The 72,089-nt window shown below is 38.6% G+C and overlaps 1 long non-coding RNA gene across 1 annotated transcript; it reads right to left on the bottom strand.

The window, feature by feature from the left end:
• Positions 1-32,918: 32,918 nt before the first annotated feature.
• LOC116895704 lies at positions 32,919-55,138 on the bottom strand. Its single transcript, XR_004387305.1, has 2 exons — positions 54,909-55,138; positions 32,919-33,123 (listed from the first exon to the last, which is right to left on the bottom strand). It is a non-coding gene; the product is annotated as an uncharacterized LOC116895704 (long non-coding RNA).
• Positions 55,139-72,089: the final 16,951 nt, after the last annotated feature.

The following is a 72,089-nucleotide window of genomic DNA, read 5'->3' as shown; positions in this document are numbered from 1 at the left end:
CCCACTTGGTAAGCTACACGTCTAGTCAAAATATTTCAATCTCTCAGTTTCTATATCTATCTTTTACTAAAATTTTGACGTTAGGCTGTATTTATAAATCATACCTAGATATATGACAATATTTTAGAATAATGTCCAATTAAGATCTTTGTCTCTGGAATTATTCTCCCTGGATCTGAATTCTAACACAGTCATGCCCTTGCTTTGGGAATATATTGTTTTTTAAAGTTTTTAAATTCTCATGTTAAAGATTTTCTAAACATGGTAACTCCTTCAAAGAGTTATTTGCAGATAAAATGAGATATTTATAATGAACTCAGCATAATACCCATATAGCAGAATCAGTGAGTATTTTTCTAAGTAACAGTGGCAAAAAGATTGCATTTTTCCTAAACAGACTTAAATTGTGTTTTTGTGTTTTAAATAGTAAAGCTAAGACTTTCATTTGTTTCAAGTCTCACTCATGCCTGCTACTAACTTACAATTACGCAATTTTCTGGTTCTTTTGGTTGCCCTGTTGTCTTGAGATTTGTCAGCTTTATAACTGCTTTTGCCAATACGCTCTCTCTCTCTCTCTCTCTCTCTCTCTCTCTCTCTCTCTCTCTCTCTCTCTTCTCATGCATGGCTGTAGCAAGTGTCTTTATTTCCAATAGTTTCTGCTTCTTCTGGCATTCCTGAACAATATAGATGAGCAAAGGGGAAATTGAAGAGTGTCTACTCTGTTTCTCCAACAGCCCTCATGGGGGAACAGGGAGACACTGCTGCCAGACAGCACATTTGTACAGAGACACCAGAAATCTTGGATGTCTACTATCTCAGGTTGTAAATACTGCCAAAAATAAATAGACAGGCACAAGTCATCAGCCAAGCAAAGGCTGTTTAGAGGTCACCAGGACCTCTGAACCTCCAATTCTTTACTATAGGTTCAGATGGGAGCAATAAGGGGTTTTCTGAACAACAAAAAAATATTCCTTTTATTAACCCATGTCAAGAGTTAAGACACTCTAAGAGCTCAAAAGCAGTGAAAATGTCTTGCTTCATTTAGTGCTCAGATGAGGAAAACCCAGAATAGAGACCTAACAGTGAGACTAGAAAGAAAGAAGACGTGAGAGATGTGCCAGGAACAGAGACAAGGGATGACATCTCTCACGGAAGAATAAAGCTATGACACGGCTGGTAGAGGACGTTTTCCTTCTTCCACTGCTGAGAGGTGATAAATCTCTTATTTCATTTCCTTCACTGAGAAAGAAGGAAGAAAACTTGTTCTGTACAGACATGTAATTATTAAGGTAACAATACTAATAGAATAAACACACTTCAGCCTCAGTGGCCTGGTGAACAGGATTAGGTGCTGGGATAGGAATCTTCCTTTAAGTGACACAGGGACTGAGGCTTCTTTCTCTTAAGAACAAGCTTCATAGGGCTTCTGAGTCCCTCACTCTGGGTGAAGATAGGAATAGTCTACAGGACCAAGCAGGGAGTTTTATGTACCAACTCCAGAAATATGACACAGTATATTATATGTGTCCACATTCTTTGACTATAATGTAGTCTTGGGGCCATATTTAATTTACCACTGTGAAAAAACAGGAATCTAACTAACAACTAACCAGTTTACCACACTTTATAAATCAATATTGTCTTTGAGGACATTTCATTAATTATAAAATGGGAGATTTTGATTTAGGCATCCAGTGTGATCATCCAAAAGCATTATGAAGCATAATGACACTTTTCCATGTTTAGAATTATAGATGCCAGGCTGTGGTGATGCATACCTTTAATCCTAGCACTAGGTAGGCAGAAGCATCCAACATAGACTACAGTATGAGTTCCATTATAGCAAGGGCTATACAAAGAAACCCTATCTTTATTTTTTTAATACTTTATTTTTTATTCACTTTACATCCTGATTGCAGCCCCCCTCCCTCCTATTGTCCCAGTCCTGCATTCATAAATCCTCCCCCTATTACCTGATCCCTTTCTCAGAGAAGGGGAAAACTGTTGGTATCAGGAACCAAAACCAATGATGATGGTGACGTCACCCATAGGCAACAGGGACCCGCGCATCTGTTACCCCAGCAATCATCATACATTTCCACTTACCTGAGAGCAGGTAAGTCACAACCTAAATAAAAGGCTGACCCTTTCTGACCTTCGTCCCTTCTCTCTCTTTTCCTCCTTTGTCTCCAACACCCCTTTTTGTCCCCTTCCCCCACAATGAACCTCTCTCACGTGAAACTGTATTGGCCTGGTGTGGTCTGTCCAGATGTGAGACGCGATTCTATCACAACAAAACCCCCTCTTGGGTACCACCCCATCCTGGAACAGGTAGTCCCAGCAGAACTAAACACATCTTTTCCAATTGTGGCCCAACTGAGCAGTCTAGGCAAGGGAAGATGATCCAATGGCAGGCAAGAGTCAGACTCAGACCCACTCCAGTTGTTAGACAACCCACATGAAGGCCAATCTGTGCATCTGATACAAATATATACAGGTTCTAGGTCCAGCCCTGCATGACCTTTGGCTGATGGTTCAGTCTCTGTGAGACCCCATGGGCCCTGGTTGATCATCTTGTGGTATCCTTTACCCCTCTGACTGAGTCAGTTCTATCTCTCACTCTTCAACAAGACTCTCTGAGCTCCACTGGATGTTTGGCTATGGGTCTTAGCATATATTCCCATCCAATGCTGGATGAAGTCTCTCAGGCAATAGTCATACAACGTTTCTATCTACAAGCACAGCTGAATATCATTTAATTGTGTCAGAGGTTGTCTCTCTCACATTGGATGGGTCTCAAGTTGGGGTAGAAAACCCTGTTATTAAACAGAAAAGGAGAGGAGAATGGTAGATAATATTATATATTCATATTGAGTCTCTCAATTGAAGTAAATGACCAAATTATTTTAAAGATTTTTTTATTATTATTTTAACAAGAAATGTTGGAGATTGTGGTGGTTTGAATAGGTTTGGCCTTGAGAAACTCATGTGTTTGAATGCACGGCCCATCAGAAGTAACACTCTTAGGAGGTGTATCATTCTTGGAGTAGAAGTGGCCTTGTTGGAGGGCTCCTAATGCTCAAGCTGCACTTGGTGCAGAAGAAACACTCCTCCTAACTACCTGCAGAAAAGAAGCCCTCTTCTCCTGGCTGCTTCCAGATCAAGATCTAGAACCCTCATCAGCTCTGCCTGCATGCTGCTATGCTTCCCAACAAGGTGATAGTGGACTGAACCTCTGAAACTGCAAGCCAGCCCCAGTTAAATGTTGTTCTTTGTAAGAGTTGCCTTGGTCATGGTGTCACTTCACAGCGATAAAACCCTAAGACAGAGATACTGTGCACTTACTGTGCTTTCTCATTAGCTTTTAGCTCTAGCTCCTTTTGATTCATTGCTTTGATACATCCACCAGAATTACATTATTGCTATTGTGTAAGAATGTATAAAGAATAATTATAGGAGTTTTTCACTCAAGTATTTTTTCATTCGTTATCTGGTGTGTATATGGACATGTATGCAAGTATGTTTGTGAAAGTAGGAGATTTGGGGAGAGCTTAAAGAACATACTGGGTATTATTTCTCAGTCATGATTCACTTTGTGGTTTTCCAGAAACAGTCTCTCCCTGACCTGGAACTCATCAAGTAGGCTAGGGATCTGTCTGTCTCTGCTGAACACATACTAAGATTACAGTTTTACAGGACCAGGCCCAATGTTTTTTACATGAATACTGGGACTGGAACTCTGGAGTCTACTATTGTACAACTATCACTTTATTTACTTGAGTTAGAACTCCAGCTCGTGTTGATTCTTTCATACTATCAATGTACTTAGGTTATTTTCTCATAACCTTCCAGATGCAAGCAGATTAGATTTACCATTTGACAAACCCTGAAGAACTGTCACTAAGGCCGAAGATTATCCTATTGAAATATGACCATTTTTGGTAAAAAAAAAAAAAAAAAAAATCAAACCAATGTATTATGTTGGATATTATGTCAAAGCTCTTTGTTTCAAGTCTTTCAGGCACTTATATTTAAAAAATATTCCTTAGATGACAATTTACAGATGACTATGCAGAAACAGAGCATCACCTGGTTAGCAATAGCCAATCAAACACTTCGAAGGGCTCCTGAAGATGGTTGACCAACTTAGACAACAGTACTTCTTCCCTTTCCTTGGGTCCCTGGAATAAGTCAACAGTGCTGTTGTTTCCGAATGAATGCTGTCATCAGTTTGAGAATGACACATTCCCAAAGATTTCTCTCTCTCGTTACAGTGCCTAATCTAGCTTAGGTGATTTTTACCCTTAATGATCACTTTGTCATTTTTCTGGCTTCTAGGACATTCTTTTCGTAATGTTCAGGGAACTGCCAATCCACTATCAAAAGAATTTTGAAAAATAGGAATGATATCTTTTTTTAAAAAAACAGAATAACTTTACAATTTTACTTAATAATTTATACAACATTGTAACTGAGGAAAAGCAATATTTAAATTACTTATTAGCAACTATTGAAAATCAGATAACCTAAAATTAATTGATGTCATATTATATTTCCTTTGTACATTTCATATCATAAATAATCCTTTAGTAATGTAATATCAAATGTAATATCAGAAATTAATTAATGCTGAATAGAATTATGCAAGAACATGTAAAAGATGAATCGCTCCTTCCTTTTACTTTCTTGTTTTCTCTTGTTCCTTACAAAAACAAGTTGTAGTTTTGACTTCTGCTGCTTCTCCAAGATTCCAATTTGAAGGCTAATCAGAAGATGCCAGCATATCCCAAAGTGAGAGACTTGCTTCAGACTTCCTGTTCCTCCTTTCTTCCTGGTCTTTAAGGGATTTTCTGTCTTTTCTTTCCCTAGCTGTCAGTTACATTGAATTATTCTGAAATGTTAATGGTGTGTGTGTGTGTGTGTGTGTGTGCGTGTGTGTGTGTGTGTGTGTGTGTGTGTGTGTGTGTGTGTGTGTAAATTTGAGCTACCCTCACCCAGGGTAACAATAAGAACTTCACACTTGTCATTTAGTACAACCTGCCTTTTGAGCCCTGCTCGTCATGGGCCTCTAAACGTATGCTTCTTGGTTGGAGCAGTACTGGTTTATGGTAGCTTCTGTTTAGGAATTCATGTCACTGTTTGGCATTTATATAGTTCAGCTGTTAGAAAGTCGGAGTGAGAAGAAAGGAAATATGCAGAAGTGAAGGTTTTGGGACAGAGAGGGAAATAAGAAAGGGCTCTAGGTTGTGAAATAACAACAGCAGCCATGTGGCAGCAATAAAGCACAGACACAACTCCTCAGTTCAAGGGAGGCACAGCCAAACAGATGCAGCCCACACCCATCCTGATGATCTGGGTGGCCGAGCACTGGCACAGAGTGCAAGCCGCATGACATCCTAGTCGTTACCATCCGCTTCAACCTTTGTTAGTCTGCGACACGTGCAACAGTGCATGCCACTGAGCTCAGATCACCTGAAACACAAAGAGACTTAGAGAAGGGAGCATGTGAATGAAAAGCAAGCCACTCCAGGATCTAACCAGGGTTGACAGGCCTGTGCATGGCTCAGAGGGTAGGTCCAAATACGTTCCGAAGTACAGGTATTTGCCCAACATTGTCTACATAAAATCCTACTTGAAGCTCTTGCATTTTAATTGGAAAATAATAGCAGTGCCCACACTCTCTGGCATTCTGAAGTACTTTGAGCTTCTTATTTTTTTCAAATCACTAGAAGACCTTGCATTTAGAATTGGAGGTTCAGAAATAAGCATTTTTAGAACATGTAGAAAAAAGTGCTGAAATAAACTTTCGCCCCTTTCTAAGCAAGTCTAGGAGAGGTAAGATGGGTTACATTTTTCACCTTGTAATTTCCAAAGAGAAAATGGATGTTCCTAGGAAGCCTTTGGAACAAGCAGTTTATACGTACAGAGGGGTACATAGATAGAGGCAAAACAAGAATGGTTTGCTATGATTCAAAACTCATTCTTTTCATTCTGCTCCCTTCCTTTGGGAAGGGACTTGAGACTAGAAATTTTGTTATGGAGTCATCCTTCAAAGGACAAGAAATCTAACACATCAGAAAAATATATGTGCTATGTGTTTCAATATTAGTGTTTTAATAATTTAGTAATATCATAGCAGACTATGTCTTTGAAACTATGTTATATGTGACTAACAAATTAATAGGCACCAGACTTTAAGTTATGGCCACAACATAACATTCACAGCACATCTAATTACTTGAACATGCACATTTTTTGACATTCAAGTTTGTATATCTATTCATTGTTTAAAAAACAAAGTTCAACTAACTGTTGAAATAGTATACCAATTGAAGCTAAAATCATCCATACAGTGCTCTTATACTGATGATACCAGCAATAAGAAGGATGGGTAATTGCTCACAATGACCGGGTCCTTAAAATGTCTTCATGCATAGTGGAAATGAGTATCACATTTGTACTCCCACAGAAAGCATAGAAGGGAAGACTACCAAGAGTTCAAGGCTAGTCTGGGCTTCATGCTGAGTTCCAGACCAGCCTGAATTGCAAAATGAAACCTGGCCTCAAAAAGAGAACCAACAGTACACTCTTAGAAGACTTGACAAAAGAATAATTTAAAAAAACAATATAAACTAGTGCACGACCATACCTTACCTCTTCACTTCAAGAATTGCTGTGCTACTGTGGACACATTACTGAGATTAGTGTAGTCTTTGCATGTGAATAATGCACAAGGTGTGAGGTTACTTCTACTTTTGTGTGCATGCTAGGAGGGAGCCATAGTACACAGCAAATAAATACTAAGACCAACCAAAAGGAAATTCTGACACGATTACGGAAATGGTTAATGTTCTGATATTCGTGCTAGTTTCCCATACCGCATGTTTAGCGTTAGTGCATTTATATTAGTTGCATCTCAGAAAAATGTTTGCAAATTTCCAAATGAATGCATTATTACAATTCAGGTGGTTGTGTCTCACCACCGGAAGTCAGGGCCCATCCCTCTGTTCTATCCATCCTTAGGAGTTTCTCACAGAGCAGAAGCAGCAGGCTTTTTATTACCTCGTCAATCTCTAGCTATCAGGTAAGAACTCACCATATTTACATATCAAAATCACTCTGCCAATGTAAACATCCTACGAACTAACTAGTGTAAAGTGGAATGATCCTGTATGTGTTATATATACTAGTGTTTGTTTGGCTTCTCTAAAAACAATTACTTCTAGAACTGTATGTTTCTTCAAGATAAATGTCATCTGATTTTTAATTATAAAAATCAGGGCTTTTTTTTTCCTTCTACCATTTTCTGGGTTAAAATTGAAAACAATCATGAATGCTCCCATGTCCCACAAAGAATGAGCGTCTGTGGGTGGGTGTCCGTCTCCAGCATACACACTCACGGCAGCTGAATCTTTTGGTATCAGTGTTTCCCAGTGACTTGCTTTTTTTTTTTTTTTTCTCAGTCTCAACTTTTTTTACCCCTGTCATTCTGATGAGGTGGGGAAAACGATGTTTGAACAAAAAACAAAACTGGAGTTTCAGACAATCAAGGAAGATTGATTGAGCCCACACTATCAAGTAAGTGTCAATAACACAGGGCTACTGGGCTTCTGCACTGTTTTTCTCCAGACAGTTAGCCTCACATCAGTCAAACCCCAAGATAACAATCCATCATGGAGTCAAAGTGGCGAACAACTGTGTGGTCCTTTGATAAGAGACACTGTCACAATTTGTCTCCTTCCCTTCCCACAGATCGCCTCAAATAGGGTAAGGCTGGGCTACGACAGCTGCAAGGAGTCCAGCAGCATTCCTTAGTGTGGAAGAAATTCTTATGAAATACAAGCAACAGGGATGCAGCAGCCTTTAGAAATACTTAAGAGTGGTGACTCTTTATTCACATTTCGTATATTTCATGTTGGGTTATTTGCTCTGTTATTTCTGAGAGTCATCATTAACAAATCAATTAGGTTTGCCCAACTGGCAAGGGAGTGACGTTTTAATGGGATGACAGTAACAATATCCTGAGTGTCACGATGCTGTCCCTAGACAATAGGAGCAATATTTTAAATTTGTGTCTGGATTAAATTGCCTTTGGTCAAATCCATATAGGTATGTATTACAGATAATTTATTTGTTTACATGTTTGGTAAAGTATCTGTGCTATCCATATTCATCCTACAAAATAACACCTCAGCCTAACCAGAAGTTCCAAAGAATGTTCTTTAGGTCAGTGTAACAGACATTATGGCTAGACATGTTGCATAGACATTCTACAGCCAAACAATAAATTGAGTTATTCCCATTAAAAAAAATAATGCTAGGAGCCTAGAAAATGTCACACTAGGACACTTTATGCCTTCAAATATGCTTCTAATGGTCCTTTAAGCATTTAAAGAGCAATGTGTTTGAAAATATTTAATGGGAAAACATTGTTTTCCCAAGGCTAAACTTCTTTTCTGAGAAGACACCAATGGTGTCTTATTATATATGTTCAACAGCACTCTTTAATGTCATTTTTCTTTAAGAACTTTGGCGGCATAATACTTTTACAGAATTATAAGAACCAACTATATTAATAAAAATATCTAGTATCATTTTCATGGAGAGTGCACAACAATGTGGCACGATGAGGCCCATGGAAATGAGGCTGACAACAGGACAGGGCTAACAGAAGGGAAGGGGAAGTCACAAGAGCCAAACAAGTGCTTTGCTCTAACAAACATCTGATTTTGGATCAGTCCTCTTGGTCCTGGTTGAGTACAATTAGAATCAGGCTAAATTGAATTCAAATTCTACCTTATAAAGCTCTACATTTTATAAACATCAGGTGATAAAGAAGTGTCTACCCTGTCTCAATAGTATAGTGCCTTACCTCTCCACAGGGGAAGTATTATATATTCCATGAAAATATATAAGCACTAAAGGAGATAAATAACCATAGACAAACCTTTATAGATGATAACTACTATCATTTTTTCTTATTTTCCTTTGCTTTGTGTTTTAATTAGTAAACTAAGTTACGTTGTGTTTCTTAAACTGATACTTGCAATGAGATTTAAAAATGTTCTAATTTTTGTCTTGTGCTTCATGAAGGCCATGGTTTGTTCTCAGAAGGTTCTTGAGAGTACTATCTTCTGCCTTGACGAGAAAGCCAAATCTACTTTTCAGGTTTCTGGGCAAATTACATGTAAGCCTCACATGTAGGAATTTTAAGTGGGTTATTCCAACTGACTGGCCCAGCCCAATCTGTTATGAAATGAGTCCCACTTTTGCATTGTGTGAGAACGGAGCCACATTCAAAGACCACTGAATAAATGATATCACAAGGTCTCTAATGAGTGCCCTAAAATTATGAATATGGTAAAGCATGTGAAATGATTTGTTGGCAAATTGTCCCAAATAAAAGGTGTTTTCAACCTGAAAAATAATGCTAGAATTGTGCTTCTCAGCACCTGTTCCTCAAAACACAGAGGCGAGAGGCTCTCACTTCATCGTCTTTCATTCAAGACACATTAACGCTTTGGAATTTCCAAATTCCAAAATATCCCGGAAAAAGAAGTTGTCAAGGTTCTCGTGTAGCAATACAACTTACTTTGTTTTTACTTTTTGTTTCAGGCAAATATCTCTAGACAACAATTGCACTAATGCTATGGTGCTGGATCTTTTCCTAAAGTCGGTAGAATCTGACGCCTGACAATGCCATCAGGAAAAAAGGCACTGCTGCGACCAAAGAGAAAGTTTCTTGTATTACAATCAAATGAAAAAATTAAGTCTATGTTCTGTGTAGCAGTATTACATAGGCATGTTCTAACAAAATTTTGCCAGCAAGCTTTATTTAACAGAGTACTTTTAAACATGGATAATTATGAAACTTAGGTCAATTCAGCTATCAAATAGAAATTCTTGATATTAAAAATGACAGATACAAAAAACAATGACTTTATGAAATTCGTAGGCAAATGGTTGGAACTGTAAACTATCATCCTGAGTGAGCTAACCCAATCACAGAAAGACATACATGGTATGTACTCATTGATAAGTGGCTATTAGCCCAAATGCTTGAATTACCCTAGATGCCTAGAACACATGAAACTCAAGACGGATGATCAAAATGTGAATGCAGATCGCTTCTGAGAGACACAGCCAGAATACAGCAAATACAGAGGCGTATGCCAGCAGGAAACCACTGAACTGAGAACAGGACCCCCCGTTGAAGGAATCAGAAAAAAACTGAAGAGCTTGAAGGCCTGAGACCCCATATGAACAACAATGCCAAGCAACCAGAGCTTCCAGGGACTAAGCCACTACCTAAAGACTATACATGGACTGACCCTGGACTCTGACCGTAGGTAGCAATGAATATCCTAGTAAGAGCACCAGTGGAAGGGGAAGCCCTTGGTCCTGCTAAGACTGAACCCCAGTGAACTAGACTGTTGGGGAGAGGGCAGCAATGGGGAGGGTTGGGAGGGAACACCCATAAGGAAGGGGAGGGGAGGGGATGTTTGCCCGAAACCGGAAAGGGAATAACACTGAAATGTATATAAGAAATACTCAAGTTAATTAAAAAAAAAATGACAGATACATCATGATGTCCAGGTCAGAAGCGTTCCCACCTGTCCTGAGTGATTTCCTCCACATACACATGCACACACATAGACACGTGTCCCAGTATACAAATATTTATGGCAGTAATTTTGAGGGTTGCTTAGCATGTAAAATACGTGATAAAGCATGGCTCTTTTATAAAGAAACTAAATAGTCATGTGGGACCGTCCAGTGAGGACAGGCTTGGTATGACACAGTCTGAGAAAGATGTGCTTTAAAACCGGATTCTATTTTTAGCCAGGGTTTTTTCTAGACAGATGTTGAAAACCCATAAAGAGGATTTTAAAAGTGTTATTACTGGTAAGTTACTGCACCCTTAATGTGGACCGTACTGTGCAATAGAAGCTCCAGGAAAACATCTTTTCTTTCTGTCTCTTTTTCTCTCTAAACTTTATTTATAGCCTTGCAAAAGACTAGCATTCACATAACCCGTCTGCAGTCATGCCAGAAGATTAATGATATCGCAGTGTTCTTGAGAACAAAACTGTGTCTACCACGGTGTTGAATAATCTCCCCTTTCACACATTAGAAGTGAGATGAGGCCTACTTTAGAGAGCAAGGACAATGTGTCACAGAGAGCGGCTTGGCTTGCAGACACGCCTGTATTGCTATCCCGAGTCTCAAAATGTTTTCCTGTATGTTATGTTCAGAAGAATAAAGCTTTTATCACCACTACTTTTCCAAAAATTTACATACAGCCTCAAAATCTGACTTTTCTAACATGTTTTTCCCCAATCTGTCGCTAGTAAGAATTGAGAACTCACAGAGAACTGTACAATGCAACCTCTTATCTCAGTTCTTCTCAAATTTAGCTAGGAAGACTAAATATTATTTAGGGAGTTAATGTTTTAGGTGGAAAGCATTTTGTTAAAGCTTCCTTGTTTTCTAATTTAGTAATGACAATAGCACAAGCCATATTTACCAAAACCTTCCTTACATCATGTAACACACCACAGCATTAACATACTGTGTCTCCGGCCAACCTCCCTGAAATTCCTTGCTATTGTTACCCCCTGGATGGATATTTTCTGCTTCCTGTGATCTATGGCCCCCTGAAGGTCACCCTCTGATAAGAAACCCACAAGAACATTCAGATTGGAGTCTTAATGCCACATTCTAAACAACTGAAAAACTACCCCCCAAGCCATATATTTAATATACAATTTATTCAACCCATGGAACATATTGATTGCTTATTATGTCTAGGCATTTTATTATTGATATTCAAGTATTGGTATATGCTAGAAATACATATATGTATATATAAAACAGTTATATATTATATATATAACATCATACACACACATACACACATTTATACACACAAACACACATATATATATGTATATATATATATATATATTATATATATACAGTTCTTACTTCTATGTGTAGAAATGTAGGAAAACCATAAAGAAAAATTAAGATCATCAAGGTTCTGGACATTCAGGATTTGCCCAGCTCCTTAATGGAATGTATAATATTTAGACAAACTTTCATTTCTACACAGTTAAAGTTCACATAAGTATATATAGTAAGAGTGGCATTTCCCTTAAATTATGTTATAAAAATGTTAATATTAAGTTTGATAGTGATTTTTATGATTCATGGCACTTTTGTTTGGACATATATTCTAGAACCCAGAAATTTTGCTGTGGTTCGCCACTGAATTTAGACTTTAGTGAAAAGATAAAAAAGATTTAAAAAAGTTAAAAAACAAAAACAAAACAAAACCAACAAATAAATTGTGGGGGAAGGGGGTGTAAGGTGACTTAGCAGATAAAGCCATTGCTGTCTAAATCTGATAATCTGAGTCCAAGAGTGCAATACCCAGAGCCTACAAGGCAGAAAGAGAGAAGCAACTTTTGAAAGTTGTCCTCTGCTACACACACACACACACACACACACACACACTCATTCTAAATAATAAAAATGTGTAATCACAAAATAAAGCACCAAAATGATACTGTGCAGTAAATGAATGATAGGACAATCTCTTCAAAGAGTTATGTTAGTCAAAGAATGTAACTTCACAATGCAAACAAATTTTGATATATATGTGTGTGTGTGTGTGTGTGTGTGTGTGTGTGTGTGTGTGTGTAGGGAAGGGGAGGGAGGGAGAGGGGAAAAGAGGGAGAGGGGGAGAGGGAGAGGCAGAGGAAGAGGGAGAGGTACACATCATTTGTAAATTAAAAACATTTACTCCCCAAGACACATTAAGCAGATTCTGTGATTTAGAAGACATATTTGGACACCATAATGAGAGACAAAGACGATGCCTTACAAGCAAGTGTGTTCATTTTAGATACTATTACCTGAAAGAACCACTGATATGTTGTGTTAAAATTTTAGTTTCTTTGTTACACAGAGCATAGAACATTGGACTTCCTTAAAATATAGTAAGTCATGTTTTCCTTCTATTAAACAGATTTTTTTTCTCATATAACTTGATTACAGCTTTCCTTTCTTCTATTTCCCTCCTTCCATCTAGACCCACCCTTTCTGTCTATCATTAGGAAACAAACAGACTTCTAAAGTATAATAAAATAAAATATAATATAATCAGAATAGACAAGAGCAGACACATCAGAATAGTATGAATCAAACAAACCATAAAAAAGACCAGGAAACAGATATAGATGCAGACACCCAATCATTCACGCACTCATGAATCCCATAAAAGCACTAGACTGCAAGCCATAATATATATGTAAAGCACCTTTAGGAGAAAAGGAGAAAAGAAAAATATATTAAATTAAATTAAATTAAATTTGTAGCAGAGAGTTTTGGCTGCACTGCTTTGAGCTCCCAGTGAGTAGGAGGCAAAAACCTGCCCAGGTGCTACCTCAGATCCACCAATGAAGGACACAACATTAGTTCGTTTGTAACCTGCCCTAGTGGCTCATTGGCTAGGCTCTTCTAAGCTTCCTGGTGCTAGGGTGCCCTTACTTTTACTCCTAGCTCAACATCTCTAAATCTGCCCTCAGCTTAGTTGCCAGGTACCTTCCGTGAAGCCCATCGGTCTTGCTGCTGACGACACTTATGGGCTGCCCGTTCAGTAGGCCACTTTCCCTTTCTGCCTACATTTTGGAAGATCTCCCCAACAGCTCTGAGTCTGTTCCCTTCTCTCCTGCATCAAGGAGCTCAGTTTTCTTCTTCCTGCCCTCTGCTCTCTCCTAGCCTGCAGGAACCTAGAATTCCTGCCTCTTTCTTTCCTTTCAGCCATTGGCCACTGACTTCTTTATTGATTGATCAAGATACAGTTGGGGACTATGATCTTAGCGTATGGACACTCAGATTTGTGATCAAAAAGCATCACAACCATCAGCACCTTACAGAAATAAAGTAAGATAAAGACGAAAAGCCCTGACTTGACATTACAAGGGAAGAAATATCCAAAAATGTCAGTATATTCATTTTCTCTTGGCCATACACTGCTGCCATATGTTTTACCATTAAGAGTAGTTGGTTTCTCCACTTTAACACTCATAGAGAAAGCTAAATTTTCGTTTACAGCTGGTTATTAATTAGAAATTGCTTCGGAATTAGGGATGAGGGCATGCGTCTACTTGTTTCAGCTCTAAGACCACACTTAGTATAGACACATGCGGGTCTGTGCTTGTTGCCCCAACCTCTGTGAAGTGATTGTGTTGCTTTAGACAGCCATGTTCTTTTAGTGTCCTCTATCCTCTCTGGCTCTAATACTCATTCCACCCCCTCTTCCATAGGGTTCTCTGAGCTCTGAAGAACAGATTTAATGGAGACATCCCAACTAGACCTTTGTGTTCCAAGGTGTCTCCCTCTCTGCATAATGTCTGATTCCGCTCTCTGTATTTATTCCATCTGATGCAGGAGGAAGCTTCTCTGATGATGACTGAGCAAGGCACTGATACATGAGTGTAGAAGAAGGTCAATAAGAAGAATTTTACTGCTGTGTGTTTTGGGTTTTGTTTAGTTTTGTAGGGCAATAGTACTTGGTTTTACTCTAAGTCGCAGGTCTATCTAGACTGAGGTTCTTGGTTACTCAAGCAGTGACTGCCGTGAGTTCCATCTCATGGAGTAGGCCTTAAGTCAAATCGGACGTCGGTTGGTTATTCCCTCAAGATTTATGGCACCATTGCCCTAGAATATCTTGCAGATGTCCCACCATTGTAGATCAGAGGATTTGTGTCTGGCTTGGGGTTTCCACTTCTCCTTTGGTAGTGTGCAAGCACAATCCTGTACCAAAGGTACTAACACATACGGGGGAGAGATCTATCTATGCACTTCTTCTTGTGCTGTGAGCTGTGTAGGTGTTGTCTTTGGCAATGGGACCTTGCTGTCGGTATGGAGAGAACAACCACATTCTGTCTTGGCCACGGTCTAGAATGTTTAGAGATTTCCCTTGGGACTCCTTTTGCCAAAAGCTCAATTACACAGACCCAGTCATAATAATGGATACTTCATTTGGTGATAGAGGAGGCCGTATGGGACTCCTGTCTCCCCATTATTTGCCAGTTTCCTTTACATCACTGTCATATATTTTAGAGAGCTTCTCCTACATTAGCTTTCCACATTACACTTCGAATGGCCTTTGATTTATCTGTCTCTCCTCATATTTCCTCCTTTCTTTTCTTCCATTCCTCTCTCAACTTATCCTCCCATTTTGACTTTGTCTACTCATTCATAACTATCTATTCTATTTTCCTTTTCTAAAGCAATCTTTCTGCCCAGCTCTCATAGTACTTTACTCTATACCTCACCTTTGTGATTCTATAGATTGTATCCTGATAGTTTGGTTATCAACCTTTATTTTCTTGCCATATTTACAGATGTGTGTGTGTACATGTGTGTGTGCCTGTGTACATGCGTGTGTGTGTGTGTAAATTTAAAATATTGCAGTAGAAATAAGAATTTATACATGTTTTGGAATATATATATATATATATAGAGAGAGAGAGAGAGAGAATACAAATACACACACACATACACACACTTATATATTTATATTTATATAGAATACTTCCATAGCATATATGAGGTCTTGAAATTCAATTTTCATCATATGATACATATGCACACAGATAAACACAAAACTTATAGTATCATTATACATTTAATATATTCACATATACAAACACATAAATTTATAATTATATTTTATATCTCTATACCTGTATGGAGGCACAAAGGTCTGTGTATGCATGTCCATGTAAATGTACAGGTATGGAGGTACATTTTTACCTTTTAAATGTAATATGGGTTTTTAAATTATGGAATAGTCTTAATGAAGATAATAGAAATGAAAAACAATGGAAAGCTTTTAGTGTGAAACTACCTGTGGAATGGAGAAAAATATGTCTTGCATTCCTTTAAATCATTCTCTTCAAAAATATTTAATGATAAAAATTGGTATTCCATATTTGACTTGGTTCAAAAAGAAAGGGAATGTAAAAGAATAGAAAGGTTAAGGGGTCTCTTAGGAAAATACTTTTATAAAACCATAGAAATGAACCTGTTTCATATGAGTGGTTACAAACTGAAACAGTCAAAATAAAACCAGTTGAAATAGTAAATGAACTAAACAGAAATGCTATTAGTTTATAGGCTGTGTGGGGACCCTTGTTCCAAATGAAAATTATACATCATGGAATTGGAAAGTCTATATTCATTATATAGATTTGCTTTTGTGGAGAAATAGAAATAGATTGTATCTTATTTTAAAGACAGAGGCAAAAGGCAAAGGAAGAAAACAATGCCACACATTTCAAAACCTTCATAGGAACAAGAGTGGGAAAGGAATACTTTCCCTTCAGATGTAAAGGTGGAAGCCTTTCAACTGTATGGCTACTACGATGAACTGGCTACAGAAAACACAGTATATATTGTTGTGGCTAAGAAAGCTTGAGTTGCTTCCCAAACCCTAAAGATGTGTGCAGTTCAGCCATCCTTAGATGGGACTCATCCCAGACAACATGATTCTACTCCTTAGCATCTCACTTCCTGTAGGTACTCTACGATCCCCATTTGTGCTAGTATTTTAATAGCATCCAAAATTTCCTACTTAACAAACAAAAACAAACAAACCAAAACCAGAGAATGAGACTTTTTCTTCAGTTAATTTCGATTGCCAGTCTCATAGCCTAATAAACATGCATCAATTTGCTTTTTCCTTTGCATTTTAAATTGCAAATATTAAGCTAAATACTTTGGAGGAAACTCTCAGAAATGCCAATAGAATAATTTACCTTATTTACTGTCTAGTATGGACAGAGGAATAAATGAAAAATTGCAAAGAGATTAAATACAAACAAATATAATCACTAATAACAGAAATATTAAATTTCTCTGAGATATGTCAAGACATGTTGAAAAGGAAGAAATGCCTGTGCAGGATTCCTATGAGCATTAAAGTCCAGGATGAGCATTAATACATTAAGTATCAACTAAGCCAGAGAAGGGTGGAGAACTGCAGATTTGTAAGCAAAGCAAGCAATCTGTGCAAATGCCGAGAAGGCATAAAATCTATGGAGAGAGATGCTACAAACAAAGACAGAAGTGAAATCAGGTGAATCCTTGGAAAAGACTATGCGTGGGACTGGATATTTTGAAGCTATGAACAAACATGTTTAGGGTTTACTCGGAAGAACTATCAAATATCTTCTATGTAGAGAGCTAAAGTTAGGACTGGAAGTGGAAAAACAGTAACACAGTCTTGTAGTGCTCAGATGAGAAGAAAACAAGTAAGAGTAATGTTATGGTTTGAGTAAGAAGGGTTCCCCATGGGCTTGTGGATCTGAACAGTTGGGTCCAGTTGAGGGTGCTTTTGTAAAAGTCCCCCACTTAAGGCTCAGGGAATGTTCTGAAAGAGGGAACAGAGAAAGGGTGTCAGATCCAGAGGAATAGGAGTTTTCTGTGGGATTGTGTCTCCTAGAAATGACTGAGGCTACCCGGAATGTCTCACCAATAAGATGCCCTCGCCATCAGCTGAACAAGAACAACATCAGTAGACATGCCGAAGTACATGAGAAAGGCCGCGAGGTCTCAATCCCATCCGTACAAAGAAACACAGGCAACTCTAGAGTGCTGAGAACAGTCAGTCCTCCTCAGTTTCAACTGAAGTTTCAACATATATGTAACATACAGACTAAGCAGTGTTTATATATTTAGGAATGCATATACTCATGTAATATCAATCAATAAAAAGAAGCCATGAATTTTAAGATGATCCTACACACACACACACACACACACACAGAGAGAGAGAGAGAGAGAGAGAGAGAGAGAGAGAGAGAGAGAGAGACCAGAAAAGGGAAAGTTACACAATTATATTATTCCCAAAACATAAAAGTATTCATAAAAAAGAAAATGATCTAAAAATGAAATGGGTTGAGGAATTTTGAATGAACAGAAAGAGTTAATAAAGTTTTGACCCAAAACTTCTCCTGTCTACAAGAAATGCAGGAATGGGGAAATGAAACAGAGACTCAGGGAATGGCCAACCAATAACTGGCCCAACTTTAGACCCGTCCTATGGTCAAGAACCAATCCCTGACACTATTAATGACACTCTGTAGTTTGCAGACAGGAGTGTAGCATGGCTGTCCTCTGAGAGGCTCCACCAAGAAGCTGACTCAGACAGAGGGAGAGATCCACAGCCAAACGGTGGATAGTGCTTGGAAACTCTTTCTTATGGAAGAATAGGAAATTTGGACCTCAAAGGGGATAGGAACTCCACAGTAAGACCAACAGAGTCAACTACCTTGGACCCTTGGTGCTCTCAGAAACTCAACTAACAGCCAAAGAATATACATAGATTAACTTAGGTCTTGCCGCTCATATGTAACATATGTGTAGCTTGGTCTTCACATCAGTTCAGAACAACCAGAGCAGAGGCTATCCCAAAAGCTGTTGCTTGCCTGTGGAATATTTCTTCTAGCTGGGCTGCCTTGTCAGGCCTCAGTGGGAGAGGATGTGCCTAGCCCCAGAGAGACTTAATGTACTGGAGGAGGGGGCTCTCAGAGGAGAAGGTGAGGGGGATGGGGGGAAGTAATTGTGGGAGGGGGTGACCAGGAGGAGGGACCAGCAGGATGTAAAGTGAATAAGTAAATGTTTAAAAATGAAGTAAGCAGAACCCTTTTTAGCAGTGTATCTTGGATTCTATCAGAATCCAATCAGCTTTGCCTGCAGAGGATTTGCTTCTAAGGTGCAATCTATATGGTTACAAATACGTCATATCCCAGGAGGACTGAGTGGCTCAGAGTGTCTTCCTTGAGAATACATTGTGGAATTCAGGTGGCCATGATGACAACATGGAAAACCTTACAGTAACATGCTGTTTTCAAGATAATAGTTGTATTTATTTTGGCCTAATAAGCCTAAAATTGAAATGTAAATCTGATCATAGATACTTCAAGAATCATTCCAACTAGATTCCCCCAGTTTTTCCAATGTAGTAACTGGAATAGCAAATACGACTGTCTTTAGGAAGTTTTTATTACATATCTCAGTTTAGAACATCACTCATTCAGAAATGCTTTTATAAAGCCTTGATACGTTGACACTCTGCTCAAATATGAGAAGGTAGTTAAATAATAAATTGTCTATTAAGTTGGGTTTCTAGAACATCTGTAAACCATTTCTAGACAATATGGTATAAAAAAGGAATCACCCATGATTTTTCCTTTTCCAGTACTTGGGAAATAGTGAGTAGTCATAGTCATTCCTACTAGTACTTGATAGCATGCTAAGATTAGATTAAAGTAGGTGTTATATTCATGATGTGTCACACTACCATGTGTAAATAACAGGATAAGACTGTCTAGATATCTATTTTAAAATCATTTAACAGAATGATCTCTGAAATAGAGTAAACACTACAATAAAAATTTAAATCATGATAAACGTAATTTGTAGATGTTTAGAACACATTAGTTAGGCTGCCACTCTCAATCCAATTACCAATTTGGAGGTCCACTTTCAGCCTCTTCATTTAAGTGCAGAATTGGGATTTGGACAACTAATGCGTGTAAATTCCTGAGTTCACTTTTTGACCCAGCAAAAACTTAAAATTTTGCAAGTCTTACTTTCAAAGGAAAATACAAATTCTTGTTTTGGTTGTCTCAATATTTTTCTTAAGCCACAATTTCCCTTTTTTTCCATAACCAAAATTCCCAGTGACAGCACCATGTACTTTATCATCAGGTTATTAGCCAAACACATGCTATTTTCCTTTTAGATAAAGAATAGTGTAAGGGAGCCTGTATACAACTGACAAGGAACTAGGAAATACAAGGACTTGGTTTTAACCACAGAAGTCATAATCATACTCATTTGAGTTAATTTTTTTAGAAAAAATAAGTTTGTTTCCAATATTCTGATACTTCTGATAAGTACATTGGTCATGTCAAAATGAGGTTACATTGTTCTGGGACAACCCTGAGATTCCTTAAGGGAAGCATTCCAAACCTCTCAACTCTGTGAAGTCTGTCTTGTTACCTCAGACCAAGGTTGTAGTTCCTTATACTGCCAAGAGACAGATGAGGACCTGTGCTGGGCTGCAGGCCTCATTTTAGCATTGGGTATCTGATTTTCAAAGGTTATCTTTCCCAAATTAAAGAAGAACAAGAGGCCTCTCTGGTCTGACTCTCTGTGCTTACATCAGATGTTTCAAGTTTCTCAATAAGAGGCAAACCTCCAAGTAATAATGGGTCAGTATATTCTCAGAATATTAAAAATGTTAGGGGAGGGGTAAGTGAGGAGGACATTTTTCCTTATTTTTATTTACAGAGTTTGTTATTACGTGGATATTCTTAAGTGAAAGAGTTAAAGGAATAGATGATATTATTATAATGTTCATAAAAACTAAACTATAAATACTTGCATCCTGTCTGTGCTTATATTTTTCCTAATACTTCTAAGCCTGTGTTTTTTTACAGTACTATCATTTCTGCTCTTCTTTCTATTGGCCTTAAGCTACCTCCTCTTAGATGCAAAAAACTTGCTAGTGTGTCCAAGTAATATCTTTCCCTAAATCCCTTAGCTACATTCCACTGCAGTCATCCAATGTGCATCTACTAATAGGACCCATGAAGAACGAGGGTTTATCCCGTTCCTGATTCCAGAGGGTTAATTAGGGGCTCAGTAAAAAGGATCACCAGGAGCATTTTGCTGCTTATTGAAGGTTCCCCCCTGAACACACATGTCCATTCAGTCCTCTGCCATTTTCTCTTCTGGCTCAAATATTAAAATAATGAGTATTCAAACAAGAAACTGAAGGATGTAAAAGCATGAACATGTGAATGAAGGGAGAGGGAAAACCCTGTTTAGACGTTAGCTTCAGAGAGACAGGACTTGGCTGTCAGATCTGCTGGCCCCTGGCCTTCATTTGCCTTTCCTGTTAGTGAAAGAGCAATCCCCTCTCAGCGCCTTCGGCAATAACCATCAATCTTACCTATCAGACCCTTTTGGTCAAGACTATAAATTGGTTTTACTTCTTATAATGTGTGACTCTCTTTTCCTAAAAATGAGCCTTGCAATCAGAAAGTAGGCACCCCAAAGTCTACATTGCTCGCTCCTTATAGACGATTAATAATCTATTTTGGCTCACAACAGCTAAGTGTTCCATCATCCGTTTCCTCTTCCATTTCGAAACAGAGACTCTCAGAGACACGGGCGAGCACATTGATCAGGGCTCCGGAGTCAGCTGATGCTGACTCTATCATAATAGGCATTCTCTGCAGATTCATTACCTATTTTTCTTTTTCTTCCTTGGGTTGCTTTGTCAATTTATATAAAGAAACTATTTTTCAATTGCATTGTACTCTTGACTACAGTAGCAAAATCAATGCCAGAGACTGAAGGGGACTCTGGTGACTTGGCCCTGTGTTTTAACAGAAATGTGCAATTTTTTTCCTTCTTTTTTTTTCTCTTCATTTTTGATCCTTTTATAAGAAGTTTCTTCAAACATTTAAGGAACCCATAAGCACAACTGGCCCCCTGCTTTTCTTTCACTGTTAAATCACTGTGTTTACATTAGAAGCATACAGCATACGAAAGGGTTAATGACTTTTGAACATCCCTTTGTTAGTCATGAAAGAAAGCATGCATTCCACAGCTCAACATCGTTTCCATATGAGTCCATTCTGTCAGTGGAGGTCAAAATCAAAGGCTTTTTGTGCTTTCCATAAGTTTGAAATCTTGAAAAATAACAGTCATCTTCATATGCAATTCATAGTAGTGTATTCCAATGAAGGTGTTGACCAGCTACATGTAAATTGAAACGTCATCTTCATCAAATAAACTAAGAGGATTTGTAAGGTTACACATTAGCTAACTTATAGAAACTCCCTAAATAATTCCTAGCATATTCTAGGCAGTGGATAGACAGTGGTATTCTGATTTACCACAGTCTGAAGAATTAGTTATTTAAATTACATTCTTTATGACATGAACAAGGTATATTTAGCAAACAAAGTGACACTTCAGATTACATGTAGAAAACATTAAACATAACGGGTTAAAAAAAAAAGACAAGGTACGTAAGTAGTTTTGAGACCGGGTAAATATCAGTGTGTCGACAGAATGGGCTTGGACATAAGAGGTTTTTATGGAATTCTGAGACTGAAGTTGATAGCAGGAAGTTAAAATTCCAATCTCCTAACTACGTTCTCACATTCAGCGTGAAGTAACCTTTAATATACACTCCTGGCATCAGCTGAAGGTAGTCTGCCCAAAGTATCCTCCTCAGCGCACGCGCAGAAATCGGCATCACTCGGGTCCATGGTAATGGAGAGTGGCGTGTGCCATTGCACCCTGCGTGTGTATCGATAGGTGTCTTAGGTATGGGATACAGGCAGTGGAGGGGATAAAAAAGAGTAAACTCCTCTGATATCCTGACCACGTTTATTTTAAAACCATTCTAAACGGTGACTTCAAAGCCAGTGTAAACTTTCCCAACTTCCAAATCTGAAACAATGAGCAATCCTAACTCAAGAACAAAGAATCTAATTGTCATGTGAGTGAGAATTCATTTGTACAACTCAAGTATTTTTATTTTCAAATAAGCCCGACCAGAATCATGACAAAAATAATTATCTGAAGATGTACAGGACTGTTCTTTACAAAGTTCCTGGTTGGCATTGTATCCCAGCAAACTCTGTACTAGGACGAAGATTCAGATTGAGTTTTACCTGGCTGGGTAACCACGCCTCTCTGTGGTTAGGGACACTGGATGGAGGAGCTGCACCGTGAGCTCTTAGGGATGCACGTTACTATTCTACAGGTCCAGGAGCCGGTTCCCACCCTGGGGCTGGAAGAGCAAAGCGTGAGATACTGTTTTCCAATAAAGTAGCAATGCTCTATTAGCTGTTTGCTGTTACACGTTTTACCACAGGCGACTTCTCTTTCAGCTGCCTTCCCGTATGTGGCCCAGTGATAAATTTTATCAGTGGTCAGCGGGACGGGGCTGGAGCCTGGGCAGCGGCACAGTGGCTTTTTATCTAGCTTAGTTCCCTCTGTTGTGCCCCCGCCCAGGCAAAGCAGCATTTTCTCGGGGTAATTTATGTTGTGGCGTTGCTGTCAGTAGATGTGGTGTCAGCGATTTGTGTTCCCGCTGGAAGTTTACATGGAAATGAGATACTTAGCTCACAGAATAAAGTCAAGAGAGGAAGAAACCAATAAAAATGGCACTATACCTGCTCAGACCTATGGGGGCAAGAACGAAGGTTGTCACTTGCTGGCAAAGCTTGTTTCTCAGCAGTCGGTACTGCTGTGTATGGAGTGCTCCGTGAGACTTAAAGGAGCACCACATCAGCGCGTGTGTTTGACATTCCTCCAGTCCAGAGCCCTTACAACTCTGTCACAATGAATTTTTTAAGTTAGTAAGACACTGTCACTTTTACAGCCTAAAATATTTAAGCAAACTTTGAGATATTTGTATCATTTAAAAAAAAAAACGGATTCATATAATGAACATCTTTGTGAAGTCAAAAATTCAGCTCAAGATACATTTTAATGGAGAAATTATTTGACTGAATAAATATCCTTTGTCCCCATACGGCTTAGTGTAAAACGATTTTTAAATTGTCCCATCGGAGGGTAGTGAGAAACTTTAGAAATAGTGGCATACAACATTAGAAAGGAAATAAAAGCAGCCTTTAGATTCCTTACCCAAGGGCTTCTGGGGTACCTAAAGCTTTACAGTTTATTTAGACTCTCAGACTCCCCATCTGAAATTCTCCTACGGTGTTTGATCCATATTCATTCTGAGGGACAAGGAGAAGGGAAAGAAACATAAGTAGGGCCCTCTCATGCAGCCAACACTCTCCCACTCTCTTTCCTCAACCCATTCCTTTTCTCTTTAAGGAAAAGGAAAAAAAACTCCACAAGATGACACACAGAGACCCAATGTGTCTTCTGGACAGTTTCGCGACATTGTCACAGGCTGCTTCCTGTCACTGCCTCAGTAGCAACCTACATTGCCCCACGTTCTCAGCAGCTGATGTCTTAATGGTAGTTTCTCTATAAGCAAAAACGTCCCATTTGACCACATTTACCGCGGAGACTCCCTGAGTCTTCTGTAATGTGCTATTCTGAGCTGAAATGAAATAATTGTTTTTATAGAGAATAGGCTCAGAAAGCAGCTTGACATTCCTGGATGCTTCCCGAGTTTCTGAGCAATCTTCCTCTGGTCACGCTGAAAAGAGAAAACCCCGATCTTCCTTAGTTGAAACTTTTCACACTTTTCACACAATTAAGGACCTGTCCTTAGCCATTTGCTTAGAAATGAATGTTTAAATCCCACCCCTGTATCCAGCATACGCCGCCGCAGTCCTGCTGGGACTCTGAATAGACAGCAGAGCAGTGTGTACAGCCCCGACACACCAAGAACGCCAGCATGTGTATTCAGCTCTGCAAATATGCCTTTAAAAATACCTTGCCATATTTAGCCACTCCTAAATATGTATTTACACAAGTCTACACACTGTAAGTGTTTACCTGGGAGACAGGAAAGGTCTCTTTGGTAAATAATTTGGGTTTTATAGCCTTACATGAAGGATTTTTTTGTTTGCTAGGTTAAAAAATCAGCTCCCCTCAGTTATAATTTAATAAATTTTTTTCCTCGTAAATTTATGGCGTAGCACTTGAGGTAAAATTTGCAATGTTTAAAAAAGGCAACCCTGATATTAGCTTCGAGTACAGAGTATCTGTGAGGCATTTTGCTGAAGACTTCAGAAAGCACAAATATGGATGTGATCACTGAAGGCCAAACGGATAAAAATAACCTGCAGATATAGTTTAAAGCCAAGCTATTGGGTCAGTGCCCATTTGCCTAAAGTTAAAACTTGAGAAACTCTAGGAAAATCCAAATATTAATAACGGATGTACTTTGCTTTTCATCTTCTAGAATATTTACAGTTTTTATTATGCATCTGGATATAGGTGAAATACTCTCAATTAATTAAGCAAATTATTTAAAACCAAGATGTGAAATTATAATATGAAATCTTTTTTTTTCCAATCAGTATAGCACAGGCACAGAAACACTTTAGTATATACTCCAGCCAATAATAAAGAGTCACGAGTAATTTGGACCATGTTTCTGAATTTATAAGTTAATATGTGACCTACTCCAGAATTAGTAAATGATAACTCCATAGTCAAAAAAGTATTGAATTTTAATAGAATAAATACATCTTGCTTTAAAAGCCACTTTTATCCTTTTGTCCAAAACTGAATATAAAAAGTAATTTAGGAGATGTTTGAAATCAAGGAACTATCCCATTATTGATAGGTGCTTATCAATATCCCCTTCCATGTCTGTGTTCTTCCTGCCACACATTAGAAACTAAACATTAATGAAAAATCGCCTTTACTTCTGAGATACTGTGGTATCGAAGGGATGAGTACTTGTTTTGATCCCTCTAAAGTCCAGGACTGGGAGGGGCATGAATCTCAGAAAGGATTAGTCTTGTACTTAGCTCATTACCTTATAGAAGGTAAGTGTATATCACTCTCGTCTTTAGCTCACTAACATATAGAAAGTAACCTTGCAGGAGTTCCCTTGGGTTGCACCAGCAATAAAATAAAATAAAAGCAAAAGCCATTCCATGAATTCTGAGGACATTTAATACATCCACTCATCTCGCTTTGTTTTCTGTGTCTTGTAAGCATTTCTCCTTCACCATTTTCCTTGTGTGGGTGTTTGTGAAAGAGTGACAACGTTTCATTTATGAGAAGGAGGAAAACAAAGATTTTACCTTTTCAAAATTTCTTAACTACTTTTCTAATAGACACATTTTTTAAATATCCCATGGTCATACAAATAACCTTGGTAAAGATGAATGGACTGGTCACAAAACAAAACCAAAGTCGTGTGTCTGGGAAGAGACGGTAACAAGGATGAGATGCCGATAGGAATGAAAGGGAGAAAAGAATATACGGGGAGAATTAGTAACTGAAATATATTATACACATGTATGAAATTCTCAAACAACAAAATTAACCAAAAAATAGAAAAACGTTGTAAACAATTTCAATAAAAACAGGTACAAGTACAATTTTCCAGTTTGTCTATAAGTATAATTGGTTGAGAAAGAAAAAATATATAAAAGATTGAAAATATTCACATCTGACATTCAAAATGTAAATCTTTTTCTTTTTCTTCTATTTATTCTTCAGATCCTGAAAGATGCATACTGTTATAAAAGATTAAAACAATTCCTTAAAATATGAAATGTGATTTATTTTGTGCTTAGAAGCAGTAGAAATTTAAATTCAATGATATATTCCATGGCATGGAACAGGAGGTTTCAAAACCGAGTTTTACTAAATCAAATCTATCCAGAAAATATCAAAAACCTTTCAGTTAGCTATTTTGAACATTTCAGTAAATCAAGAATCAGTATCTGATTATTTTTTCATACAAATTTTACAGCTGAAGTAGAGCACATTGACTATACTCATCCTCTCATAATCTGTTTTATCATGTTGCAATTTTAAAATACTATATAATAAAATTAATTTCATCCCAATACTACCTGAATGGGTTCTCAAAACCCATACACGATAAACTTCTTACTTTCTGAGTATGACAACTTAATATAAAACTGTCTTAGTGTTATTCTATATTCTCACATACATGTAGGCAAAGCCAATCAGACAGATCATGCCTGTGTATAATACATCCCTCCTAGTTACAATGAATTGTTTTCTGGGCACTGTAAGAACTCTCTTATATGAACGAGATTCCTTACTTCTGGAAACACCACTGTCCGTCTCTTAGTACATTTCACTTGGGATATTGAACGCTACTGCTACATCGCTAATTTAAACACCCACCTTACCTGCACTGAGACCTGGGTACAACCAGGCTAGCCTAAGTGACAAGCACCTGCAAAGTGAAGAAGTCACCTTCCAATATCACCTTCTGTTTTCCTGGAAACCGTTAAGTAAAGATGGACTTTCTTTCATCAGAGTTATTTCCTTAAAGTTGTGATAATAACTCAGAGGTGATAGCTCAGAATTCTAATTTCATATAGAACTTGAGATCCACATTCCCTGAAGTAACGGGAGGGCTAGAGGAGCCATTGGCTACCACTAAGTCATGATACTCCATTGCAATCAAAAGTGGTTTTACTTGATACTGGTCAAATTGATCCTGCAGATAGGGTGTATGGATTTGAATTCTGAGCTGTAAAGCTATACAAACGTCGTGGTTGATAATAGAAGTTCTGGTGGAAATACACATATCCAACAGAATAAAGTTAAAGGAAAATGGAGAGCATTGGAACCGTCTTCACATTTCGGAAATATCCTTGGCCTTTATGGTGCCATCATTTCTGACTTTGTAATCCTTCTCAGTCAATGAACTAGGTCTGTTGGCAAGTGTTTCACTGTGTTCATGAAGTAGGTTTTAGCCTATATCAAACAGATCCATGCCAATCAGGAATATCCTTACTTTGGTTATTTTCCATAGAAAAGCTAAACTTCCTGTAATAATGTAGTAATTAAAACAGCATGGGTTCTACAGTCAAATACATAGATGACTAGATAGATAGATAGGTAGATAGATAGATAGATAGATAGATAGATAGATAGATAGATAGATTATAGATTGATGATAGATAGATAGATCATACCTTTAAGCACCAACAGCCTTCTACTGCAAAGCTCCAATGAATACAAAAGTCTACCGAAGGCATTATGAAAAGGATGCTTGTATTTTAATAAATTTTGGGTGCAGGAACCTATGGTTATCTATGCCTATCACTTGCTTTTGCAAAGATTTATCTTACTGTTAAGAAATCATATGTTACTGTTACTCTGGAAAATTAAACATACCATTCCAGACATCTATACATAAAAATATGAATCATGTAATATAAATCATAGTGATAAACATTATCAAACTCCAGGAGAGACAGGAATAATATTCACTGCTAGCAAAAGAAAGTCTCTGAGGTAGCTCATTCTATTGGATAATTATGATTTTGTATCCTTGTAATACCAAACATCAATATATAGAGGCCTTTACCAAGAGGAAAGTAAGAGCCACTTGGTCCTGCAAAAGAGGTGGTTAACATCTTGGTTTGAAAGGTTTAAATTCCCAAACCAAATTTCTGCCAGAACTATGTTAATTCTTTATGCACTGATGTTGATGGGGTTGATGTCTGTTGAGTTAACTAGTCAGTTATTCCATATCCTGTCACACTCTTCTGCAATCATTATGTGTAATTCTTTCTGTCTTTAGTCTATTCTCAGTCAATATGCCTATATTTATTGTGGATACTTTATTGAAATTGGAATCAAAGACTTTTGAGTTTGTCAGTCTGCATCACATGCAGGGAGCTTCAATATGAAGTTTTACCATCTCTGCAAGGAGATTATCAGCAACTTTGGGTTCCCTCCAGATTTTGAGGAACATTAAGTATACATTGAATTCAGGGAGCTTCGACATGAGGTTTTACCATCTCTGCAAGGAGATTATCAGCAACTTTGGGTTCCTTCCAGATTTTGAGGAACAGTAAGTATACATTGAATTAATAGTAGTAGTTAGGAGTCCTACTAAAATGATTTTGTATGTGCAGAAGGAGGTGAATATATTTAATGAAAATAGTCATTGAAAAATAAAATTTGGAAACTTTAAACACGTACCAGAGCTGGGCAACATTTTAACAGGTTTAGTTCCTTTGGGAAACCTGCTTAAAATATACAACTTTATGCAGCATCCGAAATCTTTGACTTTCAACTTGTGACTAGTTGGCAGTTGAAATACACATTTTGGAAATAATTCTCCCACAGTAATGCATAGGAACACGAGGGTGGAGCCATGTCTAAAGGTTTTGGGAAAGCGCTTGGGTTTTTGCTCTGTTTCCATGTACCGTTAATTTTGCTTCATGAAAGGAAAATAGACTCACCTTGACACATAGAATCTACCTTTTGTCCCACATACAACCCCAGAAGAAAGTGTGGCCTGGACAGTGTTAAGAAAGAAATCTCTGTCTGGCAACACAGCAATTTTCACGGACGATTGCTGACAAATGTCATGATCCTGACAACTATTTCATGACAACCATTTTAAACTGAGAATCATGTAAGTCCTTTGTCAGAAGACCCACTGGTTACGTTTTGGCAATTGTGGGAGCAATACTCCTTTCATTGGTATGACCAGGGAATGGCAGAGTACCCTTACTCTGGCAGCAAGAGGATTTGGTGCTGGCAGTTTTTTTAAATAGAAACAAAATTAATAGTTTGGGCTACTATCAAATTACTTAATATGTAAAATATCTATAAATAAAAACAAAAACTTTTGCTAAGCTGTAGATCTTATAGAAGGGAAGCTTGTTAAGATAACAAGGTTCTTTCTGTTGTCAAGAGTTATTTTAAAACATGCTGTGAACAGTAAACAGGGAGGATTAAAATAAGAACAAATATTTAAAATGTATTAATTTGTTCATAATTTGAGGACCAGTAAGGATGAATAATAATTTCCTAGTGTGTGTTTGTCATCAGTGAAAGAGATTTTCTTTAGATATGATTACAGTTGAGCAAATACCAAGCACCAAATGTAGCACTAAGCAGAACAAACATGAGCTGATGTTGTTGTCTCTCTCTCTCTCTCTCTCTCTCTCTCTCTCTCACACACACACACACACACACACACACACACACACACACACACACACACACACACACACACCTATTCCAGTTCCTCAGTGGGAGAATGTTCTCATTCTCTCCTCTGTTCTGTCTTTGATTATTTCAATGGTTAGGGTGATCTCACTTTTCTACAAGGTCAGGGTCATTGTTTTGTCTCTTTTCCATAACTATTCCTTTAGTTACTGACCTAGAGAAGATGTACATGTCCCTAGAATAGGTTCAAGCCCCCAAAAATAAGCCCAATGCTTCTTATCTATGGAGCACACTAGGTTTTTTTTTTTTTTTGACATATTCTGATTTCTCAAAAGAACCCAGAAGCATCTACTGATAGCTAACACCAATTCCAAAAAACACAGATGTTCAGAAAAGAAGAGAGTACAGGGCAAATCTTACGATACTGTATGGCTAAGCCATTTCATTATTCCCTATCTAATTCATTCTCACATAGCATTTGATTTGAAAAATTCAATATTTATTAGATTAAAGACCTAGACTTGCTCAAACAGTACAAGGCAAAGACATAAAGTGCATCTGATTCATCCATGGCAGCAAATATGTGCACAAAAATGTGTAAAATTTTTCCTAATATCCCAAGATTTTGAAGAAAAATGAAGAATCTGCCAGGGGGCCGAAACTGAGCTACTAAAGCTTACTTAATGTTTATAAAGGAAGAAGAGCCAAACCAATAATAATATTGTGGCACTGATTTTTCATGGTTTCAGCCACACCCACCTCATTACTTAATATTTTTTTTCTCCCAATATGTGTTCAATCCTTTTTGATGGCCTGGCCCAGAGTTTAGAAAACAGAGCCAAACCAGATCCCTTTGGTTAGACTTGAGCTTGGCTGGACTTTCAGTGACTTCCACATACTAAGAGTTATTCTCCAGAAGGGCTAAATAGGGGGAAAAAAAGCCACTGTATTGGTTGCTTTCCTCATAGCCATTAGGAAATATCTTACAAAGTACAAGTTAAGAGAGGAAGGGTTAGCTTTGGCTCAAGGTTTGAGAGGACACAGTCCATTATGGCAGACGAAGCATTGCAGGGAAAGTCCAAGCAGCTGCTCAGAGTGTGTCCCAGTCAGAAAGCAGAGCAAGCTACTTAGACTCTCTTTCTCCTCTTCTATTTTGCCTGGACACACAGCCCATTAGTCATTTCAGAGGTGGGTTTCCATCCTCAGTTAAAGAGAACTCTCTGGAAACAACTCTACCCAGTGGTATGTCACCTAAATGACTAGAAACAACACCGTAATTGGGAGTGAACATTAAGCATCCTGTAATTATGAAAGATATGTGAGATATGTAATTATATCTTACAAGGACTAAATGTCCATGTTTGTTAAGCATTCCTAAGAACCTTTCACTGCACTTAGACCACTGTGCACAATATGTACTAAGTTTCTTTGGGACAGTAGCATCAGATCTATTTGACAATTTTTCCAAGATTACAGAAATAGTAAGCAGAGGCTGTGGAGTTAGTTGGCAACCTTCAACATGATGCTGAACCACAGGGCACATGGCTGTTCTTTGAGGCTGGACAAGTTAGCATTGACACTTGGGACTTTTAGGAAGCTCCTTATCCCTGCAAACAGGAAGAGTAGCCAGGATTTCCTCCTCCCATTCAGGTGCTATAAGAGGCCCAGTGTTCCCAAACATGAAACCAGTTACCGACCCTCACACTGTGCCATCGCCACATCAAAGAGCAGCAAGAAAAAAAAAAAAAGAACAAGCATGATTGCACACCCATGCTATAAGCCTTTCTTTGATTTATATATTTTATTTCTTTTTTTTATTATTTAGTCAAGGCAGTCTGATGTTTTCGGTGTCCACACATTGGGGCAGAGGTTGTACTAAGTATAAGCCACCTTGGGTCAAACTCAAAATAGCTTTGGTCTTCTCACCCCTGAACTTCAAAGCTTACCCCACTCGCCCTCCTCCTATTTGCTCTTGCGGGCGACTCTGCAGTGGTCACAGGCTAAACAGCTCGGGTGGTCCTCCCATGGCCAAGCAGTCTCCCAGCCTGAGTTTACCCACATACCCTCTTATAGGGTGAAGCCTGCAGGGAAGAAAGAGATAGAGCTGATAAATACAGCCTGGTTTTGTAAAACTCCCCCTCGGAGAAAGTTAACTGTATGAAATAGTCTGTGCTTATACAAGGCAGAGCTTCTCAACAGTAAATCCTTGTCCTACACTGCCTTGTTACAATGTAGTAATGCGGCATCTATCTCATGGGCAGTAAGCTTTTCATATCCATCATCGTTTCTCACTGTGTATTTTCCTGGGTGTTGGGTCCTGGGGCTTGCTTATTGGTTTCCTGACAATAGGACGGATACAAAGCCTGTCTTCTAAACTTCCTCATCCCTTGACTCTGGTACCAAGCATTAATTTGTAGCAAGTAAGATTATTCTGTCCTCACCGGGACACAAATGAAATGAGCTTTGGCCTCTTCTAGAAAGCAGACAGATCTCTGCGAATGTTCATACTTACCTGGGCACACTGCTTCTACATAAGAGAAAAGATCATTAAACTTAAAATAGCTTTCAGAAGACCAAGGAACTTCCCAGTAGCACTACCCTCCCCAGACAGTTAGAAGCATCATTTTCAGTGGCTGGGTCTCCTCTGCAAATCCGTAAACACAAACAGGCCATCTTCAGCTTACCAGCCAGCTACGTTACATACTGTGTTAGAGCTACTGATGAGCGCAGGGCAGAGGGTACTTCAAAACATCTGGAAGCAAGCCCTACACCCCCATCCTCTCAGTAGAAGCTCAGAGCACTCAATTCCAGCCAGAGCTTGCCTCACCTTCCTGTCTACTGAAGAGTTAAAATAGGTTACATATCCCAAATGAGTCTACAAAATAATATTTCCTCTGACATTCTTTCTTTTAAAAATTTTGGGTGTGTGAGAAAATAATTCTATGGGATGGCCCTGCATAGGTATTATGCCTGAGCCTCAGGTGAATTGTAATTAGCTTTTAAATGTATTTACAAAAAAAATAAATAATAAAACTCAAGTCGAAGACAGCTAAAGCAACCCGCAGCTACAGTTTGGGCTAATTAGCTTTACTGGAAAAATCCAGTGAATAGACACTGTGGTTTTGAAAAGCTTCCATAAGGTAGCTACCCACAATCTCGACTGCTTTATTCTTTCAAAGGTAAATCTTTTTAATGATTAAAAGCACTGGTTCTTGTTGACTGTTTTACCTCTTGATTGGTGTAATCTTCATTTCCCCCAGTAAAAGCCTTCCAATCATTGCTTAGAATTAATGAAGAGAATTTCATCACGTCCTCTCTCTTCCACAGACTTGAAAGCATTCACAGAATAGAACAGGCTTGTGCCTTTTGTGGTTGGAATTTGAAATTTTCAGAGGCTAAAACAGACTGAAAATAAGCAAAGACAGAATATTTCCACACTTAATCTTACAGAACTCCAAGGATGTGAAGCTGCCCTATCTATCCCAGCTTCTTAGCCTCCCCAAGCATATACGATATCCACTCTGAACTGATTTGCAGTATAAGAAAAACTACACCTGTGGTCATAGGGTCAGGTTTTCCTGGTCCCAGGAGATACCAGAGAGAGACCTTAATCACACACAGCTGTGACAGTCAGCAAGCAGGTCTGCAAAAATTATAATAAACATTCAGTTAATCATAATGACCTCTCACCAGTGCCCTGCAAAGAAAGATTCCCCTTTTCAGCCTATGTTTTGACCACCTTACAGTTTACTTGGCCTGAGAAAGCTACTGAGAAGCCTTGACATGAGATAAATACTTCTTATGCTGATGGAAGCAAGTGTTTACTCAGAAGTCAAAAGAACTGGCATTTAATTCCTTCTCTGCCATTAACTAGTGTTATGACTTTGGAAAAAGCAGTCTCTTCCCGTAGACTTTATCTAGAATATACCTGTGGCTCACTCCATTGAGAAAGAGTCTGTGAAGGGAATATGTTCTCCTATTTTCTCCTTTAAAGACCAACTGCAACTTGGCGCTGCTGAAAGGCATGGGGATCAGTCTCAGCGAAACCCAGATTTATACCTCAGAAAACTGGAAGGGAGTTTGCAAAGACACATGTCTAGCACTCTTCTGAAACCCAGGGAGATGTGTCGGGGTCAATGTTGCTTACAATACCTATGTGTACAGCATTGTCCAGATCCATAAACTACTAGCTAGAAGGTGAAGTCAAGATTTTTGGTAGAGGAATCAAATAACTCTGAATGCTGAGCTAAAATGAATATATATGACGGCAACAATAGAAACGCCAAATGAACATTTTAGTCCTTATTTTGTGCCAGACACTGAGCTGGAGATTTCTGCATGTGTTATCTCAGCTTAGCATTATACACACGCTCTGTCCTCTCATTCTGTTCTCCAATTATCCCCCCAAGCTGGCCTGCCATCTGCCCACCTCCTGCACAGAGAAGACGTAGGAGGCAGGACCTTTATGTACGAACGTCCCCAACCAGTCCTTGTCCATACAATTTTGCAGTATTCCTATCAACTTATTCCTGGTCAGAACAAAAAACTCCATATTAAGAAGGAAAAGAAAAACAGTCTCAATGTTTATCTTCCTTTTCCTGGTACACGTCCTTCTTGACTCCAGAAGTCTTCTGTCTGTCTGTAATAGGAGGGACACTCTAGGGTTTAGATCAATATCTGAAAAAGCTTTTAAGCTATAATAACTATGGTCTTCAGCACTCAATATATTTTGGCATGATGCACCTCTATGCCAAGTGAAATAGCTAACTCTTAGACAGGACTTTAGACCCACTCCTGTCTGTCTACAAAGTGCTTTCAGTAGAACAGTCCATAATCATTACGTCAAATGCAAGGAGCAAAGCGTTCCCAAGGACGCACTTTGAATCCAACCTAAGTCCAAACACCTTCAAAACTACATTGTATTCTTGTAACATAATGAGTTTAATCTATTCATTAACCACATCCCATTAATTATACAATGTCACCAACAGTAGCCAACTCTACCCCCTCCCTAGCAAAAAATAAAAACTTAAATTTGGAATAGGCTAATATTAGCTTTTAGCTTTGCTGTTGTTGTTGTTGTTGTTTTTGTTGTTGTTGTTTTCTTTGAGTTTAATCCCTCTTTTAGCTTCCTAATACAAACTGCTCCATCTTTAGTATCTGAAAGAAGTCAGAAGAGGCCTGGGAATAATAGTAGTTCCTCTTGTTTCACAGGCTTCTCTCCCTTCTGGGATCTGGAGCAGCCATTGACTTCTAGGAAATTCTCTTGAGACCCAATTAAAAGTACCTGGCACAAGAACAGGAGGCATTACTCCCCACCCTTCCCTAGGAGAGGCTGCTTCCAAGACCAGTCTTACGTAGGAGTCCTCTTGTGGGCTTGTATAATACAAACCACGGAAACTGAACCCCAAATTCATTCCTTTGGCAATGACATATAGGCCCAGAAATAAAATCTAATGACTAAAACTGGAAGGATCTCTCTCACCAAATTGGGTATTTACAGTTTAAAACCTTTTCCCAACTGTGGCTTTCTAACCATTGACATTGAGCAAGCATATTAATAGTTTTGGGACCCACAATTTTATTGGTGTGACAGAAAGAGGGTATAAACTCTCCTCAGTTAATGTGACTGAGAAATCCATTCTGTCATTCATTTTTTCCCACTGTTCTGCACTTAGCATATTGTAATTTGCAACTTCACTCTGCTTCCTCCATCCCCCCCGTCACCACCTATTGCAAAGGTATTGAGACCTTTCTAGCCCTCTGTGCTTGGATCTCACAGTACTTGTGCATTCTGTATTGTTCCCCTTCTGTAGTTTCAAGCAGCCTTTACTTCCCTATGACAAGCCAATCATGTTTGTTCTATATCCTCATCTGGACATGCATGTATCACTTTCCCTCATATAACTCAATAAAAGCTATCAACAAATTAGCCTTTGAAATAGGTGGGATTGAAAAGAAAATGAAAATGAGGAGATGCCCATGAAAAGAGTTTGTCTAGTGCACTTAAAAGAAGAAAGTCTGATGGACGTGCAGCTGGCAGAAGATAGAGATTATCAACTCGTATATACAGTCTTAGGCACATTTCATAAGCACTTTATACCTGTATTTCTCCCATATGTAAGTTGAAGAAAAGACAGTTTCAGTGTTATAGGTCATGTGTGAAGAGTAATGGGAATCTAGTGAATATATCCTTTGATTATTTATCTATATATTTTTTTAAAAAATAGATTAATTTCTCTGTCTTAGCCAGAATTAATTGCAAAGTGTTTCTTTGGGAGGGATGATACTTTGTGTTCGCTTTCGCTTCTTGGGGCTGGAATTTTATCTGGGCTGACTTGTTCGTGTTTTGTGTATGCTATCACAGTCTCTGTGAGTTCACGTGTATGTGCATCAGCCCTGTTCTGTCTAGGGAACAATGCTTCTTTAGAGTCATCTATCACCTGAGGCTCCTAAAGTCCTTCCTCCTCCCCTTCTGCATAGGTACCTGAACCATAAAAGAAGAATGCTATAGACATTCACTTTAAGGCCGAGTGTGTTCTGGTTACATGGTGTATACATTGTCAAGCTTGGGTCTCTATGTTCACTACCATCTATGGCAAGAAGAAACTTCCCTGTTGATGGCTGAGTAACGTGTTTAACTATGGCTCCAGCAATGTGTCATTGGGAGTCATTTTGTTGCTGTGTTTGTTTAACAGATTACTAGTAGTAGCTTTATGAATCTAGTTAAAAGTTCCTCCTCAGCCCCAGCTGAAGTTTAAGGATCACCATACCACTTTACTCTTCCATATGTTAAGAGTCTTACTGAATGAGGCAGTGTACAACTTTAATCTCTACATTTGGGAGGCAGAAGCAAGTAGACCTCTGTGAGTTCCAGGTCAGCAAGAGCTACATAGTAAGATCCTGTCACAAAAATAAAGTACATTTTATGCTAAAATCTGAGAAATACTCTGTGTGTGTGTGTGTGTGTGTGTGTGTGTGTGTACATCTCTACTTACTAGCCTCCATTCGTGAACATAAACTAAAAGTTTCTGTATTCCAAAATAGTGTTTAGTTAATAACACTATAAAAGTAAGTAAAAATCAAATCCCTGCTTTCTGAAATCTACCTGAAAGGACACCCACTCAAAAAGAACCTAAGAGCTACACGACAGCCTGCTGGCAAAACTGTATTGAAGAAATAAGTGACACAAATACTTTTTTGAGTGTTGAGAGAATTCCAGCCTGGCATGACACCGGAAGGTCTCAGCAGACCAGTAGAACCACATCTAGACCCTGACACAATGAAGAAGCCCAAGCACAATGCAGCAGCAAGGTAAAGACATCATAAAGAAAAAGTTTAGAAACTGTGGCCAGGAGTCTAGATAGTACGAAGATTATAACAGTCATGCTACAACAAGGCAGGAAGGTTTGGTACTGAGAAGCCATGAAAGATACATCAGGGCCAGTTCATGTTCTGCTCACTGGCTGCAGACTTTGAATTTCCCCTATGATCTAAATGTAAGGAGGAAGTTTCCTCTAGAAAGCTATCTCTGCCCAGTGAAGAGTATTTCATTGAATGTGATAACACTGAACATCCTGGAATGCTTGGCTCATAGGAAAACAAATGTGATTGATCATTAATATCTGCAATAAGGACAGAGGAAGAGGTCTTTTGTCCACCACCCAGGGAATATAAACAGAGGTCAAGAAGGTCAATTTTAGTAAGGAATGACATGATAAACAGATGGTTTTTCAAAGATTAATTTGGTAACAGATCATGGATACTCTCCTAAAAAAGAGTCAAGAAGACTACTTTGGAAGCCTTGTTCAGAAACAGTACATTCACAAAGCAAACGTGAAAGAAGAAATAACCTTAAAAGATTTTATGAGCCATTCAATGTCCTTAGCATAGATAGCTTCTGAAAAGCCTTCAAACCATACTAAGTAGTTTTGACTCTTGAAAAGATACTACAATGACTATCATTCACTTTAGTAATGATAAGTTACATCATTCATGCTCTGTAGCAGAGAGTACATTGTGAAGAGATTTGAAATAGAATACAGGAATCTCTAATAGATGACTTATAAGGACTAGTCTAGAATAATTCGAACACTTAAACACCATGATCAAATATATAAAAATGAAACTAGGACATTGGCTCAGTGGATAAAGCCCTTGCCACACAATCATGAAGTCCAGAGCTCAGGTCAGTACTCAAGTAAAACAGCCAGAAGAGGGAGGTAACCTACCTATCTGCAAGTACAGGAGGGAGAGACAGGGATCCCTACAGAAATCCATCTAGCTTTTAGCTCGTGGTTCAATGAGAGACCTTTTCTTCATATATAAAATGGGACTGATCCAGGAAAATGCCCAATGACAACCTTGGGCTTGGTCACCATATCCATTTGTCTACACATAAAGGCACACTTTGTCCACACATATGTACACCACACAGATTCATACATACACATACACACAGACACATACACGCAGAGACACACAAACACATACACACACATACACACAAACACATACACACACATACACACAAACACATACACACAAACACATACACACACACATACACACACATACACACACATACACACAAACACACACACACATACACACACACACACACACACACACACACACACACACACACACACACACACACACACACACACACACACACACACACACACAGAGTAAACCCACAGAAGAGTACTAGGTTTACCATGATTGGAGTGAAAGATTTACATCTGTCGATCTCCCTTTAGCTCTGGTGCTGATCACTGAGGTTGTAAAGTGCATGAAGGATCAACCTTGCTATTCCATCAGAAGTAACAACATGCTAAAACTAGGTACAGTTTTTAAATTACTTTTCGAGATTATAAAATAATTACATTATTTACCCCTTCCCTTTCTTCCCTTTAAATCCTTCTATATACTCCTCTTTGCTCTCTTTGAAAAAGTCATAGAATCTTGTTTTATTAGTGGTTATTACATATGTTGGTGTGTGTATACAGTCCTAAATACAAAATTATAGCATGTGCTGTCTATATAATCTTAATTGTATGTACATGCTTATGTTTTCAGGACTGACTAGGTATTAAAGCATATTTATTAAAATATATACTTTTAAAGCAAAGCAAATGGAGTATAAGGCAGACAGAGAAAAAGATATTACTATGCCAGTTGATTAATTTATTTATCTAAAACCCATGAATTATGAAGCTCTGAAGGAAAATAAAACAACACTATATAATGAGAACCATTCCCCCACATTCTGTGCTTCACTTAGGACAAAGTCTGGTGCACGTGATCATGGCGGAACAGGGTCAGAAGCAGAGCGTGCTGCGCACAGTAAATGCCCTCGCTTTGCACGGAGTCAAAATCATCATCTGGTCTGCTTTCTAGAATGTGACCCATCAGAAACAACCAAGATTTCCAAATTGGTGACAAAAAATTAATTTGGGATACAAAAATTTGCCATGGTTCTTTCCAGTGCACGATGAAGTTTGCAGGAGAGGAAGGATCCATGAGGGTGTGGCTTAGGGAAGGACTGGCCCGGCCTTAAAAGGATTCCTCCTTATGGCCAAAATATGTTGACTCTGTGTCTCTTACCAGGCTACAGTTCTAAAGATGGTTGAAAATTTTCCTTAGACAATGGCCCAATTGAGAGGTCATTTCCTGCCATTTCCCAGGCCCCTGAGGGGGAATCCCATAGTGCTTCCTAATACACAGTAGTGGCTATGTTGAAAGCCAGGCTCTGAATAGATGCCTGGCTGCCCGAGTCATGGGCATCTACTTGGAGGTTGAGAGATGAATTAAAGATAACCATTCATGCTTAAATGTCCAGTCAGATACAATGTAATCTCTAAAAGTTTTCAGTTCACAATCGCTGCAAAGTTTCTATCAGTTTTCCCTATACTTCATTTACTCTGTGAGTTTTTATCATTGAGAAACAGAAATTCTTCTCTCCCAAATGAGTAACATTTTGAACCCAAGCCTGACCCTCACATGATAAAATTCCGTGTCACTGCAAAGAAATACAAAGTGTGTTGTTGTTATGCTCTGTGTCTTCGCTTGAAAGCCATCCAAAGGCTGAAGCTGCTGCCTGCATTCACAATGAAGGCAGCATAGAAAGAACGTGGTATTTTAGACAGAGCCTTCGAAAAATCCATATAAGGGCAAAGAGAAACATTTGATGCTGAATTCTTCCCTAATTTAAGACATTTTGTGTCCAGTTTTTATTTTTGAAAAAAAGAAAAAGAAGAAAAAGAACTAAAAAGAATTCCAAGGCAAAATCCTCCTGAGATGTTTCTATGTGAGCTTAACACGGTATTGACCGCTTGTTGTCCGGACCACTGAGGGAACATAAGGCAATGTCCCCTTTCTGTGCCTGGTCAGCACCAATATGCACCAATATGACTCCTGCCTCCCAACACAGTCCACTACTCCAGCATCTTAAATATGCTTGCCTTATCATTTTGAAATTCTCAGGTTACTCTACTGGGACATTGCATAATCCAATGCAATGTGTATTCAAAGCGGAAAGTCTGCACCTGACTTAACTGGGGCTTCTATTAGGGGAAACTGGGAGGAGTTCATGGAGGAAAGTCTGTGGTCAGAGTTTACTGTGTGTGAGAGAAGAAGAAATTTAAAAAGGGATCGGGGAAGCAAGGTTCCCTCTCAACTTCAATGAAGTTGATAATTAGCTCATATTCCTATTCCTGCAAAGGCCAGGAAGGGTTTTAACATGCATTGATGGTACTCAGTGTTAAGCTGAGAAATTGCTTGCTTTTTGGTATTTTTAATATCATAGTTTATGATACAATTAACTAATTAAAGAAGTCAAGGTAAAACCTATCAGAATTCTTATGCCTGATCAAGGTTCCTACATTCAGTCTCTCTATTATTAAATATTTGAGTTACCTCTTCCTCTTATTATCTGGATAGTACACACATTAAAATGATAATGTGAAAAATTAAAGTAGAATATGAAGAAACACAGATTCTAAAGCTGGAGAGATGAGACCACAAATTAAAAGTCTACACTGTTCTACTAGAGGACTCAGGCTCATCTGAGACCTCGCAGAAAGTAGATGGAAAACTCCTATAGCTCCAGTTCCAGAGAATATGACATCCTTTTCTGGCCTCCCTGAATACTGGCACAGAAACTCATGCAGGGACACACATATACACATAGATAATGATAATGATGATGAATCTTTCTTTTTTAGTTATAATGTAAAATTCAAGTTCTTGAGTCTTCTCTTGAAATTACTAAATGTCTAATAACTGAAGGAGAAACCTGGGTATCTGCACAGTCAAAGAAACAGCCCTGAGGTCCTGACTCATAGGGTAAAGAATTCTGAATGCTGAAGTCTGCCCTTAACTCCATCAATAAATATTAATTCATCATAGACTTCCTGTTAGTCATTTGATTTCTGTAACTCTGTCCTTTTAGTCATAACTGAATTATTAGAAGAGAATACATAGATAAATGCTCATATGTGTTAAAACAAATACCATGAATTGCCTTTTGAGTACCCTAGTTAGATGATAGACTCATGAACAAATGATTTTATTTATTTCCTAATAGGCAATGTCATATTTATAGCTGGAGTTCCATACATAAATTATTTTTTCTATATAGTACAAAATTTAAAAGCATGTATACTTAGTACTCAGTTGTTCATGAGTAGTTCAGAACAACATTTACCTTGACAACCGTACCATCGTCCAGGCTCATGCCTTGGATTTGAAGTTCAATCAACTCCCAGAGTGGATTAAACTTAATGACCTGTCTAACAAAACTTACAAAGTAAGCGTGCAAGCTTTCCTTGTCAGTTTTCAGAGCTTTCCAGGAGAAAATTAATTCAGACAGCCTTAGTCACATTTACCTACTCAGCATAGGATTAGAAAAATGTGAAACTTTTTGTTTTAAAGAATTATTAAAGGTACTCCTAGTCAATCAAGATGCTACAATAAAACATCACAGACTTGATGGCTGAAACAATCGAAACTGTTCTTTAATCCTGGATGCTAAAAAGTCCATGAGTCAATGGGAATAAGTTCCCTCCCCAGAAAAGGACCCTTTGGGGTTTGACTTCTGGCTGTAACTTCATGTAACTTGCTGAAAATTCACTTATAGGTAATTAATCCCATCACATGGTGTCTTGGTATCATAATCTCACCAAAATCTACTTGTTGGCTATGAGCGTATCTACAAATGCTATCACCTGAGAACTGGGATTCAATGTATGAAATAGAATAGGGTAGGCAGGGAGTGATTGAGAAAGATAGTCACTGTCAACTTTATACACATACAAACATACTTTCAAAAATACTATTCTAAACATGAGGTCAAATACTCTTAAAGTGAATTAAATGAGAGATACTGAGTTAATATTTAGTTATTACATAGGCACCACCAATAGCGGAGAAGAGTTCACTAATGACAAAGTTTGGGAAAGATGGCTTGAGTTTTACTTTGCCTGTTGTTATTAAAACTTTACTTCATGGTTAAACTTTGAGAAATTGATATTCATGTCTATATTTTAAGTTCTTCGTGGGGGGCCTCAAAGTAACTCCTCTTGAGCTTAAAACATATGACTTCATTTGATTTTTAAATGCTGATTATGTGACACTAAATCATTCTAAATATAAAGACTCTAATAATAGCTACTTTTACTATTAGCGCAAAGGATACACCAGTGCATTCAACACATTTGCATGTGCTTTTGCTAACTGGCACGGTTACTGTGAGATATTGGTCAATATCCCCCCATTTTCCCGGTGGGGAGTATGATGACTTTTAGTGCCAAACTTTACGAGTGATGAAGAATAAAAATATATACAAATGTCCTAAAATTTGCTCCCAAATGTTTTTAAATGTTCCTCATAGCAATGTTTCAGTGAATACATGACATAGAAAATACAGAGGTTGTATTTATGTGCATATAAGTGAATGGAACTGTAACATTTTTTCATTAATTTACTTAATTTACTCTCTGGTCACACTCTACCCCTTCCTTTCCTCCCACCTTCACAAATACCTCCCTCCATTACCCTTCCCCTTCTCAGAGAAAAGGAAACTGCACTTGGGCACCACCATGCCCTGGGTCATCTAGTACCAACAGGACTAAGGGCATCCTCTCTCACTGAGGCAAAGCAAACAATACAGATAGGGTATGGGATCCAATGGCAGGAACAGAGTCAGAGACAGCCCCCCTGCTCCATTTGTTAGGGGACCTACATGAACACCAAACTGTGTGTCTGTTACAAATGTATATGAGGTCTAGGTCCAGTCCGGCATGCTCTTTGGTTGATGGTTCAGCATCTGTGAACACCTCATGAGCCCATGTTAGTTGATTCTGTAGGTCTCCTTGTGGTGTCCTTGACCCTTGTTTGCTCAATCCTATCTCGCACTCTTCTGCAATTCTCCCTGAGCTCTTTCTGGCGTATGTGCTCACTTATAAGTGTACATTAGCCATAAAGTAGAGCATAACCATGCTACAACCCACAGACCCAAAGAAACTAAGGAATAAGGAGATCCCCAGGAACAACAAGTGAATCTCACCCAGAAGGAGAAATAAAATAGACATTGTGGTGGGTGGATAGAGGGAACTGGGTAGAAGGAGGGGAAAGGGATAAGAATCAGGTGTGGGGAGAAGAGGAAGGAGAGGGTTGGAGAGAGAACAGAATTCAGTGAGGGGAATCGCCTCGAGGACTAACAGGAGACCCTAGATGAGACTCCTGGCAGTAGGGGTTGGGAGGGATATGGAGACTGGAGTGCTCACCTCCAGTAGCCAGGCAGGCCTTTCAGAGGAGAGTGGGGGACATCAACCTACTCATAAACCTCTTCAACACAACTTTTGTGCTATCTAAAAAATGCACAGGGATAAAGATGGACCAGAAATTGAGGGGACAGCAAACCAATGATTACTCCAGCAAGAGACCCATCTTCGTGAGAGAGCCAACCCCTGACACTATTAATGATACTCCGTCCGTCGGGCTTGCTGACAGGAGCTTAGAGTAAAAGTCTACTGAAAGGCTTCATCCAGCAAGGAATACAAACAGATGCAGAGACCCACAGCTGAGCTGTAATGTGTTTAAGGGAGCTGCTTTCTGATGGGTTGGTGATGAACCCCATATCTTTCCCCTGGAAATGAAGACCTTCGTAACCTTAATAAACATTAAACCCCAGATTAACGAAGAGCAAACACTCTGCTTTAAGCAAGGATCTTGTTCAAAAGAAAACTGTGAATGTTGATGCTCAGGTAAAGAAGGTGTACAGACTCAGCAGAGAGAAGTGGAGATGCATGTACCTGTAAGCCAAGAGAACAACACACACACACACACACACACACACACACACACACACGTATATACATACGTGTGCACATGTGGGGCAGGGGAGAGCCTCCTACACTTTATGGAGTGTTAGTTACAGCCCCTGGCAAAGACATAGATATACATGTTCTGCCTTCCCTCAGACATTGTGCAGTACCTTCACAATTTTTCATGTTTTAATTCACCTAGTCTGATGTAGACTTGTGCTATTACAGCTATTACAGTGTTAAGTAAATAATATAGCTGTAATGTTGAAAAGAAATTTCACTTAAAAATCGACTTCCAACAGTAGTCCTACATCATTACTTTCCATGTGATCAGTTGCTGAAAATGAATGGATTACAGATAATTTCAGTTGCCTAGAGGAGAAGGCAGGCCCAATGATGAGAACTAGGTCCTTTAATGTGTTTGATGGTTGTTTAAATTATTTGCATCACAGTGATAGCCAAGTGAGAACAATATTACATATCCACCCAAAGGGTCAGAGCAACAAAAGATGGCCTTTGTGTGTAAAATAAAATTGATTTTGACTCATGTAAGCTTCTTTGTCCATTTCTTCTGTCTGAGCCATTCCTACTGGAAACTCCAGAATAATGTTTGGCCCAGACAAAACTAGAGGCAGATTTAGCAAAAGGCATGTCTATTTAAAAACTGCCCCTTACTTAGCATGTGTTAATACGATGGTACATACCAGAAGAACGAAATAAAATCATCACAAGAGATCACTGCAAAACCCAAGCACTCTGGCAATTCAAACATAAAACTTTGAGCTGGTTCAAACAATTTGGTTTTGATTTTACACAGCACAAAAGTGAGACATTAAAGAAGCCTCCACACAGAACACATTTAGTTGTTCTTCCATGTTTCCCCTTGAGTTTAAGGGGAGTGGAGGAAAAAACAATTTTTTTTCATTGAACTGATTCTTTTTAAAATGAGGTTAGCAATTAAAATCAGATTTTTAAAGGAAGAAAAATACATCTGGGCAAAGCACTTACATTATTTTTTTAAAGTAGAATGTGGATTAAATTATTGGTTTTAAACTATCCTGAAAAAGTGACTTGACTCTGTAATGGAAAAATCAATTGATCCAAAGAAGAGTGTTTCAACAGTGCAAATGAAGGCAACATTAAATTTGGTTTATATTGTTTGCAAATATTAAAATCCTAGGGAAATTTGGAATATAAAATCTTCTTAGCCAAAATTTATTTTTTTTCCAATGGGTTGTTTCCCCACCCTTTCACTTTATTTATGTTGGTAAACTCAAGGCCACGCCTTTTATAAATCTCACACCACTAGTCTATATTTCTAACCTCACCATTTTATTAGTATTTTCCCTTAACTAATTACTTATAGGTTACTGCAAAAAAGTCTTTGAGACATTACTGTTGGAATCACTAAATAAATATTCCTGTAGATTTGGGGAAGCAAATCCACCTGGGTATGAGTATCCAAATTCCTTTTTCCTGATTCTGTCTACTTGAAAGTTACTCTTTCCAATGATTTTGTCTAAGACTTTCCAAGATGGAAAAGGGAAAACTAGGCATGAGCAATTTATGAGTAATTTTCTATGCAAAATCTGTCAGAGGCACTGCCTCCTGGATTTCTACAGTAGTCATTTAACATTTAACTGGTTACTGCACTAAGAAAACAGTACCTTAAGTCTCCTCACAAATTGTTTCTTCTCCTCATGAGATTCTTCCTCTTGTATTTTTTGAGGGGAAATATGTATGTTTTTCTTTTTGTCTCAGTTTAAGCGTTATCTCTCCTCTGAAGTTTTCCCCATCAATCCTTTCCAGTCACCCAGCCTGCACTACCAGAATTAATAAATTCACCAGGTGCCACTGAGTTTCCATACCATTGTGGGAAGACCTACAACACAGCATTCATCATGCCTTATGATAATTTAGTCTTGGCACAGAGAACTATAACTTCATCACTGCAAACTTTAATAGTGACCATAAATGTGCAATTTCTTCAGTTTTTTATTTTATATGAACTCAAAAAATGCTCATCTGAAATAAATTAGTATAACTCTTTGTAAAAGTTTGCCTGTATATTCATTGACCAAACACTTTTAAATCATTCATACATATCTAAAATCAAAAGTATTATTTATTTGTTTGCTTGTTTGTTTATCTACCTGTTTATTTATTTAATTGTGCATGAGTACACAGTAGCTGTCTTCAGACACACCAGAGAGGGAATTGGATCCCATTACAGATAGTTGTGAACCACCATATGGTTGCTGGGAAATGAACTCAGGATCTCTGGAAGAGCAGAGACCCTGGGACCCCCTTGGCCAACAACTAAATTGAATGAACCATCAGACTAAGCATGGGGACCACAATTCAGGAGTTAGAGAAAAGACTAAAGGAGCTGAGGGAGTTTGCAACCCCATAGGAAGAACAATAATATCAATCATCCAGATCCCTCAGAGCTCCCAGGGGCTAAACCACCAACCAAAGAGTACACATGGAGGGACCCATGGCTTCAGCCGCATATGTAGCTGAGAATGGTATTATCTGGCATCAATAGGAGTAGAGCTCTTGGTTCTGTGAAGGTTTGTTTCCCTAGTGTAGGTTATTGAGGTGGGAGTGGGTGGGTGGGTGGAGGTGAAATGTAAATGCATAAAATGTCCAATAAAAAATGTGAAAAAGTGGTATTATTTAGTATGTATATTGCTCTTATTGGTAGAAGCTTATTTGAAATGTTTCAACTGCATGGTATTGTGAAATAGAAACGAAACAAAATTTTCCTACTTAAACAAACCGCCTATATCAGTTTTCAGAGAGCAACCCATTGTCAGCAACAGCTTGTGTTGTTTCAGGATTTCCATGGGACCCCCTTGGCCAACATCAAAATTGAATGAACTCTAGTGCCATTACTAGAAGCCTCCTTTGGTGACAAGAGAGACAATTCTATATTAGAAAACTAGATAAGAGTCACCTTCATATGTATTAGGAAGTTTCCACTGCAGTAGGTTTCCATATCAACCCTCAAATGACATCAGTTCCAGCTGGCTGTCACCACATTCTCTCCCTCTACACAATCTCTCCTTCCCCTTCCTACCGGATTCTCTCATTCCTATCCCTACCTGCCTTCAGTCCATCCATAAAATCTATTTGATTTTCCCATTCCAGAAAGATCTGTTTCCCCCACCAGACTCTGCCTCTGTGCCTGGGTTTCTCTAGGCTTACAGATTTTAATTTAATTAATGGCTAATATCCACATATAAGCAAATACCTACAATATTTATCTTTCTGGGTCTTGGTTACCTCATTCTGGATGAGTTCTTTCCATTTGCCTGAGAATTTCATGATGTCATTTTTTAATGACCCCTGTGGAGGAACATCTATGTTGTGTTGTTTCCAGTTTCTGGCTATTATGAGTAAAACAGCAATGACCATGACAGAGCATGTGCTCTTGTGGTAGGATGGGGTGTCTTATGGTAGGATGGGGTGACTTATGGTAGGATGGGAAGTCTTATGGTAAGATGGGGCATCTTATGGTAGGATGGGGTGACTTCTGGGTATATGCCCAAGAGTAGAATAGATGGATATTGAGGTAGATTGATTCCCAGTTTTCTGTGATACCACCATATTGATTTCCATAGCATCTGTACAAAATGTGTCCTCCCACCAGCAGTGGGTGAATGTTCTTTATTCCACATCCTTGCCAGCATGAGCCATCCCTGTGTTAATGATCTTAGTCATTGTCACAGATGTGAGAAGGAATCTCAACGTTGTTTTCAAATTCATTTCCCTGATGAGTTGAACATTTCAGTGTTTCTCAGTTATTTGAATTGCCTCTACTGAGAATTCTCTGTTTAGATCTGTACACAATTTTAGTTGATTATTTTGTTTTGTTGATTTCTATTTTCTTGAGTTCTTTATATATTTTGGATATTAGTCCTCTATCAGATGTGGTGTTGGTAAAATGATTTTCCTATTCTATAGGCTGATGATTTGTGAGAATGACAGTGTCCTTCATATAGTGTTTTAGTTTCATGAGATTCTACTCATTAATCATTGATAGTAGTACCTATGTTAACAAAGTTTTGTTCAGAAAATCAGTTCCTATGCCTGTACAGTGTATCTCGTAAAATTGTCAAGTTTCTTGTATTCATATATTTCTAAAACACATGTCCATCAATTATCATTTACTACTATTCATTTGTGCTTTTTCATGCCTTTCCTATTTTTTCTTAAAATATTTCCCAAAAGAAAATATTCTCATGTAAATGAGATATCTGTCCTTATATAGAGGAAGATTCTTGAGTATTTCTTTGTAAAGACAGTGATCTGATATACTGTGCATGCTCCTAATGAAGTCTGTGGAGAATTAAGTGTGATGTCATGCTGATAGGAAAAAGAATGGCTACATTCATGGAGTTACAGGCTTCTAGGATTGGGATTGACTTTGGGGAAAATGTAGTCCAAGTTTTCCTCACTGCAAAAAGTCCTATCCTTTGTTCCTAGTGCGCCCCTGAACACAAGCAGGGGAAGAAATCATCTTCTAGGGAGTCATTTCTGTTTCACAAGATGTCTAATTCTTAGAAGGTACTTGCACTTAGTGAGCCAAAATCAGATTCCCTGAACGTCAGCCATTGATCCTGGCTCCAGCCTCCAGTGTTCAAAGATTTAATCTAATCCCTCTTCAAATATTGAAAGGCAGCCATGGTTCCCTCTAGGTATTTTCCTACAGCCTATAAACCTGACTAAAGCTGTATCATCCAGCCCACATGTGTCTATTAACCACAAGGACATCATGAGAGATCACTTCAAAGGCCTCGCTCATGTATGAATGCCAACATTTCTTCAACTACCAGTTTAATAAAGGAGAATTGGTCATGATCACTCCTAAGAAACTCTTATTGGCCCTTAGCACTGACTGCCTATTTCTGAGTGCACAAAACAATCTCTTTAATAATTCAATAGGAACTGTGCTCATTTTGTTTCCAAAATCAATCTGTCTTTCTGTGTCAGTCACAGCTCAACTGGAAGGGGAAAATATTCCACTTCAGTATTTAAAATTTGTGGGGAGAGGGCCTGCAACCCAAGGATCTGGTTACATAGAGACAGATCTTACTGAAGAGGGTTCAGAGGGAACAATAGCAACCCAGTAGCACTGCTGAGGCTGGAGAGGACAAGAAAGGACATAAGTCAAGGTCATTTAAAAGTCTGAAATTATGACAAGTGCAAGAGTCTTGCTTGAGGGACTAACACTGAAGAAACTGCCAAGGAAGCACCTATGCACTGAGAAACTGAGAAGTAACAGAGTTTTCCTCTTCTTTTCATTCTATTTTATTTACTAAGTTATTTTATTGATTTACATTCCAAATGTTGCCCCATGTCCCAGTTACCCCCTCCTAGAGTTCTTCACCTCATACCTCTCCCCTTTGCCTCTGAGAGGGTGATCATTCACCAACCCACCTCCACCTCACACCCTCACCCTGCATCCCCCTTCCTCTGAGGTATCAGTTCTCTACAGGATTAGATGCGTACTTTCCACTGAGGCCAGGCCAGGTAGTCTGTGCCTAGAGCCATGGACCAGCCCATGTATGCTCTTTGGTTGATAACATAGACTCTGGGAGCTCTGAGGAGTCCTGGTTAGTTGACACTGTTGGTCCTCCTATGGAGTTGCTATCCCCTTCAATTATTTCAATCCTTTGCCTAACTCTTCCATAGGGATTACTGACCTCAGTCCAATGGTTGGCTGTAAGTATCTGTATCTGTCTCAGTTAGTTGCTGGTAGAGCCTCTCAGACGACAGCCATGCTAGGCTTCTGTCTGCAAGCACAACACAGTATCAGTAATAGTGTCAGGGTTTGGTGCCTGCCTACGTGATTGATCCCAAGTTGGGCTGGTTACCAGATGGCCTTTCCTTCAGTCTCTGGTCCATTTTTGTCTCTGCATTTCCTCTAGACAGGAACAATCTGAATCAAAAAATTTGAAAATGTGTGAGTGGCCCTATTCCTCCACTTGGGGCTATGTTTAGCTCCTGGATAACCTGAAGGTTGTCTCTTTAGGATCCATCTCCCCATTCAAGTATTTCAGCTAATGTCATCCCCACTGAGTCCTGAGAGCTCTCATACCCTAGGTTTTAGGACTTTCTAGAGGTTCTCTCAACCTCCACTTCTACAGCTGCATACTCCCATTCCTGTCTCTCTGGGCTTCTCTCCTATCTCCCCCCCCCATACCTAATCCTGTCTCCCTTTCCCCTCCACCTCCCCTCTCCACCCAGATCCCTCCCTCCCTCTGCACCACATGATTACTTTGTTCCCCCTTCTAAATGGGATTGAAGCATCCTCACTTGGGCCTTCTTGTTAATCTTCAGTCTGGGAAACGTATCCTGGGTATTCTGTATTTTATGGCTAAAATCTACTTATCATCGGTGAGTACATACCATGCATGTCCTTTGGTGTCTGGGTTACCTCACTAGGGATGATATTTTCTAGTTCCATCTCTTTGCCTGCCCCTTAGTCTCCCCCAGGCATTTTGTTTTTTCAGTACCTGACCCCAGAAGAGCTCCACGGCTCAGAAGCCTCGAAATGAAGACTGGAGAGACAAGACAGAATCAGAGATTGTGAACTATGTGTGCATTAGCACTGTTCTCCACAAGTCATCAAGTCTACAAACACCTTGGCTACTTCAGATACCTCATTACTTAACAACTTTCTACAGTTCGTAGCTGAGGTTCCTTCTAAATTTTCTCCAAATATGACTGAACATAGAACTACATTGTGTTGCTTCTGTTATCTCCTCTATTTAACATTATTGTTACATGCTTACCCACCTGTCATACATAAGAAATGCTGAATTATTTCTTACATTGTAAAGAAAAATTAATTAATACTCCCTTATTCAATTAATATCCCCTTATAATTCAATTATATATTATATAAAATACATAAATTTTCCTTTGAAGGGGTAAATTGGACTAATTTCCTGCCTGTCGTTGAAGTACGTGCACCCTATTTTGATTGAGTGGAACATGAAATGACTTACAAAAATGTTCATGTGCACATTTAAGTGATGCACATTGCATGGATTTCAATATTAAATTTGAGTTTCTAGAAAATTTCTTCTTCATTTTGTATTTGACTAAAAGAATGCTTCTATAGTGTCTCTGGCACAAACGTTTTTACTTTTAGCTGTTAGATCATGTCAGCTGGCCATGGATTTAAATAATCTCAACAAAATGGCAGGCTTTAGAAGTAATTGCCAAAACCAAGCAGCAATCAGGCCATTGTGTTGATTCAAGATGCATATCTTGCCTTCCTTGAGCATCCAAAGTACTGTGCCAGGCACTGTACCAAGTGTCAAGTAGAGACTTATGGATCCGTACTGTCCCATGCTAGCAAAGGAGAATGGCCAAATTTTGGAGAAGTGGTTTATCTATATTAACATATGCTGTGAGTATGAATTATAAGAAAGACATCCAAGGCACTAAGTTCATATTTTCATGTTAATTGTATAATGGCAAAAATGTATATACATACGATTAAGTAAAATGTTAATTTCTTCTATTTCCTTTTAATTTTGTAAGTTTAGTTCCCAGAAAAAAATAATACATTTTTATTGAAATAGAATTCCATCAGTTTCCCCTTCTTTCCTCTACTCAACCCTTCCCAGGAATCTCTCCATACCTTTCCACTTTTGAGTTCATAGCCTCTTTCTCTTTTATTATTTAGTCTTACAAGTACACGTGTTTGCACACATATATAGCCAGATGTATCCTTGTGTTAACATTTGTCTCTGTGTCTCTCTGCTGGACAGTATGAGTCTTGAGTAAGTGACGAAGTGACTGTTCGCTGAGACAGACCACTGGAACTAAGGGAAAAAGCCATCTCTCCCTTTAATTAGTTTTGTAATTGCAACAGATCCAATGATGGGCATTAAAAAGAGACAAGCCTATTCTTTTCACTCAGGCAAAACTCCCACTGTGCTTCCTGAGAGTTCTGCCTGAGTGAGGCAAATGAGATTAGGCCCATGATGTCTACTTCACACTACAACATTCTCACTTTTCCAAAACTTTTTTCGTATACTGTTGGCTAGCAGACTGCATAAGGAAGAAAGAACAATAACGGAATGGCTTGGAAGTGTTGTTTTGAAACCTGTAACTAGTGCTGTCAGCTGCTGGCTCATTCCTTTTTCTACATTTACATTTCCTGACTGTAGTTTGAGAACATTTCACCGCGTGTAACTATCAATCATCCTTAACCCAGAAGTGCACTGTACATTAGTAACACTTAATTGACATATTTAAAGCAAATAGCTACTTAGTTTTGTTGTGAAGGTTTAGCATGCAAATCTGTAACAGCACACGCTTTGTTTGTTTCAATTACAAACATCCCTGTCTGCTGCATTGCCACCTCTGACAGTAGATGAATAGGGATGAGATCCCATTGAAGCATCCAGTGCACCATGTGACAGCCACAATAGCTTGCAACGTGAAAAAAAGCACTCTGCTCACCAAAGGATGCCCATGCATGGAGAAGAACAAAATGATGTGCAGTAGAGAGACAAAGTGGAGCTTTAGAAGAGTGGTCAAGAAGGAAAGGCACAAACAAAGGAAGTTGAAACAGCACATGCTAAGAGGCTAAAAGGTGGACTTGGTATCGAGCATTAATTTGGTCCCAGGTATTTATTTAACAGCAGAATCACACAGGCAGCAAGCAGCAGGATTTCTGCAGTTAAGGGAAATGCAAGGTTCTTTCTTACTCTTCAGTGTCCAGTGATAAATAGAATGTCCCTTCTTTCTTAAACAAACGAGGATTAGTTGAGTACTTGATAAGAGAAGACAAAATGACAAGCTCTTTTTTTCAACTCTAAAATCAAAATATCTTTAAATAACTTTAAAGTAAACAACTTCTACTATATTTTAGATAAGGTTTGGTATCTCCTGAATTTAAAATATGGATTCTTAACTAAGTAAAAGCATTTTCTTTGCCACCTGTACTAGGAAACCAGAAGAGATCATCTGAAAGAGTCTTGTGTTGTTTTGTTTGTTTGCTTCATGTTGTGTTTTGTGTGTGTGTGTGTGTGTGTGTGTAAAGCAACAATAGACACAGCTATATATACTAAATATCATCATAGCCCATTAAAATCCTATATACCCACAAAATAATTGATATAAAATTAAGCAATAGCATAATTATAAGCTATAATGTTAATACAGCTAACACTAAGAATATTATTAAAACTCTACTAAAAGGCTAATGAAGAAAGCAAGATACTATGAAACTAATATGGAGATCTACCCACTACTCATTTCTAATGTTATTAACAAAGATAGAATTTGAGTTTTACCTATAATTTTATTTAGTAATATCATACCATCCTGATTATCATCAGATTCTACAAACCCTAGCCAGGGCAGGACTTCAAAGCTTTGAAAAGTGACCACGTGACCCACAGTGATAGGGGCATCCTGCCCCTTGTCCTTCTCCCATTCCCATGTAGCACCAACCTAGTGAAGAAAAAGGGAAGATTGCGAGTTGTGTTGTTTCTAGCACTGGGAAATACTAAGAGGATAATTTCTCTTTCTTGGTAAATGCATAGAGAAGAGTTTCCCATCTGTTCTAAATTTCTAATATTGAACTCTTTGGTTGAGGCCCACAGTCTTTCATGGTTCACTGTGAATTTGTAAATAGATGTTTTCCCATTGCTAGTGCAAAGCTAAAAAGCCAGAATTATTTTTCTGGCCGGGTGTTTTTGAAGCCTCCTTGCTGCTGAAGTTTCTGTGTGTGATTCCATCACCCAGGCCGATGTTGGGTGTGGGCAATATGTGCCTTCTTGTCATGCAGCCCACTCAATCTGTGACTTCATGCTAGTCCCTCATCACTACAGTTTTGCCAAGATCTATTCTTTCCTTTCCATAACCACCACTAGAGCTCCTGACCATGTTTAACGTGTAAGTAGATGGTGGCTAGACCCTCTTCCTGGGTGGGCCCATTGTCTCTATTTTAGTCCTCCTTCATTGAGATGATGAAGTTGTAGACTCTATGTCTCAACTATTTATCTGAACAAGTGGGTTTCGTTTCCCACAATCTGCCCTGGGTTGATATTCTGTAAACTAAAACACAATGACGTTCTAGGTAAAGGATCATGTGCTTGGCTACCACGGCTCATGTGAAAATTTCCAAATCCTGTGCCTCAGTTTTTGCATTGTCTCATCTCCAATGTCTGCCAATTTTCTGGTCACCATCAGTCTCCAGACTTCTAGGAACACCAATGAGCTACTTCCTCTCTGATCAGAGTTATTTTCTAGGCTCATCATTTAAATCATTCCTATTGAGACACTATCATATTTGTTATGTCTTCAATGACTGATTTTTTGGAAAGACCTCTTTTCTCTAATACTATATTTTACCTTAAAGCACTTCAAAAATAATATAGATATTTTATAAAATGATAGCAAAGTATCAATACTGTGATCAAAGCATAAAACAATAGTTGGGATTTGACCACACTGTTGCTTCCAAAATCCCATACAGAAGTAGAAATCTCATACAATACCCCACACACACAACAGATAATATACATACAAGTGCACACATATGTGCACATAGACAACTCATCCAGAAAATTATAGAAAATACTTAAAATGTTCTGCAAGAGGGACATAGCTGTACCCATGTTCCTGGCATTTACCTACATTAAGACCAAAAGTAATATTAGTATAAAGTTTGAGTACTGTCCTTCTTTGTCAACACTTTATCAAACCATTGGAATATTTTGCGCTACATCAACAAAATACCAAGATCGAAATACCTAAGATTTTAACTATATTTATTGTCAGTACATTGCCAAGACACAAAGAGAAATCTCAGCAGGATGTCGATACCTGTTTGTCTTTTGTTTTAGACGAAATGAAGATGGCATTGCCCTCATACACAGGCTCAGAGAGCGATAATAAACCCTTCCTTCTGGGTCCCATTGCTTCAGCCAGATTACTTTTCATACTGTTTCTTCATATACTTTGCAACACGATCGCATCCCATTTTTCTTCAAAACTCTGGCAGATTGTTTGGGCTAGAGATAGATGGAGACAAGAGGCACCATCTGGTGCAAGATCTTTATTCCTTGTTAACACTGCAGGAGTTCTGGTATTTTACATGGATCAAGCAGTAGCAAAGATTTTTTCAGAATGCATAGATGGAACAGGTATAAGATGGTCAAATGGCCCTTGGCACTGCTTGGATCACGAGCTTTTCCAGGCTGGAAGTTGGGGTGCATTGAAGGGGGTCTCTTTTTTCCCTTGTCTCCTTCAATTCAGACAACCAGTGGCATATGGTCTCATGATTCACAAAGATGATCCTGGACTATAGATTTGACGATCTCAACATAACTTCCAGGCTTGCCAGGGCTGGTGCAGCAGAGCAAATAACTCACGATATTTCCCCTGTGGTGAGTAAGCTCCAAGTCTCAGGCTTCAATCTGAGCTGGTGCTGAGAGAAAGGAACCGTGTCCTTTAATGCCAATGTCAGGCCTGTTTCTTTTTCAGATGAGACTGTGGGTTGCTATGCTCCTGGCTGATGACTTTCAGGAGCCACCCACAGCTTTAAACGACACCCAGCTTGACTTTGTTGATTCACATTTAATGTGAACTTTTGCTGTTTTTCATATCTTTCTACTCTTTGTACTGAAATGTAGCTATATTTCTAATAGTTTGGTATTTTTATCTTAAAACATTAAATGTAATAAGAGAATGGTCACATTTCATAATTAAAGCCAGCATTTTCTAGTGGCATTAACTAGGAAGTGGGGACTAGGAGATCTTCCTTTCGATGTTAGAAGCTAGCTCAACAGTTACTTTGTGAGGAAATGGAAACGAATGAATTTAACCGGAGTTCTGGTGTTCTCTCACCCAATAGCCTCCATTCTTTCTACCGCAGCATTCTTTCCTTCTGCTTTAATATTACATATGTTCTACCATACCACTTCCCCTCAAAAATGCATGTGAACACATGCAAACACACCCACACACATATGTGCCTACATACATGCAAATATACACATACATACACATGCATACCATATGCACATAGGAAAATTTAAAAACCCAAGTTGCCTTATGGTCTTAAAAGTACTGATTTATATAGGATTGATCTCATCAGGAGTGATAGCAAAAATAAAACACGCCCTAACTTCCAGTGGGAAAAATACATGCAAAAAGCCTGGTCTGTATACACTTAGTTAACTAAATGAAATGTTTTCTTAAGTAACCAGGAAATAATTAGAGAAACTAAATTAGAAAAAATGGCAATACACAGAAAAAAGAATTAACTATAAAAAAAATTTCTACCATCCGAAATGGGATTTTTTTTAAATTTCACTTTCTTTTTAATTATTTATTGTTTTATTTATTTTTACACTCTAGATTTTATTCCCCTCCAAGTCCTACCCTCGACCGACTACTCCACATCCCATACCTCCTTCCTGCCCCACTGTGTCTCCACAAGGATATCCCTACCTCACCCACCCGACCAGACCTCTAAACTTCCTGGGCTCTCCAGTCTCTTGAGGGTTAGGTGCATCTTCTCTGACTGAACCCAGACCCGGAAGTCCTCTGTTGTGTATGTGTTGGAGACCCAGTCTCAGCTGGTGTATACAGCCTGATTGGTGATCCAGTGGATACTCGTGGGTTCAGGTTAATTGAGACCGCTGGTCCTCCTACAAGGTTGCCCTCCTCCTCGGCTTCCTCCAGCTTTTCCGTAATTCAAACAGAAGGGTCTGCAGCTTCTGTTCATTGGTTGGGTGCACATATCTGTATCTGACTCCTTCAGCTGCTGGTTGGGTCTTTTGGAGGGCAGTCACAAAGGTCCCTTTATGTGAATGCCCCACAGCCTCAGTAATGGTGTCAGGTCTCCCGGCCTCCCCTTGAACTGGATCCCACTTTGGCCCTGTCTCTGTACCTTCTTTTTTCTCGGGCTTTTCTCCATTTCCATCCCTGCATTTCTTTCAGACAGGAAGAATTATCGGTCAGAGCTTTGACTGTGGGATAGCAACCTCTTTCCTCACTTGATGACCTGTCTTTCTGCTGGAGGTGGGCTCAAAAATTTCCCTCTTCCCACTGTAGGGTATTTCATCTGCCCACCTTTTAAGTCCTGAGGATCTCTCACTTCCGAGGTCTCTGGTACATTCTAGAATATCCCCAACCTCCCCCTAACCCAACAGGATGCCTGTTTCCATTCTTTCTGCTAGCACTCAGGGTTTCAGTACTTTTGCCCCACCGAATACCAGATCATGTACCCCTCTCTCCCCACTCCTATCCCCTTTCCCTCCAATGTATCTCCCTCCTTCCCCCTCTTGTGGTTGCTTACTGAGGCATCCTCATTTAGCCCCTTCAGCTTGTTGACCTTTCTGAGTTCTGTAGACTGTATCTTGGATATTCCATACTTTTTGAGGGAGGGGGTTAATATCCACTTATTAGTAAGGACATACCATGCATGTCCTTTTGGGTCTGATTTACCTCACTCCAGATGATATTTTCTAGTTTCATCCATTCGCCTGCAAAACTCAGGATGTCCTTGTTCTTAATGGCTGAGTAGTATCCCCTTGTGTAAATGAACCATATTTTGGGTCCATTCTTTTGTCATGGAACATCTGGATTGTTTCCAGCTTTGAGCTATCACAAATAATACCACTATGAACATGGTGGAACATGTTCCCCTGAGGCATGGTGGGGTATCTTTTGGGTATATTCCCAAGAGAGGTATTTCTGGGTCTTTAGGTAGGTCTATTTCCAATTTTCTGAGGAACCTCCAAATTAATTTCCAGAGTGGTTGTACCAGCTTGCAATCCCACAAGCAATGGAGGAGTGTTCCTCTTTCTCCACATCCTCACCAGCATGTGCTGTCACCTTAGGTTTTTGATCTTAGCCATTCTGACTGGTGTAAGGTGAAATCTCGGGGTTGTTTTGATTTTCATTTCTCTGATCACTGAGGACTTTGAACAGTTCTTTCTATGTTTCTCAGCCATTCAAGATTCCTCTATTGTAAATTCTCAGTTTATTTCTATACCCCATTTTTTTATTGGATTGTTTGGTTTTTTGATTGTTAGCGTCTTGAGTTCTTTACATATTTTGGATATTATTAGCCTTCTATCAGATGTAGGATTAGTGAAGATTTTTTTTCCCAATCAGTAGGATGCTGGTTTGTCTTATTGACTATGTTCTTTGCCTTATAGAAGCTTTCCAGTTTCATGAGGTCCCATTTCTCAATTCTTGACCTAAGAGCTTGTACCATTGAAGTTCTGTTTAAAAAAATGTCTGCCTGTGCCAATGAGTTCAAGGCTTTTTCCCTCTTTCTCTTCTGTTAGATTTAGTGTATCTGGTTTTATGTTGAGGTCCTGGATCCACTTGGACTTGAGCTTTGTGCATGGTGACAGATATGAGTCTATTTTCATGTTTCTACATACAGACAGCCAAGTAGACCAGTACATTTGAAGGTGTTTTCTTTTTTCCATTGTATATTTTTGGCTTCTTTGTCAAAGATCAAGTGTACATAAGTGTGTGATTTTATTTCTGGGTCTTCAATTCTATTCCACTGATGAACGTGTCTGTCTCTGTACCAATACCATTCAGTGCTTATCACTATTGCTCTGTAGTAGAGCTTGAGACCAGGAATGTTGATTACCCCCAGCCATTCTTTTATTGTTAAGAATTGTTTTAACTATTCTGGATTTTTTTGCTTTTCGAGATGAATTTGAAAAATGCTCTTTCCATGTCTTGATGTGGGTTGTATTGAATCTGTAGATTGCCTTTGGTAGGATGGCCATTTTTAATATGTTAATTCTGCCAATTTATGAGCACGTGAGAGCTCTCCATTTTCTGAGATCTTCTTAAATTTCTTTCTTCAGAGACTTTTCATGAAGACCTGTCATTTGTTTGGTTAGTGTTAATCCAAGATATTTTATAGTATCTATGGCTACTGTGAAGGGAGTTGTTTCCCTAATTTTTTTCTCAGCCTGTTTATCATTTGCATAAAGGAAGGTTACTAATTTATTTGAGTTAATTTTATATCTGGCCACTTTGCTGAATTTGTTTATAAGCTGGAAAAGTTCTCTGGTAGAGTTTTTGGAGTCACTTATGTGGACTACCATATCATCTACAAATAGTGATACCTTTAATTCTTCTTTGCCAATTTGTATCCCCTTGATATCTTTTTGTTGTCTTATTGTTCTAGCTAGCACTTTGAGAACTATATTGAATAGGTATGGGGAGAGTGGGCATCCTTTTCTTGTCCCCAATTTTAGTAGAATTGCTTCAAGTATTTCTCCATTTAATTTGACATTGGCTGTTGGTTTGCAGTAAATTGCTTTTATTATGTTTAGGTATGGGCCTTGAATTCCTGATCTCTCCAATACTTTTAACAGGAAGGGGTGTTGTATTTTGTCAAATGTTTTTTCTGCATCTAAGAAGATGATCAGGTGATTTTTTTCTTTGACTTTGTTTATATGATGGATTGTGTTAATGGATTTTCTACCTTGCATCCCCGGAGTGAAGCCTACTTAATCGTGGTGAATGATGGTTTTGATATGCTTTTGGATTCAGTTTGCAAGAGTATTTTTGCATCCATATTCATAAGCGAAATTGGTCTGAAGTTCTCTTTTTTCGTAGGGTTCTTGTGTGTTTTAGGTATTAGAGTAGTTGTGGCCTCATAGAATAAGGTAGTGTTCCTTCTGTTTCTAATTTATGGAATAATTTAAAGGTCCCAGAGGCAGTATCCAAATAAACAAATTTAAAAATGAAAAGGGAGATATAACAACAGAAAAGGAGGATTGAAAAAATCAGCAGATCCTGCTACAAAAGCCTATACTCAACAAAACTGGAAAAATCTAGATGAAATGAATGGTTTTCTAGACAGATACACATAGCAAAGTTAAATCAAGAAATCACGAGCATGTAGACTTTCTAAACAGGCCCATATCCCATAAGGAAATAGAAGTCATTAAAAACCTCTCAACAATAACAACAACAACAAAAAGCCTGGATTTAGTTCAGAATTCTACCAGCCCTTCAAAGAAGACCTGATACCAATATCCCTCAAACTAAAATGTGATTTTTACATAGATGTATTGCATAAATTTCTTATGCCACAGCATCCACTTTGATTTAGCCAAATACTTGTTATTTGTGTCTGCCAACCCATTGAATGAACTCTTTCTCTTCAATTAAATGAGTACTTGTCTGAGCTGATCGCATGCCTGGGTATCAGAAACTTTGTGACACTCAGATATAATATTTCACTCCAAAATCTTACATTTGTTCATTTCCTTTTTTCCCATCCAGCTCTTAGCAACAACAACAAACACAACAGAATTATCTAGTGAAAACCAGGACCACTAACCATGAGAAACAATTTGAGGTTTGACATTAATAACAGTGAGGATGTTAGTGATGATAAGAAAAGATGACAATGTTTATTTTTTGGAAAGGAAAACATTTAATTTTAAAAATTAAAGAAATAGTGTGTTTGAATAGCTTCTCATTTTAGTCTTTCCAAAGGGAACAAGGAGCTAAGCTGAATTTAGGTAATCCCTCTACTGCCAAAAAGTGAAAGTTCTTAAAAAGCTATTAAAATTTATTCCCCAAGGTGTTCACTGTAAAGGCCTCCAGGATGTTAGTGTAGCCTGGTTGGAAACCTACGACTTGAACCACAGTCCATTTAAGTCAGCCTGCTGTGGTGTCCTTGCTACTGTGCAGTGAAAAGAACTGCACTGCCTTCCGGAAGATCTGGTTTAGAATGAATAGCTATGCGATCTTATGTGTTCTGCAATGTCCTAGAAATGGCAAAAATCGCCCAGAAGCTGGACTGGGGAATCATCTAGAGTCAAGATATGAATTGGAAAGAGGGAATCAAATTTAATGTGCCCAAATGATCTTGGAAATGAGCGTCATTTGCCTAATTGTTTTACAATTTCTTTAACTGTTTGCTAATATTAGCACTTACAATAGAAAATGTGCAGTAACATAAGAGAAAAATCTCATTATTTTAAACATGCACAACCTCCCTTTGGTTAGAACTGAATTTCCCTCCTCCTCCTCCTCTACCTTGCGCTATTATTTGGGGTTCATAAATGCAATGAGATTTCTGGACATTCTTAATTGCACCTTAATGGGTGCTAAGCATGGGGATGTGTGCAAACATACAGTTTCCTAGCTTTTGACTGTTCCTTGCCTCTGGCCTCTGTCAGGGAGGCTTGCTAACTGCATCTCAGGGGAGCAATCACAGAGCTTGACTCAGCCTGTGACTCTGACTGTTGGGACTTCCTGAAGTCACAACCACTTTGGCGTCCAGAACTGGGGCACAACGTGTCTACTCTTCATAAAATGCAGAGGTTGTAAGAGGTGCGAGGGGAGAGTTGATTAGGGATGCACCTTAAATGGTATCAAGGGAGCCTGTTAGCAATGCAAACTATGAGATAATATAAACACAGCATTCACTGCCTGCCAGTCGATCACCCATGTGAGCACCAAAACAGGCAAACGAGAGCATGAAAACCCAAAAGTGATCAGCAACAAATCAAGGCTTCCTCAAAGATAATTTTTCATAAAAGTTCAGTTTCACAGACAAAATGCAAAATAAAAGGCGCAGAGAGCTGCGCTGTCAGAAGATGTTGCTATCCATTTGTCTTGCTGGAATGTACTCCTTCTTTATTCATTCTAACGGCTGTAGCTACCTCTCATACACACACCCCTTTTCCTTATTACAAATTATTGACTGGCAGAGTTTACACAAAACAATACAATTATTTTGGCTTTCCTGAACCTTCTATGACTACAACAGAGTGATTTACATTTTCACAGGTTAAAAAGTGAAAGTAATTGTAATTCTAGATCTTTAAAAACTCGTCGATTATCTTGAGCATATGGCTAGCAGAGGACTCCTTTTTTGTTTGATATTCTCATACAGCTGTTCTCCTATCAACTTAGACTTTCCCAGAGAGGAGGGGGAAAACTCTTTCTAAAAGCCTTGGCCTAATTAACACGAATGAACTAGATTTTATGATGAACAATTTATAGGCAGTTAATAGAGCTCATATACAGTAGCCAGGAGCTAGATAATTTATCATAAAAGGAATCTCACATACACTCTAATCCGTGTTCTCTTAATACTGCAGCCAACTCTATTCACAATTGCCAGATTTCCAAGTTCTGATTTACTGACTAGTGGTGCTGTATATCTTACAGTCAAAACAAAACTTATAAGCACAATAAATACTTATATCTGTGTCCATTTGCTTCAAAATACTTGCCAAGTAATTTGCTCTTCTAAATTGTTGTCTCTAGACAAACATAATTTTCAAAGATTTTCTAAGACTCTTCATGCTACTACAAATGAAAATAAAAACAATAGCCAATTGTTTATTAACAGCCCTAAGTATTTGTTACCCCTAAAGAGCACAGCAGCTGCTGTAATCAGCTATAAATGAGCAGGGTAAATACATCTCGAAATTGTGAGTGAGTTAAGGCAGCAAATCTTCTAAAGAAAATAAAATCAGCTGTCAGTAGTTGGGGTCCTGCTGCTGTTTGTGTTTTAATGTTGAGAGAGACTAGAACACATGCTGGGTAGTGTCCAAGGGCTGGTCTTCTGTTCCCATCATGCAGCTATAGCTCATTCTCCCATTCCTCTCCAGCATAAATTTGTGAGGCCTACAAATTCAAATGTACCTCCTCCAGGAAGGTGCACTTTACCACTGGTGTCCTTCCCACATACCTCTAATGATGACATTAGTCTCCCTACTGTGAATCCACACACAACTGGATTGTAACTATATTCAGATCCAGATTGACTGGGAACTCCAAGACGGAAGCGGCCTCTGTGTTCCCAGCAGAGGCTAGTTCGTATATGCATCAATGGATGGCATTCCACTTTCCAGGACTGTCAATGGGAACAAAACAAAATCATCCCAGAGGTACATTACACCCACTAATATATTTTCTCAGGAAATCAATGGTAAGCTGGTATTATTTTAAAGCATAGAAAATTAATTCACAAGTCAAGAATTATTCCATTTCTTTCTCAAAGCCAATTTTCTAAATACTTATAAACATTGTGTTCATTTTAGGTGCTTCACATTTTACAAAGACATTTTGGAGCAAAATACGGATAAATAATAAATAGAGCTGGAATTAAAACTCAGAGGAAAGGCTCAGGGAAGTATGATTAATTAATTCAAAACACTTAAGTGAACTATTACAAGAATCATGATCTCGGGGTCAGGCCAAAGAGCTGTCCATTCTTTGAGAAGAAAGAGCCATGGATCTTTGTAAAGGTGTTTTAACCTAGAAGTAACAGCTTCCTGACCTAACATTATTGAATGTGAGAGTGCTTGCCAATGGATCCACTCAGCAGACCATTTTCCAAATGATTAGAAATTTAGTACTGTCTTTCAGAGATGGCAGCCTTTAAGAGACAATCAAATTATAGGCATGTGGTCAATATGTTTTTTATCTCCAACTATTCTCAAATATCAAATGTATTTCTCTGTCACCCAGAGTTATTTTTTTATCTGTTACCTGGAAGTTATGAAGACAGATTACATTGTTTGTTATAGGATGATACATTTATGGAAGAAGAAAAGGAAGATGAAGAAGAGGAAGAAGAAGAAGAAGAAGAAGAAGAAGAAGAAGAAGAAGAAGAAGAAGAAGAAGAAGAAGAAGAAGAAGAAGAAGAAGAAAGAAGTAGAAGAGGAGGAGGAGGAGGAGGAGGAGGAAGAGTTCCCCTTGCCTTTCAGATTGTCCCTATCACTATAGAAAGACTGTATCCCCAAAAGCTGTATCAGAAATCAGGCCCACATCTGCCAAAGCACTTGCAAGAAAATGCATCCTTGCCATGACCAGAATGTCTCTCAGGAAAATGCAGTGAGCAATGTGCTACTTCTCTGACATGTTTTTCAATTCTGCTTGATAACATGAAGTGTAGGTGTACCATACCACCAAGAGACACTTCCAGCCAAGGCTACCAAAGATGCCACCCCAGCAAAGTTATGCCAGCCTGAGACATCTAGAAGCAGATGGAATGAACAACACTTAGCTCTGAACCAGCGAAAATGCACGAGACTCCTGATGTCAGCTAAAAATAGCAGAGGGGTGTACTTGACACCTACATTTCACCTAGAAGACTTTTCCTAATCATATATCTCCCCAAGAGTGTCTTTTTTCCAAATGGAATTGGTCATTGACATGTGCATGTGCTCCTAATAGCAAAATAAAAATATTCCCTGCCTGGAGCACTGTAATAAAGTTGTCTTTTTCCATTTCATTGTCTCAGAGCATTTAATCAATTGACAGGATGCCTAGGGTAGGTCAAAAGGAACCACCTTATATTACAATTTATAATTGTAATAGTCAATAATTTAATAATGGCATTTTAATATTACTTTACTTATTTTGTACATTTTTCTATCCAAATTTATTAATATTTTTGTTGTATACTCAGTGGGTTTCAAGGATAAAAGTATAAAGACTTTTAAAGGTTGTGTTAATTTTTGAGAAAGAAATTCAGTCCTACAGAAAATTCTAAAGTGGAGATACTTTTTTTCCAGAAAAATATTTGAGCCTCTGTTTCAGTTTTCTACTACTGCCCACTTTCAGATATCTAAGATCTCTCATGAAATTCTCATCTAAGTTTTAAATTAAATGAGAATTCGAAGTATGTTTATTATAATACAGAAGCAAACATATCTAAAACTAAAAGTCTATTTGCTCCTTTAGTTTTCTAGCCCATCAAACAATCTATAATCAGTTGTTTCTAGTTCGTGAGAACAGTAAACAAAACTGTATGTAGTATTATATCTTCTTTATTTATAAAACATAAGCTTAGCCTCCCCGTGACAGAAATTACGGTAGGTGGCATTTGTGGATGTGTGCTCAGATGGTGAGTTGGAGAGGGAAAGGCAGGCATGCTCGGAGAATTGAACATATTAAACTGAAATGCGTAGTTCTTAGCCCCACCCACAAATACACCCAACTTTGGCTCCTTGGCTCTCCCCTCTGTGTCTAGGCAGGGTCCAGCCTCCCTGCCTTTATCTTCACAGTTAACAGCAGGAGGTTGGCGGCCCTATCTCAACTTTGACAGCAGCCAGCCCCACTGACAGTGTAAGGTTTGTCTCAGGCAGACAAGGGGAAGGAGATAACTGTTAAAAGGGCTTAATTCCAAACATGGAAATGAATTGGCTAAACTGCTGTGACAATGATTTTCCTAGATAACAAATACCATGAGGAGAGGCATTCCAAAGTACAATGGCATATGGGGCAAGTTCATTCACTAGACCTTCCTTTCATACGTTGAGACTGATGGTCTATTTTTTTTAAATATTGTTTTCATTTTATTGTGAATTGGTTGTGTTTCAAATATGTAAGAGCATACCAGACAGGCTTCCTTCACCCAAGTACCACAAAATATTATTATGAATTCTAGCTAACTTGAAGAATCTGCATTCCACAGTACTTTTCCCTCTAAGCTATGAACTGTGTGCACATGTGTATTCACATGCAAATTCTTTGCTGAGCACAAGTATACCCACAAGGCCACTGCTTCTTTCTTATTTGTGTGTAGGCAGAGAAACTATTTAAACAAGAACTAAATTATATGAACAGTTCAGGGCATCCTTGAATGGCACAACCTCTCTAAAGAAAGTGGGCCACTCATCTAGGCATCCTAGTATTTCGACATAAGTCCTGTCAAATAGAAGACTCCATGTTACCAAATACACTTCTTTTGAAAATGTCATCCGAAGGATAAATTGATTTTCTGTCTCAAATGCAGCTGCATCTCTGAGAAACCTTCTATGCTATTAAAAGTGGCCCCGTCCCTCCCTCATCTAGGCATTGAGTATGTGACAGAATTGACATACTGCAGAATGCAAAGTCCTCACTGATTCACTTGCTCAACACGTGTGCAGAAATCACTACTCCTGAGAATACAACAGAGGACTGGATGGCAAAGGACCGGATCCCAAAAACTAATTCCCAGTGTGAAGATGATAATAAAAATTAATAATAAACAAGAGGATTTGGGACAGTTTATTTTAAACAGAAAAACTATACAATATGATAGGAATAGATTCGTTTGGACTAGAAAGCCAAGAATGTCTTCCCAAATGTTAAATTGGAGCCAATCAAACGTAATAAACCTGACATAAAATATCTCGATTTCGAGAAAGGATCCAAGTTCTTTGCTTTTAAGTCTTTAAGCAAGTGTCTGAAAGCCTTCTGCTTTTTACTGTGGAACCAGTACCCTTTGGGGACATTTTTCAGTATCTCTTAAAAGGCTCATACTAGCTCAACTTGATAACCTTTTCCATTATGATATTTATATCATGGCTAAAACCAATTATATCCACCTTTCTAAATATGAAGACTCTAAATCAATGGTTCTCAACTCTCTGTGAATATAGAGGAGTCACACGCGCACACATGCTCTCTCTCTCTCTCTCTCTCTCACACACACACACACACACACACACTTGAAATAATATTCTTAAAATTTCAATTCAGTCTGAGGACGGAGATGAGGCACTGCCATTTCCTCAAGTTTTTGAATGTTAACTTTGAAGTTCTTTAAATGTTAACTTTGAAGGCATTGGTCTACAAGCTGAGAAAAGATTGATTATTAGGAAAGTCAGTCAGGTTAAATTTGTGGAGAAGGAGGGAGAGACAGATAGAGAGAGGAGAGGGATCTTTCAGGAGTTGTAATGAGTAATTGTCTTTAGATGTTCTCTTCTCTTATATAAAGTGACCTGTATAAACAAAAAGAAAAGACGAAAACAATAATCTCAGAGACTCTTTACTCTAGATAATTAAGCCAAGAAGATCTGTGTAGTGGATGAGGAATCCTATATTATCCTCATCAAGCAGGTTTGAACTGTATATTATTGTGTGTAATGTGTATGTGAAAACCTGTATGTGTGCATGCATGTGTGTATGTGTGGTATAACCACTTTTTACAAGTTATAAAACAGATATCATACACTCTTGAAGTTAAATACTGCCCTAGTATCTTCAAGAGATTTTAAATCTCACACCTATACCCACACATTAAATTAACCAAAGCAGAAGGAGCATGATCTCTGAGGTTAGAGATACTGTCTTGAATACATTTTTCCATGTATTTCCTATAACTGATGTCCTTACCTGTATACCTGTGAGTGTTCACCTTGACTTCTTACATTAAATTATGCTTAGGCCGTTCTAAATCTTTCTCTGAACTACAGAATGTCCATACCATAAACACATGAAAAGGCTCAAAAATAGTTTAGGAAGGGCCAAGACTGAATTAAAAGATGAGTCTGACACATAGAGTTAAACAAAACACTCACAGGTCATAGTCTACACTCCTGCTGCTTTTCCATTCCCCAGTACCAAATGCCCACTTATTCTTCCCATTCTACCTAACTTTAAAGTTCTTATTTTTTCTTTTTCCATTCTATTAACCTTTTAAAATATAAAATTCTGCTATCAATGACGCATATTCCCTTTCTAATTCCTTTATATTTTATATGACTGAAGTTTCAGGTCCCTCAAGAAAATCTATTTAAAAGCCTATCTTTTACTGTTATCCCTTAATAGCTTCTCATTAATTAGGCTAGGATTTGGTACCCAGACACATGTAGAAAATAAGCAATAAACAGAACTGATGTCCAAGGTACCCTCTTGTCAAGAGATATAGGATTAGAAATGTATTTAAATCATGGGCTCATAAGTACCCAGTAGAATAGACACTATAAAAGTGTTCCTGGACAGAAGCAGGAGGAAAAACTAAAGGATCAGAAGGCATAACTGGGTTTCTGCATTTCTTTTCTTTTCTTCTGTCTTTTTTGCATTGTAGTTTCTTCTCTTTTATTCTTTTGTAGATTTTTATTTCAATTTTTATTGAATATTTTATGTGTTTCCACTTCAAATGTTATTCCCTTTCCCCATTCCCCCTCTACCACCCCTCTTCCACCTGTTTCTATGAGGTTGCTTCCCCTCCCACCCACCCACTTTCACCTCAACACCCTAGCATTACCTACACTGGGGAAATGAACCTTCACAGGACCAAGAGCTTCTCCTCGTATTCATGCCAGACAATGCTGTCCTCTGCTACATATGCAGCTGGAGCCATGGGTCCCTCCATGTGTACTCTTTGATTGGTGGAGGTCGGGGGGATACGTCTGGTTGGTTGATATTGTTGTTCTTCCTATGGGGCTGCAAACCCCTTCGGCTCCTTCAGTTTTTTCTCTAACTCCTCCATGGGACCCCCATGCTCCAATGGCTTATGCTCCATGATCAAGAATCAACAAATGGGACCTATAACTGGATTTCTAAAGCCTAACATGCAAAGACAAACATTGTGTGCTCTTACTTAGCTGTGAAATCTAAGATATAAAACCCATACAAGCAGAAGGTAGACTAGTGGTTTGCAGGCAATTAATAACTGTTGAATAAAAGCGAAGCAGTTTCCTCCAGGGATGAGCCAATACACACACACACACACACACACACACACACACACACCCTCTTGTGTGTAAACATTCGTGTGTGTGTGTGTGTGTGTGTGTGTGTGTGTGTGTGTGTGTGTGTTAGAGTGGCTTACAGGTTGTGGTCCAGCTAGGCCAGCACTGGGTGTCTCTTGACAAAAAGTCCAAGAATATGATAGTTGGTCAGTCCATCAGGCTAGATGTCTCAGGTGGTCTTCAGTATATAGTGGAATCCTGAAGAAGTAGATTCAATACCAGCAAAGGAGTGGCTCATCATCAGGATAGATATGTTTGCCAGTAAGGACAAGGACAAAAAGAAGTCTCCTCTTTTCTGTGTCTTTTTATGTAGGCTATCACCAGAAGGTGTGACCCAGATTAGGGTGGGTCCTCCCACCTCAGATGATTCAATCATGAAAGTTGCAGTATCTAGGCTCACAGGCATGCCCAGATACTTAGGTTTAGTTGATTCCAGAAGCTGAGAAGTTGACAACCATGATTATTATATGTGCATATTTATATGTATATTTATATAACATATATACTAATACATGCATTAATAATGTATGGGATACTTTATAAGTAAATTTTTAATTAAACTAAATTAAGGAAATAATTTTAAAGTAGGAGAAAAAGGGAGCTTGGATTCCAGTGTCTTCTTAGGGAAACCATTTCTGGTGGTGTAACTTGTCACTGGTTCTAATCTCCTTAAGTTCCAACTACCTCACAGTTCTCCCAAAGGCTGAGAAACATAATATCAACACCTGTGCTTTAGGAGAACATTTAAGATGCGAATTTTCATGCTTACTGATATTCCCTCTTTGTAACAGACTAAGAAATACAGTGAAAACAATTTAATTGATACTGATTTGAGTTTTTTTCATTTTATTTATTTAGTTAGTATTTTTTAAAATTGGATATTTTATTTATTTACATTTCAAATGTTATCCCTTTCCTGGTTTCCCTTCTGCAAACCACCTATCCCATCCAATCCACCCTTACCCTGCTTCTATAAAGGTGCTCCCCAACCTACCCACCCACTCCTGACTCACCACCCTAGCATTCCTCTTCACTGGGGCATCAACCTTTCACAGGACCAAGGGCCTCCCCTCCCACTGATGCCAGATAAGGCTGCTTCAGCCCTTCCAGTCCTTCCCCTAACCTCCACTGGGTCCCCAGATCATCTAAATCTGTACTGGTCAGGAATTGGCAGAGCCTTTCAGGAGACAGCTCTGTCAGGCTTCTGTTACCAAACATTCTTGGCATCAGCAATAGTGTCTGGGTTTGATGCCTGCATGTGAATGGATCCCCAGGTGGGGCAGTCTCTGCTTTCCTTCAGTCTCTGCTCCAATCTTTCTATTTCCTTCAGACAGGAGCAGTTCTGAGTTAAAATCTGATTCTTAACACATATTAGAAACAGATAGCCATGAGAGACAGAGACAGAACACAGACGTATACTCAAGAACACAACTTCAAGTGTTGTTACAATACCCTTCACAGGCACAAACCTAGCATCTTTACATCTAGCTCAGTGGAAGAGTAGGTCAAGAATTCCATTTAGTCTTCAGCATCGAGAACTCAACAAATGAATGAATGAGACAACCCTCAAAGACAGTGTTTCCAGCTCTGATATGCACAACAGTACCCCAAGAGCTGGCTAATGAGCCTCTTATACTTGTCATGTATAAAAATACTTTTACTCCTGATCTAAGTGTTGTCTCTGCCTTAGTCTGCTATCCTAGGCCTAATCCTGGGAGCTTCCAGCCTCTGTACAAACTAATCTAGGCCTAGAATATTTTCAGCCTCTGAGACCTTGCTGAATAAGCTCAACCTTTCCAGTTCTTTCTGACCTGACTGGTTGGTTCAACTCAGCAGTTCTGGGTCCTCTTCAAGTTGACTGATATGAGGTGACTTCCCTCAGTTTCTTGATTTGCTCATTGGCCTCACACTAACTCTGGCAATCTGTTTTCATCTTCTGGCCCCTTCTCAGTCTCTGGCTCAGTCGGTCTTCTCCTGAGTCTAGCTTGTTCTCTCTTCAATCTATCTCTGTACAACAGTCCCAGTGAAACTGCCTCCTCCTCTTTTCCTTTCTCTTTTCACACCTGTCTTTCTTTAATAGCCCTCATTCCTCTCTCTTCTCAAGAGCATTGGACATACCCTATTCTCTCAAACCTTTCTCTGATTTGTCACATCTGTCACTCGATTAGACATCACTTTCAAACATTTGTGCTTTCTTCTATGACTAATTATACTTTCATTGTTTGGAATTAAAGGTGATTACTCAGGGTGTGTCTACATTCCAGTCAGAGGGATTATAGGTATATGCTATGGGCTAAGCCACACCACAATTAGAAACTCAGTGTGATCAGTTATCCTATAACAGTCATGTTAAGGCAACTTCAACATTATGCAACTTTCTTATCCTTACTCCATAGGCCTGCTGGGAATTTTTTCCATGACTTGGAAGGCATGGTGCTCAGAAACAAGCCAAACCTCCTCTGCTCATGCCTCTTCTTCATACTTCCAGTCATGTCGCCACCCACACTCTTTCCTCTGTTACACACCCCTTCCAACTAATTATTACGATCTTAAATGTCATATTCTCCATGAAGTCTTATCAAACTCTTCAAACTGCTAAATTTCCACATTTTCCATTTTTTTTCATTAGCCCTTTCCTCCAGCAATTACAGAATCTACCTAAAGATTTTGTTGCTTTTTTCCTGAGTGATAAACCAGATTATTTCAGATCTTTGACTTATATTAGCTGCAATTAATTGCCCACAGTAAATATCTGTTGTTTAAAAACTAACTTCATCAATGGAGATACAGTTGGTAATGTTTACATATTATCCATTTTTATCTTGATTCTGACAAAACAATGCTTTGCCACTTATGAGTTCAACAGTCATTGAACCTACATGTGTTTATTGAAACTATGCAAGTTCTGTTTCACTGACCTCTCCTGCTGGGTATAGTTAGTTTACAAGTCAAAATACTTTAGTAAGTACAGTTCTACAAAAGTGGCCCCAATCCCTGATCCAGTTGAAATTGTACCGAAGAACATGCCAGTGCAGTTAAAAACAGCATGCCTCCTCTTGATTCCCCATGCTGACCAGGATGCTAATCTCTCTATCCCTGGAATAACATCAGTTACATGTTCCAGATGAATGATAAATTCTGCCTCAGTGAATCTACCCTGAGTTCCATCAGTTGGTGTTCCTCTTCCCTTAGTAGACCAAGATCCACGGGAACTCATTGCCATTTGTCTTCATGGAAGCTGTGGTATTTAGGTAGTGAGTCATCTAGGGTTTCTGACCCATGGAGCACTCATGGGTTTCCTTTGTTTTTGGCTATGGACCCCTGACTTAAGATTTCTTTTGACAAACCACCCAAGGCAAAAATAAGTTCCACTGGGCTAACTTCTTCTTTATTTATTACTTAGTCATTGGTAGCTAAGATATATTGTATACCCTATACAGTCATTTGAACTAGAGAGTTATAGAGTTTTGATTTAAAAAAAATATAGGCCACTTGGGAATGAGGGCCAAGGAGACACATCCTC

This window comes from Rattus rattus, chromosome 3 (genome assembly GCF_011064425.1).
Source record: "Rattus rattus isolate New Zealand chromosome 3, Rrattus_CSIRO_v1, whole genome shotgun sequence".
Classification (NCBI taxonomy): Eukaryota; Metazoa; Chordata; class Mammalia; order Rodentia; family Muridae; genus Rattus; species Rattus rattus.
The sequence above is the reverse complement of the archived record's forward strand: the minus strand, read 5'-3'. Positions and strand labels throughout refer to the sequence as shown.